Source organism: Eublepharis macularius, chromosome 5 (genome assembly GCF_028583425.1).
Source record: "Eublepharis macularius isolate TG4126 chromosome 5, MPM_Emac_v1.0, whole genome shotgun sequence".
Lineage (NCBI taxonomy): Eukaryota > Metazoa > Chordata > Lepidosauria > Squamata > Eublepharidae > Eublepharis > Eublepharis macularius.
This window is the reverse complement of record NC_072794.1, coordinates 24521052-24585403: the sequence shown is the minus strand read 5'-3', so window position 1 is coordinate 24585403 and position 64352 is coordinate 24521052. Positions and strand designations below refer to the sequence as shown.

The window sequence follows — 64352 nt, the reverse complement described above, 5'->3', positions numbered from 1 at the left end:
CTCCTCCCACACCGTGGTAATCCTCTGTGGTGCTTTTAAATGGAGTTCCTGCTGGGAATTTGCAGCTGCTACATGGCTGTCAATCCCTATTACAGATTCACGTAATTTGTAACTTGTAGTTTGGCTTTAAAACTTCAGTGAGCAAGGTTTTAAATCAAGAAGCTCACTGAGTAACCCTGGGCCAATCGCTATCTCTCAGGCTAGCCTACCTCACAGTGATTTTTTAAAAAAGTTTTATTTATTTAGGATATTTCTATGTCACTTTTCCAGAGGCCTGCTTGAAGTAGCTAACAACAACAACAAAACCCCCAAAACAATACATGAGAAAATATTCACTAAAACTAGCTGTAGTACTTCTCAACTGGCTATGAGAATGGAATCCAAAAGGGAATCTTTCCCTGTGTTGCAAGACATAGCCGTAACAAGCTAGGATCCTGACAGCCAAGGTAAACTATAGCTGGTGATAAAGGATCAAATGCTTTCTTGGATTATTTTATTGCTGAGGAGAAAGCTTGCCACATTTTTAACTGCCCCAGCTTCTGTGCGTATAACAGCAACTTTGTGCACAATAAGTGATTGGTGGGGTGGGGGAAGCATTACTTGCTAACTCCGTGTTTGTTGAGATGCCGTAAAAGGCATAAGAGTACAGCTGGTAAAAAGGTGATAACCCTAGAAAGAATACCAGAAGCATCCAAAAGCAAGGCCAGAAGGGAAGCCAAAAGAGAGGTTTATTTCCGAAAACGAGACAGTTAAAAGATATATAGAATAGTCCTGCAGGGGGAAGTAACAATGAAACTGGAAAAAGCCCCTTTTCAAATTCCCAGTAGTTTTAGACGACACAGGATCTCTGATTCAATTTCTGTCTCAGGTGATATAACCTCTTCTGGAAAGGGATCTGCCCTTGAACATCTCCCCCAGTTTTTTCCTTAAGTGAGTATCATATCTGAATGTGCCGTAATTTTTTTTTTGCAGCATTTTAGAACCACCTATGTTCAGTGTCAAGCGAGTATGCTGCGTAACATTAATTGCGCTGACATTAGATAACCGAGACAGGGAGATGTATCCATTTGAAGCTTCAAAGGGGAAAAAATAGGTGCCTCTGGAATCAGTGAGGAATCCCTGATGCCATCTCTATGCTTAGTCTATGTACGTCAGAAATGGTGTAATTGGGAGTTCTTGCAACATCTAAGACAGGACTGAAGCAACGATAATCCAGGCCTGGAAAGAAAATCCCTTGCATTAACGAATCTCGCCATGCCATGAAGATTTTCTTCTGCCCTTTCCATACCCAAACATGTTTAATTCAGTGTGATTTTATTTTTAAAAATGTCCTTGTACCACCTGCTGTCAGAAAAGATTACTGCCTCCTTTAGCCACTGGGAAATAAAGAAAAGGATAGAGACATTGGTCCAAAGAAAAATTCCAGCCATAAAAGCTACAGAATATCTTTTATTAAGACTCACCAAAAGTGCAAAAAGGGGGGACCAGCTGCCCCAGGGCCCACAAAGCTGAAGCCCCCTTCCCGCAACATGTTCCTTCATATTGCCTAAGATTTGTGGACAAATAAGTGACCTTTCACCTTTGACCTTCATGGCAGTGGCTTAGAGAATGAAAAAGGAAGCTGATTTGCCTTTCAAGTGAATTTCTGGTTATTAATACATTTTCCCTTATTAAATACCACATGCCCTGACCTGGATAGCCCAGGAGAGCCTGATCTCGTCAGATCTCAGAAGCTAAGCAGGGCCGACCTTGGTTAGTAATTGGATGGGAGACCTCCAAGGAAGACCAGGGTTGCAGAGGTAGGCAATGGCAAACCACCTCTGATAGTCTCTTGCCATGAAAACCCCACCAGGGGCTGCCATAAGTCAGCTATGACTTGAGGACACCATACACAAATACAACATACTAAACTATATAATATTTGTTGTTTCAATAGTTCATGTATTTAAAGTATGTTATGTTATCCATTGACAGCTCTTGGGGTAGGGGTACAGGAGGATGGCCCGTGTTTTGCCCGACACATGGGGTACCTCTATATTGACTTGGTAGGGACTAAGAGAATAAGTTATGATCGGGGGGGGCACCACTCTCACTCAGCCCCTCTCCAGCAGCAATAAGAGGGTAGTAATATTTACCTCTGTTGCAGAGCCGTCCTAAGCATTGCAATGTAACGTGCATGAAGAATTCTGAAAATAATATGATATAAATGCCAACTGATACTATTATTCTATAAACTGCCTTAACATTCCAGGACAACTGCTAGGTTTGGTTGTTAGGAATATACTGATGCTGTTTGATTGGGATGCAATGAGAAAATGAGAGAGCCTGTGTTTCCCAAAGTGTAATCTTTGGAAATATATTAGCACGGTGGAATGCGGAACCTGCCAGGTTCCAACACATCATAACAGAATAGAATTCTCCATAGAGAAGGCAACAACCGTAAACGTCCCAAGCACGGGCTCAGCATGAACAAAGCTAGTGAGTTATATAATATTTCAATTTTTTAAAAATGCTGTACTTCCTGCAAGGCGCTGAGGGAGCAGAGGTTAACTGAGGTTTTTCTTACAACAAACTATGAGGTAGGTTAAGCTGAGAGCCTAACTAGATGTTACGTTAGCCATGTCTGTGCTAACAGGTATAGCTAAGTGTCATGGCAACTAATTAGACCTGTTTCTGCCACTGAACTTGAGTACCCCCATGTGTTGGTGCTCTGCCCACATTCAGGCAATCACACATAGGAGGGAACATGACCAGTGCACATGGTCACATGTGGGAGACAAGGCCAGTGTGCTGTCTTCTGCTCCTCCTCTGTGCACACTGGCTCTGTACACCGATATGTTGTGTATACAGGGCCAACGTATATGATAATTCCTGCAAACCTCTACAGGGAACAAATGTCTCCAGCTCATGCATTAGATTTCCCTTTCTTTCTTTCTTTCTTTCTTTCTTTCTTTCTTTCTTTCTTTCTTTCTTTCTTTCTTTCTTTCTTTCTTTCTTTCTTTCTTTCTTTCTTTCTTTCTTTCTTTCTTTTTCTTTTTGTTCGTTCGTTCGTTCGTTCGTTCGTTTTTAAATCTTATGGTCAAACAACATGAGGTGGTTGCCAAGACCAGCTCCCCCTTGTGGCATCTTCCTGACACAGGTTAGTGAAATGGCCCAATATGGGGAGAAGAATAGAGAGCACAATGACAGGAAGATGGTTTTTAGTGGCCATCCTGTGTCTGCTGTCAGGTGTAGTTTAATTCTTCCTTCATTCTTTCTGTAAACCTGTGCTGTGAGACAGTCCTTTGCCCTGGCTGCAGCTTTCACGACCTATCAGCTTTAACTAAAGACATTATAATTTACAGTCAATTTTCAGGTGACGTGTGCACAGAATAAAATATTTTATAAGCAACAGCATATCACCTGCTGTTTTCAATTTGCTACAGGGTTCAGTTTGGGTTGCTGCTGGATTTATTTGGTTCATGGTTGCTAGAAATCACTGGAGGGGAGAGAGAGAGAGAGAATGAGAACTACTTTTAGGAGCCAGCATGGTATAGCGGTTAGAGTGTCAGACTAGGGTCTGGGAAACCCTAGTTTGTGCTGTGTGACCTGGAGTGAGTCACTGGCTGTCAGCTTAACTTACCTCACAGGGTTATTATAAGAATAAAATGGAGATGGAGAGGTCTAATTTTTTTTTTTGTACATTGACTCCCCCAAATGCTCCTGATAAAGTGCTTAAATTAATCCCACCTTTTTTGCAATGTAAACTTGAATATGGGTAGATTTTTACTGTCCTGTAGATCCAAGTGCTCCTGTTCCACTCACTAAACCTCTGAGTCTTACTGTAATTTAGCTGTGCCTTTCCATGATGTTTTCTGCCTGGAAAGGAAGCACAGATGTGCCATAGTCTGTATGTGTTGGGATGGTAAAAATGCCTGTGGATAACATTACTTTGGAGTAACTCCTTTTGTTGTTGTTATTGTTTGGGAGACTTAATCCTGCCTTTCTTCTCCTTTGCAGAGGCCATCGCTAGCAAGCACTTGATTGTTCTGCTGCAGGATGAAATCTTTGCTGACTTCTTCAACACCTTCTTGAATCTTCCTGTAAGTTTTCCTTTGATGCTTTAGCTGTCCTGGATCTCCCCGGCACTCACTCTGCCTGTCACCAAGAGCCACAGCTGTAGTTACCATCAACTAAAACAGCCACATCTCCCCTGGCATGAGGCCTCCATCTCTGGGAGGTTTGTAGCTCACCTGTTCCTCCAACAATGGCTGTTTCAGGGTGGGAACCAACTGCCAACCATAATCCCCACCTGGCAAAAGCCTTGCCCATTTTCCTGAAACATATAATAGGGAAGATACCACATTGAAGAATGGTGCTCAAAAGAGCCACAGGTGGATCACAAGCCACTGAGAGCTAAGCTACAAGAGATGAATTACACGAGGACATGCACATGAAGGGAGTCACAATGTTAGCCAGGAAGCTGAATTTTAAAAGCCATGGGAAGGCTTTGTCAATTTCCCCTCTCTACAGAGCCAGCAAAGATGGCTCCTGAGAGGGTTTGTTAATTTCCTCTTCACCTCCTAGAAGGGGAGGTGAAACTGACATAGCCTTTGGGAGGCAAAGAGGAAATTAACAAACCCTCTGAGGAACCATCTTTGCTGGCTCTGCAGAGACGGGAAATTGCCAAAGCCTTCTGATCGCTTTTAAAACTCAGCTTCCCGGCTAACATTGTGACTCCCTTCATGTGCATGTCCTCGTGTAATTCATCTCTTGTAGCTTAGCTCTGAGTGAGTATTAGAGTCCTAGCATCTCTCTCCTTCTCTCTGTATTTCTGTCTCCAGCTCTATCCTGTCTTCAGCACTTCTCTTTACAGATGTGTATTCCTAGTATTGATTTATTAGAAAATTTCTATGCAGCTTACAAGTTATGAACCATTAATAAAGTATTCAAAACCCAGCTTTAAAAACAGCCAGAACATAAAAAATGGCACAGAACCCAGAGCAGCTGCAAACGAGTTCTCAAAAGGTGGTTCTCAAGCTAGAAGCAGGCCATGGAAATGATATTCAACCATCAACCCCTTGATTAAAAGCATGTGTAAAAAGAAAACTTTGGAAGAGCATTCAACAGCTTTTGATATTCTTCTCTAAAAATGGAAGAATGCCATTCATTCCTATTGGGGAAAAGGTATTGTGGGGAGGGCAAAATGAACTTTTCCATCTCTATAGACGAGCCCACTAGCTTTCATGAGAAGAAATCACCCAAACAGGGAGAAATGGATGTGATGTGTGCTACACACACTCACAGGTGCCAAACACTTCTAGGTCCTTCTTACACTGTACACAAACTGACTTTCAAAATCAGGGTTTTGCTAAGTTCAAACGCACTAGCAAATCCCCCTGCACATCACATTCAGGCCGCTTCACATGTTACCTTTTTAAGTAGAGGCTGTTCTAAATTGTTTCAAATGTACACCTAAATATGTAATGTGTGACCTGCCACTAATGTGGTTGCAGGCTGATGATGAGTTCTTTTCAGACGGTGGTTTGAAAGAAGGTTACACTCATCATTCCAATGACAGTTTGGTGTAGTGATTAAGAACAGCAGGACTCTAATCTGGAGAACCGGTTTTGATTCCCCACTCCTCCACTTGAAGCCAGCTGGGTGACCTTGGCTCAGTCACAGCTCTCTCCGAGCTCTCTCAGCCCTACCCACCTCACGGGGTGTTTTGTTGTGAGGATGATAATAATGGCATACTTTGTAAACTGCTCTGAGTGGGCATTAAGTTGTCTTGAAGGGCGGTATATAAATCAAATGTTATTTGTTAAATAGTGGGTTCAGACACGAGGTGATTCAATAGCTCTTTATTTAGCAGGAACACAACACACACTGACAGACTGAACAGAAGTCCTCAATATATATACAGCAGCTCCACCCCCAGAATAACTGATAGCCAATGAGAATACATATTTTAGAATACCATCATCTGCATAAACTATATACACTGTTTGAAGTAGACAGGCCACTGATTGGTCTTTATTATAGAGGACCGATTGGCTGCTGTCATGAGAAAGTAACCAGTGATATTGCAGGGATTATGGACCAATGAGAATGCAGGCTTTGGGAGCCTTGACTGAACCTCAAGCTCAACACAGTATAGTGCATTACAATCAATACAGTAACTACTTTAGAGGCCTTGCTCGGCCCAGTACACAACACCCCTCCCCCCTTAGTTTGGAATACCCTGTTGTTCGCAGATAGGCTGGGGAAGGTGAGCCAGAATACATTACAGGCCCTGAGCCCAATACATCACACCCCTTCCCCCCTAGTGTGGAACTACTTGATGCCAACAGAGTCCTGGAGTGGGAATGGGGAAAGGTGAGCCTGCCAGAGCCTGCACGGTGCAGTCGCTCCAGAGTTCTTTGGGGCCGACAGCCCCGTGTTCCTTGCTGGCTTTGCTCTGGAGGTGCAGTCTCTTGTGGGAGTTTGCGAGCCACTTGAGGCCGTGGATTGCGGAGAAAAGTCCCGGTTCTGTTTCTGCTCCCATAGCGGCCAAGGCAGTTTAAGCTGATGTAATTGAGTGCAGAGTGGACCTGATGCTCCTTCCGATGGCTTGTCTTCACTGCTGGCGTGGAGACGGGCGGCCCTTTGCGGCGCCCTGATGAAACATGCCTGGCAGGGAACTTGCTGTGTGCCGCTTTGCTTATGGATGGGCTGCCTTGTTGGACTCCGGTAACGCGGATGCCCAACGCCTTGAACCAATCAAGTCCCAGCAAACTCGTGCAGTGCCCCTTAACCACAACAAGAGGAAGGGGGCCTTGAAAGTCCTTGTAGCCGACCACAACTCGGCCAGCTCCAACCACTGGAACCCGACGACCCTGGAGATCCATCAGGCGTAGACTGCTGGGCTTGAGCGGCTGGTTCTTGCCCTTGGAGCACAGGCAGTTGTAGGTGTCCCTGGAGACAATTGAGAGCGCTGACCCGGAGTCAACCTCCATGACACACAGTGTTCCCTCAATACAAACCGTGGTGTAGATCTTATCTTTGTTGCCTGCTTGTGTGTGCATGATGACAGTTGTGGTGTGGCATTCATTCAGCTGGCACTCTCTTCCTCCTGGCCTTTGGCAGCGCGGAGTGAGGCGAGGAGACTGCTGCGGAGAGCCTCCTTTCCTGACAGTTATGCAGGCCCGAGCGATGTGGCCCTTCTTTCCGCATGCCCGGCAGTTGGCATCCCGGAACCGGCATTTCCTTCTTTCGTGGTCTCCCCCACAACTAGAACAAGGGGAACCGTAGTATGGCTGCCTCTCAGAGTGCTGGGCTTGCACTGCATGGAATCTGTGCACACCGTCTTCTTCCTCAGAGCCACTGTCAAAATCCCCATAGTGGACTGGCTCCTCGTTCAGGGGCAGATCTGGACTCCGCCAACGTCGCACCTCCCGGGTGGACTGGTCTGCTGCTTCAGCTGCTAGTGCTTCTTTGAATGCTGTTTGGAAGTCGAGGTTCTTCTGCGTGAAAAGCCGGCGCTGTAGCTTCTCATCACGAAGGCCACACACCAGGCGATCACGTAGTGCCATCTCAAGGTCAGGGAAGTTACATTGTCTGGCTGCCTGTCGGAGGGCTGTGACAAATGCCGCTATCGATTCACCTTGCGCCTGGTCTCGGCTGTAGAACGCATGTCTGCAGGCTATCTCAGATGGCTGTGGTGAGAAGTGCTCCTTGAGTCTGTTTTTTATTGTGTTGAACGCTGTAGTTTGAAGCTGGGCTGGCGCCACTAGTGCCCGTGCTATATCAAACGTGGAACGCCCACACACGCTGAAGAATGTTGCTCTTGCGAGATCTGTGTCTTCAATCTTGTTCGCCTCAAGGTAGAAGTCGAAGCGGGTAATGTAGGATTCCCAGTCCTCGGCTGTTGAGTCAAACGGTTCGAAGTGGCCCTTAGCGGCCATGTCTGCCTTCTGGACGACGCGAGCGTATGTCGGATGGTGGAGGTGACAATTCCTCACGCTTAAGATTTCAGCTTAGGTCTTGGGGCTGCCTACCCAAGCACCTTGTTAGTGATATCGCTCTGGTATTGGGGCTGCATACCCAATCAGAGATCCCATCCTCGTCGCCAGTGTTAAATAGTGGGTTCAGACACGAGGTGATTCAATAGCTCTTTATTTAGCAGGAACACAACACACACTGACAGACTGAACAGAAGTCCTCAATATATATACAGCAGCTCCACCCCCAGAATAACTGATAGCCAATGAGAATACATATTTTAGAATACCATCATCTGCATAAACTATATACACTGTTTGAAGTAGACAGGCCACTGATTGGTCTTTATTATAGAGGACCGATTGGCTGCTGTCATGAGAAAGTAACCAGTGATATTGCAGGGATTATGGACCAATGAGAATGCAGGCTTTGGGAGCCTTGACTGAACCTCAAGCTCAACACAGTATAGTGCATTACAATCAATACAGTAACTACTTTAGAGGCCTTGCTCGGCCCAGTACACAACATTATTATTATGCTATTATTTTGTATGATTTTTTTTAAAAAAATGCTCTGCAAAAGCTATTTATTCCGAGGCGATAGTGGAACAAAAGACAGGTATTTGTGTTTGTGTGTACACCACAGGAAATAAAGCTTCTCTCAAACCATTTCTGATCTCTTACAAAGTCTGTTTCCACCCTTATTCTGTGTTGCTGTGCATAGCTGAATAAAAACACCCCACAGATAAATGACAATGCAAACTTTCAAACCAACTTCTTATTTTGACTGCGTCTCAAACTGCATGTCATCAGAGATCTCCATGCTGGAAAAGTACATTTACTTTGTATTCTGTTAACATCTGTAATACATCCAACCCCTGAAACAGGAGTATTTTTAAACAATTAGTAAATAATATCTTAGTTGAAATGCTGAATGTTTAATTATGTTCTGTTGTATAAAATGTTTTGTTTTTTAAAAAAAATAAAAATAAAAAGTTTTTTTAAAAACACCCCACAGAACTTAGTGGTGGCCCATCTTTATTAAACAGGTCTTTTCTCTCTCTTGCTTTCTCCGCAGGTGTTTGGTCAGACCCCTATTTTCATGTTCAGCACTCGTCAGTGGTGTCTCTGGCCAGAACTGCCATGCAACCATGTGAGTTCGAGGATTTCTCTGAGCTGACACCTTTGCTCAAATTTAGGGGGCACAAAACGAATGTTAGCGATATTGATAGTGATAGTGATACTCCGCCCTGAGCCCGCCTGGTGGGGAGGGCGGACTAAAAATCTAATCTAATAAATAATAAATAAATTGATTCAAAGTCCCAGGAGTATGACACAGATAAATATTCCCTTGTAATGTGTAGCCCTTTGCCAAATCTGAAGCAATCAGTTTTGAAAAGACCTTTGCCAAAATAATTGGGAAAGAATCCACTGATGTCAAAAGCGCTGCTAGCACTCTGGTTCCACTTCAGCAAAATATTCCCTCTTGGATCTCACAAACACATGAGCCATCTTACTGGCCGAGTCACAGTGAAGATGGCAACTTTGGAATGATGTGCATCAGTTCACACAACCATCTTGACATGTCGGATTTGTCAAGTGTCATTTGGGTCAATTGAGTTACGATTTGTAGCTATGTCCACACTGTTAGCCATCAGTCTTCCAGATGTTGTATTTAGAATAATCCCCATTCTCATTTATGCCATGCCTCTGGGTCAGTCGATGGCTGGGATCTCTCATGCTCTTCCAGAATTTTTATCAAGGTGACATTTCTCATAAATGTGTCTAGAAAAAGAGATGTGGACTTTGAGAGGGGCTGTGGCTCAGTGGCAAAGCCTCTGGTTTGCATGCCTTCATGTTGCATGCAGTGGCTTGCATGCAGTGGTGTCTCAGGTCCAATCTCTGTCATTTCCAGTTACAACGAGCAGGTAGCAGGTGATATGAAACAGATCTGCCTGAGACCTTGGAGGCCAGCTGCTAGTTAGAATAGGGAGCTTGCAATGGCCTGACTCAGTATAAACCCATTTTATGTGTGTTCATAACTTGGTAGCATCACAGAGAAAGTCTAAGGCGGTGCTTTCTCAGAACAACTGCAACTGTTGATTATTGATCTCAGGTTGATCTCACACAAGCATTCTCGGTGCAGGCAGGAACTGGGTTGAGCTCTGCAATCTCCTGAACATCTGCATTTCCATCAAAATACAACGCGAGCAGATTCTGACCCTTTTGCATGCAAAAGCAGTCGTGCAACCACGCCTGTGCATGCTGACCCATCACAGGCTGAAGTAGCCGTACGAATCAGTTCTTGGTTGGTTCTCTCTGAGAAATGTGAATCCCGTCCGTGTATCAATAAGAAAGATCTGCCCAATATTCAAACACCAAGGAAGGCCAGAAGAGTCAAGGCTCCCCCCATTCTTCTCCATACCTGTCACTTGATCTCTTTTTTGATCTAACCCTACGATTGAAACCTTTTCTCGCATCCTTTGCCCTGGAGTTTCCTTGGTTCAGAATTCGGGAGGTAAATGGTGTAGTGGTACAAAAGGTACTGCTAGCCCTCTCTCTTCAGTGGTTCCTTGTCTTGTAAAGAATATGATAAATGAAGAAGTTATCCCTAGGCTTTAAAAGGCAAGATAGCGAAACTGTAGAAACGTACGCATTCCTCTTAAGGCTAATTGACACGGATTGTTTATTAAAACCTCGTCATCATTTTGGGAACATCACAGGTATCAAAGCACAAAGGCTTGGTGACTTGGATGGAGAAACATCGGCTGCCTTATTTCTGCAAAACCAACTTGTGCCTTCACTACATCCTCTGCAAGGAGCTCATCAGTTTCATCCGGTCCCAAGAGGCAGGTGAGGGACCAATCAGATCCTAGCAATAGATGGGGCCCAAAATGGTGGGATCTGAAGAATGGATTTCATAGGTCTTTGGCCTCGTCTGCCCAATCCAGTTGTGTAGCCCCTGTGATCTCTGAGATATCTTGGATGCACCATGCATATGTGGTGATATCTAAGGCTTTTTCTAGCTGGACAGAGCTGGTGACACCCAAGTAACCTTTCTCTTCCAAATGAGTAATATGAAGTAGGCGGTCAGAAGGATCCCATCTAGAGGGGCATGGGCATCTGGCAGCCTTTGATGGTTCATCACACCACCAGTGATATCATCAAGGGACCAAGAGGGCCAGTTTGGAATGAGCCCAGTTTTAAACTAGTTTAAGATGTTCATTAGATGCCTTTCAAATCAGCTCTGCCATCAAGCAGCAGAATTGCCGAACCACTAAGCATGCCCACTGGATGCGAATATAAATGAATCTTTTCTGAAATGTCGTTGCCTCTTTTTGCAGCAGACATGCTGAGATGGAAAAAAGCCGACCAGTGGCTCCTGGAGAAGTGCATCAGTGGTAGCAGAGGGATGTGGCGCTTCCGTTCTTTCTTGCAAGGAATGGCAGGTGAGAAGTGCAACGGACAGAAACCATATATGGAAACTACCAGCCAAGCAGGGCTGAAAAGTTTCTCCCCATGGAGCCAAAATTCGTTGAGCACAGTGCATGCTTTGCCTTTATGGTGCAATAATTAGAATGTTGGATTAGGGAGATCCTCCGCTCTGCTATGAAAGTTCACTGGGTTCACTGGGTGGCTTTGGGCCAATCCCTCCCTCTCAGGTTAATCAACCTTACTAGGTGTTTGTTGTGAGTATAAAATGGAAGAGGGGAGAACGATGCCGTAAGCTGCTTAGAGTCTTTACAGAGAATAAAAGTGGTGTATCTTATACACTAATAGCCAAGTGGCCCTGATCTGAGGACATTTAAATCCAGAGATTGGAGCCATGAACAGACAAAATAGATCTTCCTACACACATGAAAAAATGCCCCTGGTTTGCAGAAAAATCTGAAATCTAAAACAAATACATGGGGGGTGGGGATCAAAATGATAAAAGGAGCTTTAACCAGATGCCTTCAGTGCCTGTTGCTAGGCAACCATAACAGTTTAGCCACTATGCCAGGCTTGATTTCTGTCAATAAAAAGCAAGAGGAAGGGCTATTTTGGCCCTTGAGGGAGGACATTTCAGGGCCAGGGCCAGCAGCAACCACTGGGTGACTTGATACAACATGACTTTCATCACTGATCGAGGCCTGGCTACGTTATACTGTTCAACAGCAGCCTCCCCTTGCCCCTTGGCCATGGTAGTGTAGTGGTTAGAGTTTCAGAATAGGATCTGGGAGACCTTGGTTCAAATCACCACTCTGCTGTGGATACTCACCAGGAACTTTGATCTACTCACACACTCTCAGCCCAACCTGTCTCTCAGGCTTGTGAGGATAATATGGAGGCCAATGAGAATGATCATATGGAGGCAAAGAGCTGCGTTGGGTCCTCCTTGCAGAGAAAGGCAGCATATAAATGAAATCAATTAAGAAATATAGGTGAAGATGGGAAGGGGCAGATAAAAAGCAAGTTGTTTGGGGGGTTTTAAGTAGAGAAGGATGTAGGGAAAGGTGAGCATATGGAGGATACTTGGAGGAAAGAAAAATAGTGTGGAGGAGGGGATACAGGGGAAAGTGAAGTATCCCTAGCAAGTCCTTGTAAGTTCCCCACCATGTAAATAGGCCTGGCTCAGCCAGCATCATGCAACTGGGTCATAGGGGAGAGGCTGCTGGGGGGGGGGAAGTGTGTGAAAGGTGAAGACAGAGGGGCTGACAATGGTGGGTGGGAAGGAGAGAAGGAAGCAGGAAAAGGGGGCGATGCTACGGGGGGGGACAGGGAAGGGAAAGAGGACATGTTGGGAGAAGGGGAAATGAGATATCCCCCGAAAATCCTCTCTACTTGTAAATATCTTAACAAGTAGAAATCCCCAGGTTCAATCTCCAGTTTAAAAGTTTTGGGAAGCAGAAATAGGAAAGATTTCTTCCCAGGATCCTGGAGAGCTGCTGCCAGTTATGGCATGAGCCAGTTATGGACTACATGAGCCATGAGTAGGGTTCCCGGTTGCCCGCTGGTGGCAGGCAACCTCCCAGGGGTTTCCTCCATTGCCCACTGATTGAAACCCCCTCCCCAGCGATCACCCACCACTGACAGGCAACCTGGGCAAGCACGCAGCAGGTGCACGCCCAACGGGCTGCAACGACATCACTTCCTCAAGTGACGTCAGTGCTAAGAGTGCGCATGCGCTTTGTGTGCACAAGAAGAGAGACATGCAGGTAAGTGCCAGGTCCTCCCCTCCCACCAGGAGGGGTATAGAGACCTGATAACCCTAGCTATGAGTCTGGATTCAATATAAGGAGCTTCTTAGAGTTTGGTTGTTGTGGGTTTTCCGGGCTGTATTGCCGTGGTCTTGGCATTGTAGTTCCTGACGTTTCGCCAGCAGCTGTGGCTGGCATCTTCAAAGGTGTAGCACCAAAAGACAGAGATCTCTCAGTGTCATAGTCAGTGTCACTGTGACACTGAGAGATCTCTGTCTTTTGGTGCTACACCTCTGAAGATGCCAGCAACAGCTGCTGGCGAAACGTCAGGAACTACAATGCCAAGACCACGGCAATACAGCCCGGAAAACCCACAACAACCATCGTTCTCCGGCCGTGAAAGCCTTCGACAATACATTCTTAGAGTTTGCCTTTACTTAACAACATCCATCTGGAGCTCGCTCTTTCTATTCATATATTTAAATGCCTGATAAACAAATGTGCTGCTTCTCTATGGATGAAGAGAGACGCAATATATAAAAGAGGACTCTAAGTCAGTTCTTCAGCTGGGCTAAACAAAATCCAACTTTATTCCACTTCGCAGTCGGCAGAATGGCCTCACGTGCCCCAAATCAAACACTCATCCATCCATCACTCTTGCTGTTTCCTGCCCCTGCGTTTCCAAAATTCAGGCTTGATCTTATTTTTTTAAAAAAGACTACTTGTTATTTCATTTGTTTAAAACATTCAGCTCCCACCCCAGGATGCCTGGACACTGGAATCACGATACTAGTCCACCTACCAGCTTTTGTTCAGAACTGCTAAGGCGGAGTAGCACATAGTGAATAACTCTGTCCTTATGCTGATCCACAGGGGAAGAGCTGACCAAATTCTGGCTAGCTGCAGAAAGGATACTTGGTATCGATGAAACGGATGAATCCCAGCAAGATCTCTATGTGTCGCTGTTCCAGGTGTTGATGGCCACTCACTTGCAGGAGGGCTCTGTAGTTGTCACCCTCTGTAGCACAACCATTGGTAAGAAGTACAGCTTCATAGATATTACTGGATTCCGAGAGCAGTAGCACGCTGGATTTTAACTCACCGGAAAAGTTTCTTATGGGCCACTGTACTAGATGGGCCACTGGCCGCCAGGGGCAAGCTGAGCTCCATGATCCTTGCAGTGCTGGCGGTGCCACGGGGTCCATTCACCTTGGTTTTGGGTTTGGGCCATGGCAACCATGACAGCCAGTGTAGGCTTCCCTGATGGGGCTGCTTGGCTCAGCTTCCACTGGGCCAGTTACTTTTAACATCCCAATTCACCTTTAGCTGTGAGACAGCTGTTGGTGCACAGCATGTATTAAACTATTATAACCTTATGCAAGCCCCAAGTACCCACTTCTGTAGAGGAATCTGCCAGCTGCATCTTCCTGTGATTGGGTGCAGAATGACCTGTGCTCAGAGGGGCTGTCTGTTCTGTCTCTGCATGAGACTCTGTGCTGGACTGGCCTTCTTCCAATGGGAATGAAGTGGCTAAAGATTCAGAGCGAGCAAGGGCGGTAATCCTTACCTGCTCTAAAAGTGAACCTGTCCAGGGCTGTTTCCACATGGCTTACATTATTCTGCAAAATAGCGAATTCTCGCAAGAAGATGCTGTTATCGCGCGAGAAGATGCAATAACAGCATCTTCTCGTGAGATTTCGCGCAAGATTTCGCTATTTTATAGAATAAAGTAAGCCGTGTGGAAACGGCACAGATGTCACAGTGAAGTGTGTTTTCAGTTATAATTCAGAAACAGTGTGATCCTCAGCTATTAGAAGTAGGGGATACGCTCGTGATACAGTATTATATATCTGTATACTGTTCTGAACCTGCATGTTCTGCAGAGAAAGTTGGTAGAAAATTGTATTAAAATCAATATTAGAAGTAGCCATGAGATCATTTATGCCAGTCATTTCATTTCTCCATTTTATAACCATTCACCCCAAAATGAAAACTACGTTCACATTCATGGGTGGGCTGTTGCTTCCCCCATGCTCCAGTATCCCAAATATGATTCAAACACCTTAGGCTGTTATCAGACTTGTAGCGAAAGGTGAACTGCGAGTAACAGGCTGGTCCCCATCGGCTTGCGTTATAGAGCTGGAATGAACATTTGAAACGGCCTCATATTTACTATTATCATCTGCTCTTATTATTACCTACTCTATTAATATTTCTACTCTACTCTAACTGGCAGCAGATCTCCAGGTGCCTTCTGGCCCATTGGACTGGATTCAGCAAAAGGACCCTGTGAAGCCCCCCCACCAAGGATCTCTGATCTTCCTGTCTCTCCCCTCCTTCCCATAGCCAGTTTATTCCTGGGGCATAGGACCAAGTGGAGTAATAGCCACACAGGTCAGGAGGCTGCAGTGGAGAAAATGAAAGGTTGAAATTGAAATTGCCTCCTGCATGAGCACTGCTCCACTGACAGACGAGACAGAAGGGAGCAGTTCCAACCTCTTTCCTCTCTTCCCACTGCAGCCTTCTGACCCAGGTGGCTATTGCTCCACATGGAACCGACAATCCCAGGATTAAACTCTCCTGGGGTTGGACATGACTGCTGGGGGAGGGGAGAGCTGGGAAGACCTCTGGCCATGAGTTCTTTCTGCTGATGAGTGATAGGATCAGCCCTAATCTCCAAGCCACTGGCAAGAACTCTGAATGAAATAAAATCTGAAGCTGCTGTCTTCCAAAAATGCCCCTTTTCAGCCTAGTACAGAACCTATTAAGCCAGTTCATACCCCAATCAACAAGATAAGATTTGGATTATGCATTAATTTTACTTATCATAGCTCTTAAAGATTTGTGTTGCTATAACTTCAAAATTTCAGCTGTGTAGATGCTGGTCAAAGCAGAAGAGCTGTCCTATATGTTGAAGCCCACACAATATTAACGATTATCCAGAACACCCCTGTTTTCTTTCCTGAACCTGTGAACGGAGACCTTTGCTTTCTAATTCTGTGCAATCTTTTCAGAAACACTTCTGAGAATGTCTCCCTATCACCCCAAGCATGCCCACACTCGAAGGGAAGTCCTGAGTGATATGCAGAAAGTGGCCCTGTTCAAGATTGAAAGTTACTGGCTCCCAAACTTCTACATTCACTGCAAGCTGAGCATGGAGCAAGAACCCAAGTGCTCCCATTTGCTCAAGGAGTATCAGGAGCAGTTGTCCAGGGTCACGTTTCCGAAGTCGTTTCCGTTTCCTCTGCCAATGATGAGCATCCGTGAAAGCAGCTTGGCATCCCTATCCTATTCTAGCTTGAGAAGCAAGAAGGAAGTCTGGGATCACGTCACAGGCAAAGGCCCTTTGGAAGGAAGAGAGAAGCATAAAAGCAAGACCTGTGGACACCCCAGGAAGTCGGTATCATCGAAAAGCAGTCCAGCTGACAAGAAACATCACATTTCTGAAAAACAGTCCCCCAGTACTAGTATGTGGCAAGGAGAGCACATCAACGAACAAGACGGCGTGGGCAATTCCGATGAAGCGCCCTGCTTCAAAAACAGCCCCACGGAGCTGCCTTCCACTCCTGCACTAGAAGAAATTGACGAGAAGATGTATGTCAAAAAACTCCGCGCTTCGACCCCCGTGGTCCAGTATCCTTCCATGCTAGCCTTAAAAACCATAATGACGTCTCCCTTGTCCTTAGATTTCCTTCCTTGGGTGCTCAATGCCGACAAGTGTGCAGGATGCCCATTCCGGGAGTTTTTGCTCAGTAGGAATTATGCAGTGGAGGTGCATCTGCTCGAGCTGTGGCATGACCTGGAAGATTTCCTGCGCATGATGATGTGCTCCCTTGGTGAAGGCAACGTCCTCTTGCGCCACGTGATGGGCGAAAGGATCTGTGAGTTGTACCTGACTCAGAACAGCAACTGGCACCTTCCTTTGAAGCTATCAACTCTCAGGGGGTTACAGAGACTCCTTCCTTCTGGAAATGTTATACCCTGGTTACTAAAGGGACAGAAGGAGATCTGTAAGGTGGGGAAATGCTACTTTCTTGATTCTACTTTCTTTCCATAAATATGAACATAGGCTTTATATGTTAATTCTGAAATAGCCCTGGACTGCAGTATTTATCATGGGTTTGGTGTAAGGCCAATGTGCTGCTCGGGGGCTCACTCCTCAACTATTTTCAGCCCCCTGATGAAATTGTAAACGTTTGCGGCCTCGTTCTGCCTTCTTGTGGGAACGTCAGTGTCCTTCCCAAGCCCCTCACAAGCGAATGTGGAAGAACGGGCTCTAGTCTGCAAAATCTTGTGCGATAATAAAAACATATTAAACAGGGTAAAACAGATTGGCAGCCTGCACGCAGGCGTTTTTCTTCTTCAACGAAGAGAGCACTTCCTGCTGAGTTCTCCCTCTCTTTTCAGATTCTCTGCTTCCTCTATGAAGAGTTCCTACAGCATGATGACAAGATATTTCTGTTTTATGTGGTAAGGTGGACCCACGGAGACAGCGAAGGACTCATTGGGTATCCCTGTCCCTGAATTTGCCAAGGTTTGGGAGGAGTTGTGGCTTAGTGAGCGAGCGTCTGCTTTGCATGCAGAAGGCCCCAGGTTCAGTTCTTAGCATCACTAAAAAAGGACGAGGCAGGAGGTGATGTGAAAGATCTCCACCTAAGACTCTGAAGAACTGCTGCCAATCAGACTAGATAATGCTGAAAGTGACTGAGATCCAATAGTAAATCTGGGAGCTAGCACGGTGCAGTGGTTAGAATGTCAGACTAGGGCCCGGGATACCCGGGTTCAAATCCCCACTCTGCCGTGGAAGCTTCCAAGGTGACCTTGGGCCAATCACACTGTCGACATAACCAACCTCACAAGGTTGTTGTGAGGATAAAATGGAGGAGAGAAGCATTACATAAGCTGTCCTGGGTCCTCACTGGGGAGAATGGTGAGGTATAAATGAAGTAAATAAATAATATGGTCCAAAGGACTGATTCTGTATAAGCAGGGCTCATTTTGAGGGGGAACACATAGGAATGCAGTTCCGGCAGTTCCCCAAAGAGGTCACATGACAGGTGGTCCGGCCCACCTTACTCTCAGCCATTTTGGGCCCGTTTCGGCCTGGATTGGGGCCGAAATGGCCTGGATAGGGCCTCTGACGGGTGGTGGATCACTCTCCCACTCAGCAACTGCCTGATCCTGACCATTTTGGGCCCCTTTGTGGTCATTTTCAGCCCCTTTTTGCCATTTTGGGCCGAATTTCGGCCCTAAATGGCCAGGATTGGGTCCAAAACAGCCAGGATAGGTGATGTCAGAGGGTGTGTGGCATATGCAAATCAGTTATGCCAATGACACATTTCCGGTGATGTCAAGGGGTGTGGCATATGCCAATGAGTTATGCTAATGAGTTCCTCCAGCTCTTTTTCTACGAAATGACTACTGTGTATAAGGCAGTTTTATGTATGACCAAAGTGGCAATGTCAAATATTGCTTGTTTGGGTGCTTGGAAAAGGCTGCTCTTAGCTGACCAGTTTGCAGTTGGTATGGGGAAGGAGGACTTGTCATTTCCTCACAGTTTCAAGCATGGCAGGTATTCACGTGTATTACGATAACTCCCTTGTGCAGCGAGCCAGTAAATCTTGTATCCCTGCTTCAATGAGAAGGCCAGAATGGTTGGGCTGTGGTCTCTGTTTCCACATCAACTTTCTGCGGTGGGATTATAGATCAGGCTTGACTCTGACTGCATGGTGTATCAGATATCCAGCCAGCGGCTGCCCAGGTGGGAGCCATATTCAACAGTGGGTGGGAGTTAAAGTTGCCAGTTCTGGGTTGGGACATTCCTGGATGTTTGAGGTGGAGCCTGGGGTTAGTGGGATTTGGAAAGGGGAGGGACCTCAGCAGGGCTTTTTTTCTTGAAAAAGAGGTGGTGGAACTCAGTGGTGGAACTCAGGACCACACAATGACATCACTTTCGATTAGCTGGAACAAGGGGAGAGTTTTTTAAAGATTAAATCGCCCTTGGTGAAAATGTTCACATGGCCAGTGGCCCCGCCCCCTGATCTCCAGACAGAGAGGAGTTTAGATTGCCCTCTGTGTCGCTGAGCAGCGCGGAGAGCAATCTCAACTCCCCTCTGTCTGGAGATCAGGGGGCGGGGCCACCGGCCATGTGACCTTTTTCAAGAGGTACCGGAACTCCATTCCACCACATTCCCACTGAAAAAAAGCCCTGGACCTCAGTAAGGTATAATGTCACACCACCCTCAAAAACAGTCATTTTCTCCAGGGGAACAAATCTCTGTCAACTGGAGATCAGTTATAAATCTGGGAGATCTCTAGGCCCCCCTGGAAGTTGGCAGCCCTAGTTGGGAGCTGAGGCTTAGCAGCCTCCTGACCTCTTAGTAGGCGGGTTGAAGCAGGCCTAATGTATGTAAAAGTTGAATAGAGAGTTGGCTAGGGAGGAAGGAGGGTTGCTATTAGAGCTGGTGTCAGTGGTAAGACATCTATTTATTTATTTTATTTATTAATTCGATTTTTAGCCCTCCCTCCCCACAAGTGGGCTCAGGGCAGGTTACAGTAATATCAATGGTACAATAATAAAACGTTTAAATACATTTAAAACCAAAACAGCAATACAAATATAATCAGAATCTCAAGATGGCAGCCCTGCTTTGCATGTAGCCAGTCCCAGGTTTGGTCTCCACGCCTTCTGTTTGAAGGAGGATGAAGTGACTTCTGCTGTCTTCCCCTGAAGCATAGATACAGAGGAGTTAGCTGTGTTAGTCTGAAGTCCCAAAATAGTAAAGAGTCCAGTAGCACCTTTAAGACTAACCAACTTTGTTGTAGCACAAGCTTTCGAGAACCACAGCTCTCTTTGTTAGAAGCTTCTGACAAAGAGAACTGTGGTTCTCGAAAGCTTATGCTCTTTACTATTTTCCCCTGAAGCAGTTTCCCTTTACTGCTCAAGCTAGGTAGGCATGGAGCCCTTGCAAAATACAGTCAGAATAAAAACGGGGTCAGAAATGCCCCCAGATGATGGCCTGCACATCTTTCAATGAGCAGGGATACTCATTTGTTTGAGCATCCCCTACACCCGTGCTCTACTGACTCTGCCTGTTGTTTCAGCTTGGCAAGGAGAAGAAACAACTGACAGAATATCTTTATGAAAATGATGAGAATCTCCGACTCGTCAGGAGAATCATGGAGTCCACCCATCTCAGCCAAGCATTAGCTGGAATGAGAGACTTTGATCTGCTCTCTGGGGAACACTGGCAGTTATTGGGCACTCAGGACCTGGGAATGGGGGGCTCTATCTTTATGGAGCTGGATCCCGTTGTGTACAAGATAGGTAAGTGCTATTCTCATGGTTCCACTAAGGTTCATTTTCTCAGCCGATAAACCCTCTTCTTAGGGTTGTTCACTTTGGGACTTATCAGCTCTCTAAATATGTACCTGATTTTATAACAGTTTATACAAGTTTAACTATGGCCGTTTCCACACTACTCACCTTCTTTCGGAACAGGGCACAATGTCATGAAAAAAACCAGAAGATAGTGTCTTCTCGCGCAAGTTATCTTCCGCGTTTTTTTCGTGACGTTGCGCCCTGTTACGGAAGAAGGTGAGTAGTGTGGAAACGGCCAATGTCTTCTCCTCACCCACCCAAAGTATCATGGGAACTGTGGTTTGGTGAAAATCTGCTTTTAGACATTCATAGCCTTCACAGAAGTACACTTCCCAGAATGCCTTGAGGCGAGAGAATGGTTGTAAGCAGTTTTGATCTATAGTGTAGATACCAGTAGTGGAAAAAGACAGTGGTGGAAAAAAGACTTCACGCCTGCCTGGGCTCAGACCTGTTTGTGAAAGAGGTGTGTGTACTTAATCTTTATCAGGACAAGTTGTTTGTAACTGTTGCTTTTACTTTGTCCAGTCAATCATAAGCCAGGATGTCTGTGTTAATGCATCTTGTGAGACTAATTGTGATTAATAAACAAAGTTCACACTCTGGTTTGATTCTTGGTTCATCCAGACAACCATACTAAAGGTAGTTAGCTTAATTAAACCACAGGTTTTGTTTTATGTCTGAACTTATCCACCATCTGACCTATTATCCTGGTCATAGTGATCAAAATGGCTGCTTTTCTCTCTTAACAATAGACTATGTGGGCATGAAATTTGAGGAGCTGGCCAAGATGAATCCTAAGATGGCTGTGGAAATTCTGAGTCAGAACTTTAGGGAATTCTGCAAGAAGTACGCGACAGCAAGTGGTGAGTCCACTCAGGGTTCTTGTCTCTTGAAAGCTGTTTCCATTTAATCCTCACCTCACAACAGTGCTATGATAAGTTGGGCCAAGAAAGAGAGGAACTGGTTCAGCGTCACTCAAGGAACTTCAAGGCAGCGTAGGAATTACACCACACTGGTTCTCTGTCCTGGTGGCTTTGCAACCAGGGTAGTACAAGCTTGCGGTGCGGAGGTTGTGGGGAAGAAGGTTATTGGGAAATGGGAGTTCTTTACATCTTGTCTGTTAGCCTAAGAAACACATTCTTTGTTACATGGGAGATATTCTTTAAGATTCCTGGAGAGAAAAGAGATGAGACTATGACAATGATGGGAAAAAGGGGAAGTGTTGCTGCTCTGTGACTCTTTGTTCTCCGTAGATCACAACATGCCATCACCCTGTGCTTTTCCCCACTAAGTGAGCAGCTAGTAAGTTGAGGTGGAAGCAGGCAAATGTACAAGGTGACCTGCTAGTGTCAAATTACATATGACTTGCAAGTGCGTGTGCTTGATAGTTCAATTTCTCCCTTTAAAATGACGAAAAGCCATTTTCATTGGGGGCAATCAGGAACAGGAAAATGCCAGCTGGGGGGAAATCTCCTTTCCCTGCTGCATGTTGCTTAGGATGCGCCATTCTTAGTAGATATGTCTTCCTCTGCTATCACCACCACTGCCCTCCTCCCTCATCCTCTTTCCCTGCCGTCCCTCTACCATGGTATAGGACAGAGATCCCCAACCTTTTTGAGCCTGTGAGCACCTTTGGAATTCTGACACAGCTAGAAATGGCCGCTGGAGGAGGTGGACTCAAGCACAAAATGGCTGCCGCAGGAGACAAAGCTGATCACAAACTATCAGGGAGTGAAGTCATGCATACCTCTAATAGTAACTCTCTAACATTTCAGGCTGAAGCTCTGTTTAACAGGATGCCTTTTTAAATGAATATACTGCTTTAAAATATTTTCTTACGTACACACATCTTACCTTCAGTCACACCATGAAGATCCTTATGATATGCTGGCAGCTGATGCTGAAGCAACTTTTTAAAAATCTACAACGCCAATTAGATCTTCAGTGGCAAATCAGGAGCCCGGCTGAGCAAAAGCTGCACCTGGCTCTGCCCACTTTCTAAGAACACTTGGCGGGTACCAGGGAAAGTGTCAGCATTTGCCATGGTACCCATGGGCACCACATTGTGGAACCCTGATATAAGGTGTACTATCTTTGTGCACTATCTTTCCTTCCCTCCACCCTATTCCTTCCACCTCCCCCAGTCCCTTTTTTTCTCACCTCACAATGGGATTTTGAGCATTTCCCATGTCCTTCTTATCAATGTATCCTCCCCCCCCCCCAAAGTAAAAGATTTCGCTACACAAGAGGAGCAGCAGCCTCTCTCTGGCTATAACCAGCCAGATATAGCACTTACAAGTTACCTTTAAATGTACACATGGAAAATGTCACGTCTGGTTAGGTCCTATTCCTAAAAGAAGGAAAATGGCTTTGGGAAGTAATGACTTCAAAGTAGGTGGTAGCTCTTGTTAAAAAGAGGTTCAGGAGCATGATAAACTGGTGGGTGGAGTATGGAACTGGATTTATGTCATTGTGCCATACACTCCTATTTTAATGAAAGGCCTGTGATCCGCCAACTTGATTGATTTGAGGGCCAGTTCACAGATTACAAATTCCATGGTGTGGGGCATGTGCCCGCCACAAGGATTTCAGGCCAGACATGTGCCTGCAGTTCCATGTTGGTTTATAGTGAGTTTGTGTCCTCCCCAATACAATACTTACACAGACCTCCTTCTCCTTTGCAGGCATTTTCATTCGGCCCATGATACCGAAAAGAAGCTTACATTGGACCCGGTCAAGTTTGTCCTTCATGAGGAAGGGACCTTTAATCAGAAAGCCCCTTATAAAGCCCAGGTAATAAGGCATCTTGCCGTAGAGATATGCCTTCCTGTTTTGTTCCTCTGAAACAACTGTACCTGACTTTTCAATACTACCCTCAGAGTGTTCATAGGTTGAAGGTATAAAATGTAGATTCTTTTTCAATGGGGTGGGGTGGGGGTAGAAATATTGAAGAAGGAGAAGAGGGGCATTGTTGCCTGCAGTGAGCACACTCTGTTAGGGTTGCCATTTTGGAAATTCCTGGAAATTTGGGGGCATTACCTGGGGAAGGGGAAGGGAACTCAGTAAGAATGGCTTGCTATAGAGTCCACCCTCCATTACTGCATTTTCCTCCAGGAGAACTGATCTCTGTAGTCTGGCAAACAAATGTAATTCTGCAAGAACTGCAGGCCCCACCTTGAGGCTGGTTACCCTACACTCTGCTCAGGATTTTGTAGGTCTTCAGAAACCTGCAATATCAGTTTAAACCAGAGGTGACATGAGAAATGAGCACATCATCCATAGAAAGTTCTGTCATACCACCACAAAGTCTCTAAGAAAAAAAGTCTATCTGAGAGCCAAGCTACAAGTGACACCTTACACAGGTTGGACACTTGTCAGCTTACCTCAAGTTTTGGTGGGAAATGTAGGTGTCCTGGTTTTATAGCTTGGCTTTCCATTACAGCTGCAAGACCAGGATGCCTACATTTCCCATCAAAACTTGAGGGAAGCTGACAAGTGTCCAACCTGTGTCAGGCATCACTTGTAGCTTGGCTCAGAGTCTCTAGCTATGAAACACTTTCTGCAACTTGGAAAGCAGCTCTCGATGCCCAGAATGTTTTAATCTGTTGATTTTTATACAAGCCTACCAAAATGAGCGCTTCACTATTGTGCAAAGGCAAAATTTAGAAATGTTTAGGGAGAAATAGTGTAGCTGGTGGGAGATAGGAAAGAGAAGCACTAGGCAAGTTAGAGCAGGGAGGCTGTAGGAATCAGGAAGCAACACTGGGAGCCCCAAAAGAAGGTTGAGTAGCCATAGAAGTCCTGCTTTGTGAAAACTGGAGCTGGTTTTCAGGTAGTGCTAATGTAATGCCAAAAACAGGTCAACCCAAAAGCTTACCTGGTAGCATTGCCTGCTGTGTGGTAGCAGTTTGATCATCAAAACACATTCCAGCCAGCTTTGGCTACCAGTGGAATTTTTGACAGCCATTCCCCCCCCCCTTTAGTAGTGTCTGGCCACAACTTCAATGGCCAAGGGCATTTGGACTTTCCCTGAATTTAGATGTAGCTTTTGACAGTTAAATCTGATACCAGTTCTGGGCAACAGAAAGAGCAGATTTTTTTCACTCGCGCTCACTGAGCATGCCCTGTTGCAAATGAGCATGCTCAGAAACGTATAAGTGAAATCTGATGGAAGGCTTTTTTTTCAGCGCTCCACCAGAATGATTTGAAGCTCCTCCCAATCTGTCACACCGTTTTGCCCTTCCTTCAAAATCTCAGGCGCCTTATGTAGCGATTGTGCCATTTTTACCCTGTGAGGCTGGTGGAACGGAAAGAGTGATGGCCTCCTCAGTGGAGAGTCTGAGCCCAGGTCTCCTTGGTATGAATCTAACACTTTATGAAATGTACCACATTGGCTCTCAGGAAGCCTGGAAGCTTCTTTTTTAAATGAAAGGAGAGAAGAATTCAAATTTTGTGCCGTGTTCTACAAGTCCTAATCCGATGGGTCACTTTTAGGATAGATTGCACTTCTATCAAAAGTTACTGGTTGCTCTTCAGATTCAGCTTGTGTTAGTTGTCCTCATTTCCCATCATCAGTTTCAGCCTTAAGGACAGGGAAGTCTGTGTGTAAAAATATATATTCTTGGCCCAGGAAAGTGGATGCCTTCAGCTGTCTGGCTTCTCCTTTGGGTCCTTTAGAGAGCTGAATGAAGTGCTTCAGAACCCCATTCATATGGACTACTTCAGACAGTTTCTCAAGATGCACAATGCTGAAACCCCACTCCTTTTTTGGATGGCTGTGGAAGATATTATTAAGGAGACTAACCCCAGAGCTCAGAGTGAGTTGATCAATGCCACGGTCAGGAATTTCTTCTACCACAGTATTCCGCCAGGTATGCAGACTGTTATGTATTGGGCTAGCTTCAGGTAAAGCAAGGCTCCTCAGGTCTGAAATCCTATTGGGTAGTACATTAGCAGCAGCCAATCAATCCTCCGGGATGCGGGCCAGTTGCTACTTTGGTAAATACGACCAGTGTCATATTCAGTGCATGCAAATGAAGGATCCTAGTTGCATGTGTGCTTATTCCTGGGTTACTGAAAAGAGGCTTATTTTTGGGTGCATATATCTGGCTCCTTTGGGAGCCTGGATCTGGCAGCAGCCAGAAATTGCCCTTAATTTTATGGCTCCCCAGTCTTTCTACTGATCGGCATGCCTGTTCTTCCTCTGTCTCCCTGCCTACCTGCTTCCTTCTCAACCTGTCAGCTTCCCTAGCCATTTCCCATCTGCATTCCCAACCTGTCATTGCAGGTCTTCCCTGGACCAGTTCAGACTCTGGTTTGCAACTACTTTCATTGTGTCCCTCATGTAGGTCTGCTTTGCTTATGTTCACCCTCCATCTTTCCAAACCTTGTAGGTTTAGCTCCTCTGTACCTTCCCCAGGTGCTGACAGCATCTTCTGGTTGCTGCTACCTCAGTCCTTCCTGCCCTCTACATGGTCTGCCCCTCATTTTTTGCTGAGAACTTTCCTAACTAATTCCTTGAGAACTTTCATTTCCTTACACAAGGCCCCATGCCACCAATCTCATTGAGCCTGTGGGCCCTTCTGGAATTTAGAGAGCAGGCAGTGGGCCTCACCACAAAATGGCTGCCATGGGGTGCTGAGACCTATCACAAAATGGTGGGAGGGTGAAAGCCAAGCATCTGATGATGGAGGCCAGTGGTTCTGAATGAGCTCTCCCTGCAGGTGCAAATTTGATGCCTCCTGCTTTCTTCCAAAGCCAGGAGTGACTATTTGCTTTGAGGAAGAGAGAGGCTTTGGGGAAGAATAAATAGGCACTAAGAAATGCTTCAGTGGGCACCATGGTGGTGGATCATAACTGCACTAAGGAAGGAGCTGAACTGAGGAGAGGAATTTCATGGACATTTTTTATGGTTCTCAACTGTGCCATCCTTTAAAATCAATTTTTCACGTGCTGAAATATTCATGGAAGGAGGGAATACAGTGCCCTTGCCTTAGCAACTAGGGCCCACATTCTTTGTTTCACTGTTCTCAAGTGTACTGATGAAAGTACTCAATTTTTAAAAAATATATATTTTATTTGCTTTCATTCTGCACATTGTGAAGAATTATATTCTACAAATGCAAAAAAAAAAGCACCGTTGCCATTCCTTGAGGAATGCAACCATGCTCTTCATATAAATATAAATAACATTTCTTTATTAGCATCCACTTGGAGAATCCTACGCTAGTTCTCACTTTGCTCTTGTGTCCCTTGTTTGTCTGTTTACTTTTACTAGGGATGCAAATAGTGTCACAAATTTACCATCCTCATTCATGTTCTAGGCTGACTGAAGAGTCTGGAATGAGCAAGTTAGCTTATATAATAATAATAATATACCGCCCTTCAGGACAACTTAATGCCCACTCAGAGTTGTTTACAAAGTATGTTATCACCCCACAACAATCACCCTGTGAGGTGGGTGGGGCTGAGAGAGCTCCAGAGAACTGTGACTAGCCCAAGGTCACCCAGCTGGCTTCAAGTGGAGGAGTGGGGAATCAAACCCCGCTCTCCAGATTAGATTCCCGTGCTCTTAACCACTACACCAAACTGGCTCTAGTTCTACTGCCTTTCTCCATGTGCTGTACAAGTGCTACCTGGATTCCATAAGTTTGGTGTTTGTGTATGTTGCAGCGGGGAGGCAGTGTCTTTAATGATTATGTATTTTAAACGTATTGAGCTAACATTTCTAACTTTTTTGCATTTGTAGAACGTAATTCTTCACAATGTGCAGAACAAAAGCAAATATTTTTTTAAAAAGTGCTCCAGAGCAGCAAAACCAAGAACACTGGCCTGGATGCTTTTTTGAATGTGTTTCCAAACGTAAAGAGTGCTTGCATCCGAATGTGAGCCCAATATTTGCTTTTGCAGTCATCACCACGTTACCCAGATCTGATTGGCTACTTAGAGCTGTGAAGATGAAGAGACAATTGGTGCAGAAGGAAAGAAGTCTTTAATAATTGTACAACCCATACACATTTCATGTGCAGCTTTTTCTGGAGGAATCTTCCAGATTCTTTTTAGTTCTGTTCCCATAGATGCACTTCAGCAGATGAGCAAAACATGAGCAATAGGGGTTTTTCTAAGGAATATATCTGACCTCTTCAGAATCATCTTTTTCATGATGATGTTGTAGACAAAAATTTAATATAGTTCACCAAATAACATGCTTCAGAAGGATGCAAACTGATTTATTACCTGTGGGCACCTGTTGATTGATAAAAATTTTCCATATCCACTGGCAAGATAGTAACAGACACTGTTGTTTAGTTACTGCTTGGTAAATGGTCATTTGTAGCCATCAAGGTTGCCTGGTGTAAGAGCAGAGATTGAGAGGAGATATTGCACAGAATGCCTGTCTTTCTGTCCTCTTTCCTTCAGAAAGGCTACTACAATGCGAGGATAAAATCATCCGAGACATAAAGAAGTCCCGTAACATTACTCTTGCCATGTTGGCCACAGCACAAACCTGTGTGATGAAGTGCCTGGAAAGCCGATGGTGAGTAGAATAGATATGCCCAATGGCTATAGGCTTACGGGTTTTTTGTCATGACAAAATGCTACCTGTGGGAGAAAAAGACCAGATTTTTAGGAGGCCATCGCCATGTTGTGAAATAATTTTTTCTTGCAAAGATGCTTTCTAAAGCAGTGTTCTAGAAGATACTACTGGGGTCAAGTTGCAACCTAAACTAAAATAAACTCAAAGAGAATGTGCACAAAATATAGGTTAAAAATAAGTTTAAAACGTAAGGCCTAAATGGCAGGCTAAAAATTACTAAAACATTCTCAATACTCAGATGATGTTACAGTTCAATGACCAGCACAAAAAAAGACCATGGTACGGTACAATTAACAACAGAAAGACCAACCAGGGCCGATTCCAGACGGCCCCCCGCCTCGCGAAACGTCGCGCGTCGTCGCGCGTCGTCGCGTAGAAAACGCAAAATATCGGGTTTTCTCGCGCGAGTTTTGCGCGACATCGCGCAAAACTCGCGCGAGAAAACGCGATATTTCGCGTTTTCTGCGCGACGACGCGCGACGTTTCGCGAGGCGGGGGGCCGTCTGGAATCGGCCCAGGTGTGTTTTGGCCCAAAGGCCTTCCTCAGTGGTCAGTTGTATAATATTTATAATCAAACACACCCACACATTCAGAAACCAATCATGAAATGCCCCGATGCTATAACTAAAACTTCAACAAGAGAAGAGGGGGAAAGGTTTTTTTTTTTTTAATTCAGTGTAGTCAACCACTATGTTCTAGAATTATTTTAATAAAAATACTAAATCAAAATTTACTTCTACTATTGTGTGATAAAATGCAGTTGTTGCAGCAAATCCAGGACTGCACTCACACAATGCTCTTCATTTGCAGTTGTCTTCTATAGAAAAAATGTCCAAATGAAATAATTATTCCATATTACTCTCTTAAACATCCCCCCACCCTAGGCTCTCCAAAATCACAAACAAATCAGAGGCTTGGTTTCCAATGTGTTTCATCAATCTGCAGTAGAAATAAAGTGGCACTTTAACCTCAAAAAGTTCAGTTATATGAAAAGGTAAAAAGATGATGCAGTATCTCCCATGTGATATGGAGATATGCTCTCAAGGGAGGGGGAAGAGACGAGAGAAGGGATAGAACATTTATTTAGTCCCCAAGGCATCAACGTCTAGAGGTGGCGAATCCGAAATACTTCTCTCCCGGCATATGCCCTCACACTATAAGCTTTCATGGGCTAAATGCCCAAATGATTTATGAGGTTGATCCACTGGGGTAGGGTTAAGGTTGGAGTTGAACTTGTAAACAGCCAGGTCAAAAGTCTATGGAATGCAAGAAATTACAGGATGAATTTATGAACCAGAATAATGTAAAACAGTAAAATATTATGAAGAATCGTGCAGATTCACTCATTTGCATAGCTTATACAGGTCATAAATTTAACTTTTCTTCATGCATAGTTTGTATTGCCCAAGTGCAGAAAGTATTTATTAGGATGGTAAATGTGGTAAATCCTCTTCTTACTCTTTTCTCCTCTTTTTTTCTGGCAGGTTTAAATCGTACCAAGGCCTGTATCCTGAGACCGAGCCTACGTTTACATCGCATACCATGAAGGGACGGAGGGGTTCCTTCATAAGAGACAAGATAGTGAGCAAAGTTTGGGAAGTGGGGCTCTGGCTTTTATATCCTCCTGCCTCATGCTGTTACTCTGTTTGACAGTGATGGAGTGTGATCTGCTGACTCAATTGGGCTGAGAGCCAACTGACAATTTACAAAGGCCACATGTTGGCCACGTGGCCATCACAATGACTTTGGGACAGGTGTACACCCAGAGTTCCATTCTGGGAACTCAATCCCTAAACACACATGGGCTTCAGATTGGGACCACAGCATACAAGGAAAGGGGGAATTTAACCTTTGTCCCATGTGTCATTTTCCTACGTGGTAAACCCTCATCAGCTTTGTAACTTGTGAATCAACGCTCACAGGATACTGGAAGCTGCATCAAGTCAGTAGCAGTGCAATCCTAAGCAGAGTTACACCCTTTTGTATCCATTGAGGTCAACGGGCTTCAATCGTGACTCTGTTTAGCGTTGCACCATAGGTCTATTGTCTGTTTATGGTCGATAGTCAGTATTTGGTTTAAACAGAAGGCACAGCTTGCTGATGGAGGCCGTATCACTTTTAAGAACAGCATTGTCTTGATGGTGAGAAGTGAAATGACCGATTACAGAGAGAGAAATTTTCAGAGAAACGGCTCCATTTACAAGCCAGTCTCACTGGATGGCAGCAGATCTCTCTGTTTAAAGCTGGATCTATTCCAGTTACATAAAAAGTGGGGTGGAAATGGGAGGCCAGTGTTAAGAAGTGTTTTTATTGCATTAATTCAAAATTTTGTATTCCATCTTGAGGCTTAGCAAGAATATTAAAAACATTCAGTAAGTTGATCGAACAGGCAAGCAAACTGGGCCATTTTCACACTGCTTACCCGATTGCGCAAAATTCCTGGAACGACACGCCTTCCTGGAGCGATTTCCTGTCATAACTCTGGTTATCGTGGGAAATTGCGCCAGGAAGGCGTGTCATTCCAGGAGTTTTGCATGATTGGGTAAGCAAGCTAAAACTCTTCTCCCTAACATGCTCGCTTTTCATTGGCTGGGGAGTGTGTGTCCCTTTTATTGTTTGAAAATGAAGGAACTTTCCGACATGTGACCACGCTGCTTTGCCATGTACAGTCTGGTGGCATACGCCTCCAAAGGCTACCATTTGTTTCTTCAGCATCTTTCAATCACTTCCCAGCGTAGAGTACAGCTGCTCTGTGTTGTCTATAGGCTGACAATGTTCTCTTCTGCAGAAAAGGGCCTGGAATGCATTTGGCTCACTCGTCAGAACGATATGCAGGTTCCGGAAGGCAATGAGTTACCTAGCAAAGCGCAAAGCGTTTGAAGAATTCCTCCACCGGGAACTAAAAAACACCAAGGAAAGTATGTCCTAAATCTGACTTACCCACCTGTAAGAATGACTCTTGGGATGGCTGCTTAGTAGTGTAATACTAAACAGAGTTACACTCTTCTAAGCCCCTCAAGTTCAATTAACTTGGAAGGGTGCAATTTTGTTTAGGATTGCACTGTTAGTTAATTTCCTGCAAGAGGAGAAGTGCAGAAGAGTAACTGATGTGATACATGGGCCGTTTCCACACGACTTACCAGCCTCTGTAGTGTTGCGAAAAACACGCAGAAGATAGCATCTTCTTGTGTGAAATTGTGCCAGGAAGACACGATGTCGCACAAAACTCCTGGATGAGAGCATCTTCCCGGCGCGATTTCGTGCAAGAAGACGGTATCTTCCGTATGTTTTGCGTAATGCTACAGAGGCCGGTAAGTCATGTGGAAACAGCCGTGGTTGCATGGAACTGCTAGACATGCCTGTCCCTTGAGAAATAAATTAGTCTTGACAGTACGGAAACTGTACATTCAGATCTGAAAACCACAAGTGATTCAAATGACATTATCTCTTTTATTATAAGATAATGGTAGAGACATCCCTCTTATAGCTGCTAAATGCTATGTGCTTGTGATTGACTTTTGCAGCTGTATAAATGTGGTCTCGTTTTTATATTTTAGTAGTCTGCTTAAAACAAATAAGTTTTGTGTAGTGGTTAAAGCGGCAAGACTCTGATCTGGAGAACTGGGTTTGATTCCCCACTCCTCCGCCTGAAGCCTTGGGTCAGTCTCAGCTTTTCCAAACTTCTCTCAGCCCCACCTGCCTCACAGGTTAATTGTTGTGAGGATAATAACATCACACTTTTTAAAGCGCTCTGAGTGGGCATTAAGCTGTCCTGAAGTGTGGTATATAAATTGAATATTATTATTATTATAAGAAGCAGTATGAGGTAAAGAGAAAGAAAGTGATTCAATGAAGCATGAGCTATAGTCTTATTATGGCCAGCAGTATGAGAGAAAGGCCGTTTCCACATGCTGTTAAAGAGACAGGCCACTTGCTGAATGCTGGCTCCCCCCCCCCCCAAATTCCAGACGACTCCCATTTCAAAGTGGAAGCTGGCAGCTTGGCTTCTGTTTGTTCAACATCTTTTCTGAGAACAGGATTTCTCTCTCTTTCCTGTGCCTGCTAAAAGACGCTGAACAAACGGAAGCAAAACTGCCTGCTTCCGCTTCGAAATCGGAGTTGTCTGGAATTTGTGAAAAAAACCCACCAGTGTTCAGTAAGTGGCCCATCTCTTTAACAGTGTGTGGAAACAGCCAAAGTGATTCAACGAAGCACAAGCTATTAGTCTTATAAGTTTGCCCACAGCCCTTGTGCCACCTGTTTGCTGTGAATTTTGCTCCTTTGATGGTACCATCCTAAGTGACTCAAAAATCTCCTGAAATCTTAAAACTAGACTATAGAGCGCTGCCGTGGAAGCTATCCAGAAACTGCAACTGATCCAGAGTAGAGCTGCTCGTCTACTGAGGTCATGATATTCTGATTTGAAGGCTCTTCTGCTACTTACCTCTAGGCTTCTGAGTCCAATTCAAGACCCTGTGTACCAAATCTCATCCTGGCAGATGTTTTCCCTTGTCTGTTCTCTTAGACCTAAGATCTATTAGATCTGCCACAACCCAACCCTGGCCATTTTTGCCTGTGGCTCCAGCCCTCTGGAATGGCCTTTCCAACGAAGTCAGGAGGATGCCCACATCGGCCCATTTCAGGAGCAGTCAGTCAGTCATTTATTATTACAGCAAAAGCCAGTAAAACAAAACAAATCTGCGATAAAAAATAAGTTATTTCATCAGGGCATAACAATAAGATCAGAGCATTAGTGCTGGAAGAATTGATGAAATAAAAACAATGAAGATAAAAGAGAGTTAAGAAAAAATGGCAAAAGCAATTATACCACATTTTCAGCTAAAAGGAGTCTGTGTTTCCTAATGGCTAAGGAACAGAATCTGGCCACAGCATAAGTCACTGAGCTCTGAGTGTCTTCTAAAAGGAAGTTGCGCAAGATTTCTGGTCTAAAGTCGAGATAGGACTGCAAGGGGTTAAATTTAGACAAGAGAGGCAGTATAAGACAAGCCCTTTCCTCTTGATGTAAAGCTACCCTATTTAAAAGGGATGTTAAGACCAGCTTATTCCAGTCATGGTCTGCAAGTAGTTTTTATCAGGTTGTTGTTCAGTGTACACTAAGTTTTTGTCAGCTACCTTGAGCTGCTGTCAATGGTGGGAAAGGTGAATTATAATGCTAAAATTTAATTAGACAGCTTTGCCCTATTATCTCAAACTTCCTCATATGTGTGATGTCATCCAGCACTCACTTATTTCCAACCCTGGCTCAAAATCCCCACCAAAATGAAATCCAGGTATGTTCACCTGCATTTGTTCAAATCCATGCCTTTCCTCTCTGCCACCTGCCCCCCCCTACCCAAACCAATAATCATATTTTAAATTCTAAGCTCTTTGGGGTGTAAGCATTGATCCTTCTTTTATTTCTTTCTCTTCCTTGAAGGATCCGTATACATTACCTGGTAAAAAATTAGAAGTAATATTGATTGGATATAAATAGCATCTGGGCAGTTTATTCAAACTTGAAAATGTACACATGAAGGGAATCAAAATTTCATCATCCTGCCTTGCCCTGTAATATACCTGCTCTAGTTTAAACAATTATCTGGTAAAGGAATATTAATACAACTTCTCAAGGAGCTTCCTATAGCTGAGATCATACATTAGAAACACTCTGTGCTAAGTATTATTATTACTGGGGTGCACTGCAACTGAAATGCACCAAGACATTTCTATTTAGAGGGGTTTGGGCTATCCAGCCCTAATGCCTACTAGTGCCAAAGGATAGTGTTTAATCAAAGCTATGGATTACATTTTTGGACATTCCTTGTGACCAGCAGATATTTGTGGGAGATGATCTAATCAGGACTTCTTCTTTTCTTCCTTACTGAAGGAGAGTATCCCAGAGTGAGTTATTCTTCTTGTTTGCTTCAAAGCAGTGGTCTTGAAAATTAGATCACTCTGAGCCAAGCTACAAGTGATGCCTGACACAGGTTGGACACTTGTCAGCTTCCCTCAAGTTTTGATGGGAAATGTAGGCGTCCTGGTCTTGCAGCTTGGCTCTCCATTTAATTGAAGTTTACAGAGCGGCAGTCTATGGGAGGGAGAACATGCGGTCGGGAGGGGAGTGCAGGCGTCGGGCTCTCGCTGGGTGCCTCCCTTCCCCTCCGCTGTGTGTGTGTGTGGGGGGGGGGGGTGTTCTGTAAACTTCAATTAAATGGAGAGCCAATCTGCAAGACCAGAACGCCTACATTTCCCATCAAAACTTGAGGTAAGCTGACAAGTGTCCAACCTGTGTCAGGTGTTACTTGTAGTTTGGCTCTCAGTCTCTTTCAGTGGGAGGAGTCTCTCCCTACCTCAGTTTTGGACTTGCCCCCTCTGTTTTGTGACTATATAATAAATAATAAAAATAATAACATTCGATTTATATACTGCCCTTTAGGATGACTTAACACCCTCTCAGAGCGGTTTACAAAGTATTTCATTATTGTCCCCATAACAAAACACCCTGTGAGGTGAGTGGGGCTGAGAGAGCTAGAAGCTGTGACTGACCCAAGGTCACCCAGCTGGCTTCAAGTGGAGGAGTGGGGAATCAAACCTGGCTCTCCAGATGAGAGTCCCGCACTCTTAAGCACTACACCACACTGGCTGTCTGAATATCATCTCTGAATTTTCCCGGTACCAAAAGTCTTCCCGGCAGTGCAATCATCTTGGGATAGCATGAAGCCATGATTTTACAGACCCCCAGCACGGTGGGAGTTTACTCTCCCACAGCTGGTTTCAGCTGTAACTCTTGGGCTTTGCACTCCTTTCCTCTTATTCTTGGCAGTGAATCTTTGGGTCTTGATTTCTGCTAGGTGGCTCAAAAGGATTCTTATCAAGGGCACTCTTTTTGACTGACTAGCCATGTTCACGCAATTCCACATGAAAACCATCACCTCCCTGGCCAAAGGTAGAGGCATTCCTGATGGATGGCTGCCCAGCCTCTGCTGGGACCTCCAATAAGGACGAGCCCATTTCCTCCTAGGTGGTTCTTTCCATAGTTGAACTGTTGTCCCTTTCAGCAAGTTTCTCCTAATGTTCAACCAAGATCTCCCTTCCTGTAACTCAAGACCCTGTGTACCAAATCACATCCTCGCAGAGGTCCTCCCTTGCCTGTTTTCTTAGACCTTAGCTGCCGCAACCCAATCGCGGCCATTTTTGCTCAATAGCCTTGCCCTCCAGAGCAACAAAGCACAAGTCCTTGTCCACGTGACACTGATTGAGTGTCCATCTTCTCCCCTGACTCAACTGAAAATGAGAAACTGAACTATTGATATCAGCATACAGATGACTCGTCATCACTCCAGATCCTCAGATGGACTTTCCTAGAGTCTTCAGGTGGATGTTAAACAACATGGGGGAGAGAAGAGACCCCTGCTGGTCTCCTGTCCTGTGGCATAAAGGGCCATAGAGTTGAGCAGCTGTCCCTCCCAAACCACTTTCTAGAAACCAGTTAGATAGTAATGAAGCTCTCATTTCATCTGTGAATGAACGGTATCCATCCCAGCTGGATTTATTCCTGCCCAATTACTTCATTGTGGATAAGACTGAGGTAGACAGACTTTGGCTCAAAGGGCTATCAATGCAGCATAGCTTTTGGCCTGGTGATAACCTTCTTTCTGTTTTATGATCTCGTTCTCTATTTCACATTTTCTTTTCATCCTTAACAAACGCTTTAATCTTCTCAGTTTGCATGTTTTGTCTGCAAACACTAAGAATGTCAGCTACGGGATGTTCCAAAACTGAGGGTTAGGGGGTTCTTCCCCACAGAATGGGCAAACAATATCTATATTGCATGGCCCTGCCTCCGGAGTTTGCAGCACGAGTGACTCTTCCAAGGTATCTTCCATCCTCTAATGAGAAGAAACACAGAAAGCTCAACACTGCTTTCTCTTTTCAGATTTGCCTCCCCAAGGCACAGCTCAGCCACGATTAAGCACTGGTGGAACTAGTGGCCGTTCTACTGGATCTCCTAGCAGTCCAGAAGAAGATGTTGAAGTGGTACAAGTGAAACGCCGGCTATTTAATGGCCGCATCATCTCAGTTAACTTCCTGACCAATGATCTCTGCTTTTACCTGGAGATGGAGAAGTGAGTGAGCTTTTGTTAAGCGGAAACGCTTGAGTGACTCTTCCTGCCATGGGCAGAATGGGATGCAATGAGGCTATTGCGTCCTCCCCGTCTGCACATGAAGTGGGAGCAGGTGGGGTTAACTTGAACAGCAGAAAGAGCGTAAAAGAGTAGGGTGCCGAATCCCCCCTACTCTTAGAGAAATCAAATGCAGAAAAGTATCTGGGGACACCAACTGCAGGAAGGCAATGCACAGGAGGCAAAAAAGGGCTCCCTACTGCCTTTCTCTTGTGTTCCTTTTACTGGTAAGAGGACACACACAGATACACATGCATGTGATATGTGATGGGGCAAAGTGTGAGAAGAAGCCTGTCTGCTATCATCACATCTTTAGTTGGTAGCCTCTGACCTCTGCTATAAGTTGCACCACATAGGTAAAGAGGGTAAAGGTAGTCCCCTGTGCAAGCACCCATGGAAGGACGTCGCATCATGACGTTTTATTGGCAGACTTTTTGTTACGGGGTGGTTTGCCATTGCCTTCCCCAGTCATCTACACTTTACCCCCAGGAAGCCAGGTACTCATTTTACGGACCTCGGAAGGATGGAAGGCTGAGTCAACCTTGAGCCGGCTACCTGAACCCGGCTTCCACCAGGATTGAACTCAGGTCGTGAGCAGAGCTTGGGCTGCAGTGCTGCAGCTTACCACTCTGCGCCACGGGGCTCTTTAGTTGCACCACGTATTTGTAGCAAATACAAATGCCAGCTTGCATTGGAGGAACTGTACCTCTCATATTTTACCGAGAATGGTTGAGGCCTCTCAAGCAGTTGACAATGATGCCTTGGAGGAGCTTCTACCTGCACTGGTCTCCCAATGGCCCGCATAGTCACCAAGGATGAGTGTGGAACGGGTGATCAGTTTCTGTGGCAGTTTTCCTGTTATCAGTCTGAGGACTGTCCCTGAGAAAGAAGCATCTTCCTTCCCATCTATACTTCTTATACTTGCTACAGCACCCAACTCAAGTGTCTGATTTGTAGCTCCTGACTGTAATGAGAGCCTTGTTATGAATGACTTACTATTACTATTACTACTACTACTACTACTACTACTATTAAGGACTTGTTATGAATGAACTGTTGATAGAAATGTACATTTACTAGTCGGATGGATGTTTGGATGCATTTTGCCATAGATCTGTGTATTGATTGTATTTATGATATTTATTCCATTGACTATAATGTATTTAATAATATTTATTATACACACTGAGCACTTTGAATATTCTTCCTACTTATAAGTACATATGATTTTTGCTACCATTTCCTTATTTGAATTTAGGTGGGAGATTTTGTTTTAGAGTTTGTGATGAGAGCCTGCCATAGGTTCTAAGATGCAACCGATGTTCCCATTGCCTGCCTCTTTCTGTTTTCTGCTCTGTGTTGCTATTGCAGGTTTTTCCACCTGGCTGATTCGGTAGTAGTGCTGGCTTCCCTTGGATTGTATACAGAGAAGGATATTGCCTTTCTGAGATCTAAGGTGGTCACCATCATCAAACTGTTCTTGAATTCAGATATTCCACCTAAACTGAGGGTAAGAGGCATGGAGCCATGGTTTACCAAAGCAGTGATGCCCCCCGCCCCACAATGACATGCAATGAAAATGTTGGATCTTAAGGTGAATGGGCTGCGTGCCAGAGGAAGGTTGACCCAGAGAAGGGCCAGCTGTGGTAGGTGTCTATTGGCTAGTACCTGGTACATCAACACACATCCCCTTGCTCCCAATCCTTACAAAAGTTTTGCAACTGGATGCTAACTGATTGTGAACTTTCTATGTAAATTTAAGGATAGTTGCACATGTGTATACATGCACACATGATCAGAGCAGACAGCCCACACACAAAGGGAAGGGCAAGACTGATCTAGCTTGCAAATTGCTGGTATGTGTATAAAAGGCAGGTTACACTATGAATGAAAAAAACCCATTGTGAAAGCTCTAGTATTCTCTATTTTCTCTAAACATAGCAGCATAAAGAGATTTTGGAGTTCAGCTCAGTTATAACACTGGAAAATACCCTTTCGTTGAAATCATAATCTCAGAGAATGAAGACCAGCTATATTGGTTGTTCTAATAAACCTTTGATGCTTTGTTTTCTCTCTAATTATGGATCGTGGATTGTTTTCTGCCTAATTGTGGATATTTGCCTTTTTTTAATCTTGTGGCCCTGCTTCTGTAACCAGGTCAACCTCACAGAAGCACAGTGCAATCAAATCAAGAATTCAATCGGTGAAGGTGTACTGAACAGGAGTCTCTTTCATACCGCCATGCTCTCTATTTTCTCACTTTTAATACACTTCTGGAAGAAGTAAGTGTCCCTCTCTCTTGGTCTGGGAAGTCAGAGGGAGGGGGAGCCATTGCGCTTGGACTTGGAGCAGATTTTGTGAATCTAGCCCAGAGTTGTCTTTTCAGCCTAGACTAGGTACTGCAGGAATCAAATCTAGGCACAGTCAAAATACGGAGGAGAGGTAGAATGGTGTGGATTGTTGGGGTAGTTAAGTTAAAATAATGCATGCCTTTATTGCTTGGTAAGCTTATTGCATTCCTTTGGCAGACACTTATTTCATTCGAGAAGTTAATTAATTATTTGATAATATTTGCACTGTTAAGCTGTCACCCGACTTACAACACGAGAAAACCCAGAGATGTGGATCCCTGCAACTTTTGCACAGTTCTTTGCAGACTCTTACTCTATATGAAACATGCACATCTTCTGAACCACCCAGCCAAATGCAACCCACCACATTCAGGGACCTAATGAGGTGGTAATGCTCTTTTTTGTCTACCTGTCCAGGATTTCAAAGGCAGGAAGATTGTCAAGCTGTTGCTTGTCTGCTGTAAATGGATAGTGCCTGGTTGGGTAACCCTGTTACCCAAGCCTGCGCTAACTACCGAAAATACCTATGGGCATTTTCTAATTTAAAAAGGAAACACTGCTGTGTTTCATTCCAAGTAGGTGCTCAAATGTGAAGTAAGACGTTAGAATGGCAAACAGGCAGGGCCAGCCTGACCAGGTAGGCTGGGGTCACCAACCGTTTTCAGCCTGTGGGCAACTTTGGAATTCTGGCAGAGGGGGGTTGGGAGCAACCACAAAATGGCTGCTGTGGGAGGTGGAGCCAGCTACAAAATGGCTGCTGCAGGAGGTGGAACCGTATACATACAGAAAGCCCAAATGTAGAGAAGGGGTCAATTTTACAATAATATATAGGGCAAGAAGAGTGAGAGAGAGAGAGAGAGAGAGAGAGAGAGAGAGAGAGAATAAAAAACCAACACTATAATTGAGTGTTCAAACAAATCAGCTCAGAATTATTGAAAGAAATGTGTGGGGAAGATCAGTGCATGCTTGCATGGGACAATGTGGTTATTTCCAAAAGATATTAAAACAGCTTCAGACCTGGACTTTGATAAGGATTAAAGTACAAATGATGCTGGAGTCCTGAGAATGGAACTCCAGATGTGTTATTTGGTCTTTAAAAGCATCTATAAAAAAACGGAGAGTCAATATAGATTGTGGTTCCCTGGTTGGTACACATGCACACAATTATAGGGAACAAGTTTAAAGAGGAGGATTAAAATATTATGAAATGCAGTCTGTGACTATTCTGTGTAAAACTTGAGATACGATCACCAATTATTTCTATTCTCACTGCTCAATGTGCTTTTCTTGGTTGTGTTTCTGTATGTATATTGAATTGGAAGGAGGAGGGAGAAATCAAAGTCATAGTTCATTGAGAATGCCCCAAACCCTCGAGCCAGCCCTGCTTGTTCTTCACTTTCCTTCTTTCTTTTTAGAGCCTTCTCCTACTTTTGGAAAGGTTGCTCACTTCCAGGAATAGGGCTGTAGAACTTGCAATGCATCAGTTAGCTCACTAAAACATATATCCAGAAGAGTTAGCCATGTTAGTCTGTAGTAGCAAAATCGAAATGAGTCCAGTAGCACCTTTAAGACTAACCAACTTTACTGTAGCATAAGCTTTTGAGAATCACAGTTCTCTTTGTCAGATGCAAGCAAGCATCTGACAAAGAGAACTGTGATTCTCAAAAGCTTATGCTACAGTAAAGTTGGTTAGTCCAAAATGTATATAGAGACTCATGGTGGGGGCAGGGGCAGGGTGTTCAATAAACTTCCCGTGTTTGCCTGCCATAAGGCTGTGCCAATGAGGAAGGGGATGCAGAGGCAGAGCCCCAGTACTTAGCTGGTGAGCCCCAGTACTTAGCTGGTGGGTTGCGTTCTGTTTCATGTTCACAAGTTGTGCATCCGAAAGGACAACATGGATACGTGCAGGAAATTCACTAACGTTTTGTACCAAGACAATACAGAAGGATAAGAGCCCCGCGGCACAGAGTGGTAAGCTGCAGTACTGCAGCCCAATCTCTGCTCATAACCTGAGTTCGATCCTGGTGGAAGCCGGGTTCAGGTAGCCAGCTCAAGGTTTACTCAGCCTTCCATCCTTCTGAGGAACCCAGTTTCCTGGGGGTAAAGTGTAGATGACTGGGGAAGGCAATGGCAAACCACCCCGTAAAAAGTGCCAAGAAAATGTCGTGATGCGACGTCCCCCTATGGGTCAGTGATGACCCAGTGCTTGCACAGGGGACTACCTTTACCTTTAATACAGAAGGATATAAAAATTTTAAAAATGAAGGCAGCAAGAACTGGTGCAGCCGATTCTCCTCTAGGCTTGTTTCTGCTGAAGAACACACCGAAGCCTCTGAGCTGACACTGGACACTGCCCAGTGGAAGGTGGCCCATTCAAAATTATCTCTGGCTGATTTGTCTACCCCATTGTTAGAGACTTCCTCGGCCAGCGACAGTGTTCTGTTAAAGGTGCCAAACTTCAGTCAATTTAAAGCATCTGCATTACCTATTTTCCTTGCAGGTATTGCCATTGGAAGGTAATGAGGGGTTTCAAAAAACGAAAGGAAGAGAAACCAGCAGATGCTTCTCCAACAGCTCTCCCTAAGACGATTCATAGGAGGCCCAGCCATTACAGTGGAGGTGAGCAGAAGGCGCAGTTTCTCTCGTGGTCATTATATCTCACGAGGTATACAGTTCTTGACATCTTATATTATGTTACATTGTGAACCCTTTCAAAACATCCAAAGCACACATTGTGGAGCTTGTGCAGTTGTGTAATTTGCATTCCAATAGATAATTATGACGTCCTCTGGGGGCAGGGGAACATTACGCCTGGGGTTCGTTGGGTCTTGAAAACCCCAGGTCAGTTACTGGCTTCTGGCACAGGCCTTTTCATTAGACATTGATCAGTCCAAGTATCTGATGGCATGGATAGCTTCACCACCTCCGGGTTACAATGCCTTACAAGGGAGAACAGCCACAGTGCTGTAACTTGCTTCTGTGATCAGGGATCTCTCGGAGACAACGCCCCTTTCTCTCTCTGGCATCTTTGTCTTCCTCCTCCTTCTGGCGGGCTTGGGTTTTCCTTTCCATCTCTGGTCCTTTCCCCTCTCCCTTCAGTCAGCCCCTTCCCCTTTTGCCTTCCTCTCTTTTATAGAGCTAAACCACACGAGACGAACTACACGAGGATACTCAAGCGAAGGGAGATGCAATGGCCGTTTCACCACAGCTTACCTTCTTTCAGAAAACAGCGTCATCACATGTGAAATCGCGTGAGAAGACGCAGTTATCATGCGAAATCGCACGAGAAGACGCTGTCTTCTGCGATAACAGCGTCTTCTTGTGCGATAACAGCATCTTCTCACGTGATTTTGCATGTGAAGACGCTGAAGGTAAGCTGTGTGGAAACGGCTAATGTTAGCCGGGAAGCATCATTTGAATTTCACCTCTCTCTCCAGAGCCGGCTAGATCGTTCCTCAGAGGGTTTGTCAATTTCACCTCTCTACAGAGCCAGGAAACCTTCAGAGGGTTTGCTAATAATTGACAAGAGCCTTTGGGGCAGCAAAGAGGAAATTAACAAATCCTCTGAAGAGCGAATTGACAGAGCCTTTGGGGAGGCAAAGCGGAAATTAACAAACCCTCTGAGGAGCAATCTTTCCCTGAGCTAGACTCAAGGCAGGTGACAAGGATAATCAAAACAATGTACAATTAATAATCCATAAATACTTGCAAATACATGTAATTAATAATTGTGTGTCAAAAGTCTAAAAAACGTTCCTGAATCAATGAAAGACCCTGCAGAATCTCAGTAAATTGGGAACCTTCATAGCAACCTGGGACAGGCCATTCCATAAAACAGCCCCTCAAAATACCCTTGATCTAGCAGTAGCCGTCCTAACTACCCTAAAGAGGGGAATAGCCAATAGGTCTGAGGAATATAGTTGTTGCAGGGGTGGCACAAGCAGTCCTGCAGGTATGCAAGTCCCAAATCGTGACGCCTCGAAATGGAAATGCTTTGTCTTGGAGAAAGGTGTGGATGAAGAGGTTGGAAAGCCCTCCTGGCTTTTATATTCTGTTTTGCCTTTTTAAAACAGAGGACCACCCCATCATCAGGTTTACTTTGCTCAGAGGGATCCAGCTGCTGCTCCCTCAGCCGAAGGAAGAGGTAGAAGTCCTTGGCGAGAAATGTAAGTCCTGAAGCTGTAGGAAAGGAGAGGCTGATGAATGGAGCTGGTCTTTCTTTGCCCGTTACCTTCGACGGAGATTTAAAGATCCTGTTAATCTTGCCAGATAAAGGGAGGGGAAGGTGTTGAAATAACCTGACCATTTCCTGACCACCTGTGGATATGATGGCCGCAAGCATGGACGGCTTTAAGAGGGGGTTAGGCGCTTTCAGGGAGGGATGCATATGGCTCATCGCCATGGTGCCTAAAGAGAGGCTCCATCAATGGAGGGAGCAAACTTCTGAATGCCAGAGCCAGGAGGCAACATCAGGGGAAGCCACTGTGCCCTGTTTGTTGGCATTGCAGGGCAACTGGTGGGCTGTTGTTTGCAACAGGTTACTGGATTAGATGAAGCACCAGTCTGATCCAGTAGGGCTTTTCTTCTGTTCATTCCAGGACAAATTCTGACTGCTTCCAGTTTGACCTGGAATTGGCTGTGTAGCTTATCTTGGAGGGAGGGAGGTCTCAGGGCCATGCTGGTATGATTTAGCACAGGAGTTTTAAGCCTGAGCCGTTTCTAGGAATAAAGCCCAAGTCAAGTTTAAACAGAGTTCCTAAGTGTGAATCCAATAGACTTTGCAACAACAACAAAAACATTTGATGCATATACTGCCACACTCAGAACAGTTTACAAAGTATGTTGTTATTATTATCCTCGTGAGAGGAGAGTGGGGCCAAGAGAGCTCTGAGAGAGCTGTGACTGACCCAAGGTCACCCAGGTGGCTTCAAGCGGAGAAGTGGGGAATCAAACCCGGTTCTCCACATTAGAGTCCCGCCACTCTTAACCACTACATCAAACTGGCAAGGCGGTGTCCTAGGAACTCCAGGCACAGAAGCCAAGCAGAAGTCTGTTGAACACAAGGGAGTAGGGAACAAAGCAAGGCGAAACCAACAGCTTCAATGCCGGGGGCTGGGACTTCTCGTTTTCATACTCGGATTTCCCTGGGATCTCACTATATGTTCATAGCAGACTGTGACTGGTCAGAAACCAAGAGGTGGAGCATGGGAACTCAAGCGTGGTTAAGGAAGGTGATCCCAGCACTAGCCAGTCCCAACTTGCTTCCACCCTTCTTTCACCACCGACCAGTGGCCGTTTCCACACGTCTTACCAGTCGCTGGAACATCACGCAAAACATCCGTAAGACAGCGTCTTCTTGCATGAAATCATGCCAGGAAGATGCGATTTCACGCAAAACTCCCAGATGAAAACGTCTTCCTGGTGCGATTTCGCGAGAGAAGACGCTGTCTTCCGGGAGTTTTGCACAATGTTCTGGCAGCTAGTAAGAAACGGGGACATAGTCAGTAACGTGGCTGAACAAGAATTGAATTGTGTCATCAGAACATAATCGGCTAAAGTACCCAGAGCACTAGGGGGTTCCTGTCTTACCAGTGGGCTATGTGATTAGAGATGAGAAAGGCAAGAAATGGATATTTTTTTAGAAAATTACTCCCAGGAAAGGCCTCAAACAGAACATATTGCCCCTCTTTCTTCCTTCCCAGCTTCAACGGTGAGCATCAGCCCATCCAAAAAGTCATCTATCATGTCAGTGAATCAGCACAAAAGGTAAGTGTGCTTTGCAATACCTTGTCTCAGGCTGAAATTCAAAGTAAAATAAAACCAAAAGTCTAGCGGCACCTGAAATACTATCAACATTCATTTCAACACGAGCTTTCATGAGTCACACCTCAGGAAGTGAGCTGTGACTTTCAAAAGCTCATCTTGAAACAAATGTGGGTGGGGTTTTTTTTGTTATTATAAGATTTTATTTTTAAAAAGGTATTAAGATAAGAAGTGCCTAATAAAAGATTATACAAATACTAGATTGGAAATTGTGTTGAGACTTATACAATCATGTATGAACAGGACATATAGAATTGTTTTGCAAGTTAAACAAGCAAAACATTTAAACTTACATTGACTTAATAAACCAAGAACATTCTAAATTTATTATGCCTAAGCATAGATGCATCATAATTTTCCTTCCCTCTCCTTCCCTCCTTCCCACTTCTTGGTTAATTTTAGTTATACAAACTTCTTTGTCAGTTCATTTCTGCCTGAATAATCAAAAAGGTCCTTCAATTTTTCCCAAAATTCGGCTATCAGTCTGTTGTGTAAATAGGCAGCCAGCTTAGCCATTGATGCATATTCATAAATCTTGTGTCTCCACTCTAGCACATTAGGGCAGATATCTGTTTTCCATTTTGCTGGAAATTGTACTCTTGCTGCCGTCACCATGTAACAAAAAAGCTCTCCCTGTTCTTTTTTTAACATTAATTGGTAAGATATTTAAGAGCATACTTTTTGGATTTAATTCAAATCTAAGTGCAGAACTACAAGTGACAAAAGGCACAGATTGGACACTTGTCAGCTTCCCTCAAGTTTTGATGGGAAATGTAGGCAGCTTGGCGGAATGTTGGACAAGTGACAGTTGAAAAGTCCACTGGACAGCAGTTGGAGAGCCAAGCTGCAAGACTAGGGGTCAAAACACACGATACGCTTGGGCAAGTGTCAGATCCAGCAATGATCCCTGGGAATTGTAGTTTAAAAAAATCATCCGCTCAACGTGATTCTCAGCTGGAGAGGGAGGGGGGAGTTTCACACACACTCTTTCTCTCTTTCAAAAATCCTCTGAGAACTTGGGGTGGGGGTGGGGGGACGACATAACAAGAAACAGGAAAACAAACCAAAGTGTTTTGTGAGTGAGAGAGAAATCCAGTCCTTCCCATTCTTATTCTCCCAGCAGGGAATCACAGCTCGGATTCCCTCCACCCCACGCCCATCTCTGAGCTGAAGCAAAACCAGCTGATTGGATCTTTGAAAGAGAATCTGTCTCTCTTTGAGAGAATCTCTTTGAAAGACAATCTCTTCAGTTGAGCGGCTGTTCTTTGCAAGAAAATCCACTTCGCTTGGCAGGGGGTGGGTTTAGACTACCATTCCCAGCAAAGATTGCGGGACCAATCAAGTGCTCTTCATGTGAAGTTTGTCTCGTGTGTTCTGACCCTCAGATGCCTACATTTCCCATCAAAACTTGAGGGAAGCTGACAAGTGTCCAATCTGTGCCTCTTGTCACTTGTAGCTTGGCCATAAGTTTAAATAAAAAAATGTTAGATATCAAGGTGCCTCTGGATTTTTGTTTTTATTTTGCTAGAACAGAATACCACCGCTACCACTTTGCAGTCATCAGGGAGCTCAGGGAGCCCCCTGAAAATCAGGAAACCCATAACTGTCCAGTGAGGACATGAACTGCATGAACAAATCCAGTTTGAGGGCAGGGAGCAGGACTCACATTGCCTATCTGATCAAAATGAGAGAAAGAAGAGGAAATTCTTTCTCTGTTTCTGTCTAGAGTTGTGCGACCCAGGATTTGTGATTCACTTAACATTTGGATTTATGCCGATTCCAGCATAATCCAGCTGTGCCAGATCAGATTGGAGGATCCCAGATGGTATCCAGGGAGTCGAACTCTGCTGGGCCAGTTTTGTTGTAGGCAGCCTCAGGCAGCCACAGCAGAGAGCGAGCAGCTGTGAGCAAGAGAACAGTGATGCAAGTGAGAGGGCAGTGGCGTGAAGCAGAGAAAAGCTCTGTACCACGGCAGGAGAGCACCGTGAGGCTGGTGGAGACAGGAGGCAGCAGGCAGAGGAGATTTCCAAACTGCCCCTCCACCCCTGCCCAAGCTCCAAAAGAATCCTTCAAGCCGCCACTGGGTGCCTTTTAAACTCTGTGATGCCAGTGAGCTTCACCCCTTGCTTGCTTCCTTTTGCAATTCTCTACTTTTACGTTGGATTTCTCTTGTTTCAACATTGGGATTCTCTGGTTGGACATTGGCCCCCTTCCTTCACTTTGGTTCTGTTGGGTTTTGTTGGTACAGCTTGTATAAGAGTGGGACTTGCATATGGGACTGGCTTTTGGTCAGAGTTTGCTTTGCTTAAGGTTTTCCCTTTGCCTGGAAAGCCTTAGAAATGCCCTCCCCTGCCCCCACCCCAGGAAATAGGCAGCTTTGTTCAGGGGCTCATCAAATTGTACTCTGAGGTCAAATCTTCCTGAAACTTGGGGGCTCTTTAGAGTACAAATTTGGCATAGTTTCCTTGAATGATGACTTCCCCCAGCCCCCGGATAGTTTTCCCCATAGGGAATAATGGCTGGATAAATTTGGGATTCTCTAATCGGATTAGAGAATCTGACCCAAATTTAAAGGATGCCAAATTTTTTTGGTATCCCTGAAATTCAGGTCTGGATCATCCAAATATTTTTATGGTGCATATGCATACCCCTATTTCTCTCCACTATGGAACCAAGGAAAGCAGTCTCAAGGCATACCTACACCACATACCTACCCCTGTTTCAGACTGACTACCTGCTCCAGAACTAGGGTTGCCAGCTCTGGGTTGGGAAATTCCTGGAGATTTTTGGGGTGGAGCCTGGAGAGGGTAGGATTCAGAGAGAGGAGAGACCTCAGCAGGGAACAATGCCATAGAGTCCACCCTCCAAAGCAGCCATTTTCTCCAGACCTGATCTCTGTTGTCTGGAGATCAGTTATAATTCTGGGAGATCTCCAGGCCCCACTTGGAGGCTGGCAATCCTGTGAGGAACTCTAGAAACTGTGAGTTTGTGAAGAGGGATGGCAAAGATAGGAAGGCTGCAAGATCAATCCTGAACGTGGCTGAGCATCTGTGTCAGCTGCAAGAAAAAAAAATCAATGCATGCAGCTTATTTCAGATACATGTCTAATAGTGCTGTATCTTTAGAGGGAGCTATTCAGAAATGTTGATGACAGGTTTTATTTTTCCTCTGCAGGGGATCATTTCAGGAGGTGTCAAAATGATTGCTGTCGTCAGCCACCACGTTCCTTCTCTGGATTATTCCAAACTGTTCGTACCAGGTGACAGGTCAATATTTGAGGTCCTCTTTCTGCAAAAAGTCTACCATATTAGAATTTATGGTGTGTCTCATGGGAGAAATTTTCTTTTTTTGCTTTTGTTAAATGTGCAGTTAAATGTATCATCTGTGATGTCTACTGATCCCTACAGTGAATGCCCCAAAGCAAATGAAAACTAAACACTTCAGAATGACAGTCTTAGATCTTCCTTGGCTCTGGGTCCGATCCAGTGAGAATACCATTTCAGACTTTATTGGGAAGGACAGAAAATGAATCTGGTCGTGCCTGCTCTTGGAGGAGCAGTGGTTCAGTGGTTGAACAGTACATTTGCATGCCAAAGGTCCAGGGTTCAATCCCTGACATCTCCAGTTTAGAAAGGAACAAGTTGTAGGTGATGTGAATGCCTGATACTCTGGAGAACCAGAGTAGACAAAGAGTAGACACAGTTCTGGACTTGATAGATCAAGCAGCAATATGTGTTTAAATATTTGCAGTTGTGTGTGTGTATGGTGCGGGGGGGGGAGTGTTCAAGAGCATTTGATGTAATTCCTTTTTTGTTGTGCCTTGAAATAACTTCATTTATTTATTTTATTTAACGAAATTTACATCCTGTTTTTTTGGCCTCATAAGGGCTACTAAAGCGGCTAACAAATTAAAACATACATAGTAAATCACATTATAAAATCATTAAGATCAACCAAAGCACATAATTAAAACCGGAGCTTAAAAACATACAAAGATATAAAAATGACAATTAAAAGATTTAAATCAATTAAAACATTGGGCATGAAGGAGGGACCACTGATCACCCTAGCAATGGTATCACCAGATGTCAAATATTTGCTGGAACCAGCAAGCTGGCACAAAATATGGACATTCCTTTTGGATTAAAACATTGGAAGTGGGAGGATTTCATGTGAAACTTCTAAGTGGCATCTTTCCTAAGTCCCTCTTGTATCTGATAATTTTATTCTGGGTCTGTCAATGCAAGAATTTTGCCTTGCCCACCCTAGTCACACTTCCTTCTGAGCCAACATTCTTTCATTCAGCTTCTTGTCCTTGTAAGCATTTTGAGCCAAGAAATAGAGAGGAAATGGACCCTGCCCCAACCTCACTGTGGCAACCGGCTCAGGAGCATGTAGCCCTTCCCAGAGCTCTGTGCCACCCTGCCACAGCTTCTTTGGGATCTCTTATCTTTGGGCAACAGTGGTCTCAGATATGGACCCTGCTCTCTTCAGCCATGTTCCTTCTCTGTGGGTGGGGTTCCACTGCTCGGTCGAGCTGTGGTATCAGCAGGGCCAGATCTAGGGATGCCGGTGCCCAACCGAGTCCACGCACATGCGCTCCCGGCACTGCGTGATGATGTCACTTTTGTGATGTCATCATTCAGGGTGGAGTGCGCCGCCCGCATGGCAAGCCGGCTGCCCCAGTGTGCTGTGGAACTGGAGGTGGCAGCATGGGCAGCTGGGAGGCTGCCCGTGCAACTCACCTGTCCTGCTGAAGGGGCAGACGGCTTGCCGTACGCCCTTGTCCTGTGGGGCAGGCGAATGGCACAGGGGGCCTCCCAGCCATCCATGCTGCCGCTGCCAGCTCTGCGGCGCGCTGGGGCAGCCAGCTTGCAGTGTGGGCAGCACACTGTTGGGGCGGCAGGCTTGTTGTGCACTCCCTGCCCTTGGGGTAGGCGAATGGTGTGGGTGGGCTTCCAGCCCTCTGTTCAGCCACCTGCACGCAGCTGGCAGCTGTGCCCGGTACCGGGGACAGACTACCCCCCTTGCTCTCCTGTTGATTCAGCCCTGGGTGTCAGATGCAGAACTGGAGGTGGGCAGCAAGGCCAAATCTGGTCAAATGGTGACCTTCCTGTCCAGCTTGAGGACCTATATGGATTACCATTTTACTAGAGTCAAGGTGTGTTTATAGTATACCACTTATCCAGTATGGAAGCATATTGCATCACCTACTTTATTGCATTAGCTTTAGGCTATACTCTGAAAGAGTTAAGGGTATTGGTCTTAAAAACAATTTGGCATTACAAATTCTGTCCCAAGAATGTGAACAATGAAGCAGGTGATGCGGTGGACCATTGCTGACTCAAGGCCTTTCTGTATTTTCACATGAATGGAGGGGAAACAATCTCCTGAAGTGTTTAATAGGAAGCTGGAGCTGTTGTGATAGTAACTCCATGACTTGCCAGGTACCAGTGCAGCTGTATCATAAAAAAGGCTTAAGCTGTACTTTGCCATTTGCATTTAATATGGCAGTGCCTGTCTGAAATTGCAATGCATTGTTGCAGGTCTTGGAGAACACTCTTCATTTACAAAGGAAAGGAGACTGCAAAGTGGCAGCATTTCCCGCAAGAAGGGCTCCTTTTCTTCTTTCATTTGTTTTAAAGACCTGGAGTCAAGCAGCCAGCATGAGATGGAAGCTGTTTGCTAGGAAAGGCTGAGAGGGAGAAGGTCTCCGCTTCAAGACGGCAATGCCCACAAGCCCCAAACTGTATGGTCCTGAAACACCAACCCTGTCCCCAAAGAATAAAAGTTTTCTTCTGCCAGATGTAAGCTTTCTTACTGTTTTAAAAGATATGGCAAGCTGCTCTGATTAGCCCACCTTATCTCAGGGATTCAGAGAGGGTAACAGCTGGAACTATATGCGTTCAATGCATTCAAAAATAAAATGTTACATACAGGCAATCCATATTCTGTGTTGCAAAAGTTGTATTGCCACCCTAGTCGGAATAATGAAACAGACACAAGGCTTGGAACTAAAGGGCCACTTTATTAAACATAATATCAACCATTAATACGGCAAGGTCCAAGTAGCAGTACAGGTCAAGCCCCGGGGTCACCCCTGGACCTAAGCCTTGACCTGTTTGGACGAGCCCCAAAGCCCCGGATGCAAGCCATCCATGTGTATGGCTGGGACCCGGCCAGCCAGGCAAATCTGGGTCCTCTCTTTCAAGCTCCTAATGCCGGAGCCGTACAGCAGTGAGGGAAGGACTTGCACACAGTCCGTCTATGCAGCTGGCAGCTGTCACAAACAATACTAGCTACTCCTGGCAGACCCCATTTCCCCACCAATGGGGAAACGCCAAGGGTGCTCACTGGCCCGCTCCCTATCTCCAAACTCTATCCTGCCAGTGACCATCTTAAGGTGGCTCCACCTTGTCAATTACCTCAAACCTCCACAAGCAGTACAAGGTAGGCAAAAAACCACCTCTTCCCCATGCCAATTGGGGAAAGGGGAAAAAAAATTCCTACCTGGCTCTGTCAACAGCAGCCGGCTAATCCTGCACTACTACAGGGTGAGGTGGGTGGGCCGAGCATGCAGAGCAACTGCCAGCCGGCTGGGCAGAGCTGCCTCATATGGCTCCTGTCTCTGCCCCCCAGCCTGAGACCCAGATACCATGGAAATGCTCTGTCTCCTCCTCCTTCCAGGGAGGCAAAGAGCGCCCCCCGGCCTTATCAGCGGAGGCTGCTGGCCAGGAGGGCCATATTCTGTGAAGATTATAAAATTATGAAAAGGGCCTGACTTTGCTTTATTGTTCCTAATTCTGGCTTATGCTAGACCTGAGGAAAGGAAGGGAAGTTTGCATGGCACAGAAACCCCACCTGCAGCTGTTAGCAAGCTCATTCAGCTGACTCTGGATTCAGATACTTCAGCACACAGCATGACGTGGCAGCCCAGAAGAAATAATGAAAGCTGAGATATTTAACAAGCTGAATTTTGTACCTGCTATCACATCTTCATTTTTTCTTCTGCCCTTCCCCCAAATGGCAACATATCTTTATTTATACACAATCCTTTTATTTCTTGTAAATGAAAAGAGCAACTTTGGCATGAAACTGCAGGATGGAGTGCTTGGATCCTCTGGCTTCACTAAATGATATATGTTGTACACAGTTCCCTCCCAGCATTTTTTAAAAACTCACCAGCATTTTTTGAAAACTCACCTAATTCGGATCAGATCTACGGCACAGCCAGCCTTTTAAAAACCTTACCTGGTATTTGGGGATCCAGTTTGGATCAGAACTGCAGCAAAAGCTGTCTGGAGGAAGTCTGTTTGCCTTGTTACGAAAACAGCCATATACTGATACTTGCACATGCATGCAGTGAGATAGTCTTCACCAGTGGTTGTTTCTGCACCACAGGGAATGAAGAAGTTACTCTGTTAATCTGAGAGCCAAGCTACAAGTGACGCCCGACACAGGTTGGACACTTGTCAGCTTCCCTCAAGTTTTGATGGGAAACGTAGGCATCCTGGTCTTGCAGCTGTAATGGAGAGCCAAGCTGTAAAACCAGGATGCCTACATTTCCCATCAAAACTTGAGGGAAGCTGACAAGTGTCCACCCTGTGTCAGGCGTCACTTGTAGCTTGGCTCTAAGTCTCCAACAAGGCTCCTTTTCTTTCACTCTCAGCTTTTTTCAGGGGACATCACTGCTGCCACGAGACCAATTCTCAAACATTCTGTCCACTCAAAGTGTCTACACTTCTTGGTGCTCTTGGCAACAATTTTGCATCTCTTCCTCCCTCTCTCTAAATTGCTGCAGAGGGGACCAGTTTCTTTTATGGCTTTGGGAAAATGGTTTGAGGAGGGCTTTGAAGCCCCTCCCCTCATGCTGTTGTCTTCATTCAACTTTGGCTCCTATGCTCCTGGTGAGTTTTTAAAAGCGGTGGGAGGGAGCTCCATACATAGAACTCCCAATGGATCTCATAGTTAAGCTCCACGGGACTTCTGATCACTTCCATGTCCACTTTGGGTTATTCTGTTTGGCTTCTTGATAGAATGGAGGCCAGCTAAAGTGAGCCAGAAGCATCAATTGCAGCCTCAGGCACTGCCAGTCTCAGTTATAATTAAATGTTTGCTTGTAAATGCTGGACATAAATGTTTTATATAATTAATTTTCCTTTCTTTATTAGCTCTTTTGACCAGAAGTCTCAAGCTCACAGGCTTTTGACAAACATATCCACAATTTAAAACAACATACAACATATATAACCCAAGATAAAACAGGGTACAAACACGACAAGATAATTATAAATTTTGAAAGAGTGGGAGGCATTCAGAAAATGTATCATTTTACATTGCTGAATGCTGTTTAGTAGCTTGTGCTAACGCTGACATATTTTATAGCGCTGTCACATTTTTATTGTATTGTATTGTGAGCTGCCCTGTGCAGACTTCTAGAGAGGCAGCATATGCAGCATGTACATTTTCTTTTTGGTCTTGAGGCTTAGTTTGCCAAACAATAAACATTACATCATATATCAGGAGCAGGAAACTGGCTAGGTGGGCAGTTAGGCCTTTGGATGATAAAGGAATAAAAAGATTGCTTAAGAAAGCTTGGGAAATGGCAGAGAAACTGAATGGATTCTTTGCATCCGATTTCACTGTGGAAAATGTGGAACACAATGCATATGTCCACACCAGAGTCGCTGTCTGAAGGACTACGTCAAATTGAGGTGAGTAGGGATGTGCATTTGAATATTTTCAATCCCATTATATATCCGTAAAATACCTTACTGGTATTTTTTTAATAGATCCGGGAATCTAGAGTAATATTCTGGATTCTTGGGAATACTGGTAAACACTGCCACCCACCATAAACCTCCCTTCACAGGTTTGGGGATTCACAGGTAGTTAAGGGTAGTCACAATATACCACCTGTTTAACCTCTATCAGGTAGAGAGCCTTGACCCAAATATACACACCGGGTCTCTATTGCTCCTGTTCCTAGAAGCTCCACCAGAGAGGTAGCCCATTCCCTCAGTTCACTACCTCTCACCCAGCTATAGCCCAGGGCTATTAGGGAAAGGGAACTCAGTATCTGTTTACTCTATTCGTTGCTACCTTTAATAAATCAGGCCCGCTTGTTGTTCATGTGTGTATGTTTATTTCACCTCAGCCAACAACATCAAGCCAGACAAGGTGAAAACAGAATTTACAAGAGGTATAACACAGGAGTGAATGATTTAAAACACATATAGATATGAGGTACGCCTATAACCCATACTCTTATAACAGCAGATGTTTATAATATATATTGTCAACAGCCAGCTATTATCTGCTGCTACTACCAAGCAGCTCCAAAACCGTCTCTCTCACCAACTGCCTTAACAGATTCCAACTGACTCATGCCCCAACATTCCACCAGCTCTCATTGGAACTAATCCTGTCCATCACAGGGGGTTAGACAGATTAATGGAGGAAAGATCAATAAATGGCTTCTGGCCATGATGATTAAAAGGGAGCCTGGGTATACAGAGGCAGCAAACCCCAGAATACCAGAACTGGAGGCGGCAGCAGGGGAAGAGCTCGGCTTCTGTTTAACCCTCCAGAACAAGTGTTTAGATGCTGTGTGAAACAGTATACTGGACTAGATGGACCACTGGTCCAATCCAGCAGGCTGTACTTATGTTCTTATGTCTTCTTACATGAGATGAGTTTCAAGCACCTCCATGAATGAGACCTTGCCAGAGAGCAACTGGAACTCCTCTGAGAGAATGCAAAGAAGTCACAGTGCCTAGTAGGGCTGTATTGGTTGGAGATTGTGACATTTCAGACAACACAATGGCAGTGAGTGCAGCTATATAGATCTCTTGCTCTCTCTGCTAAAGAGATGGAGCTGGACTCAGTGATGGAGCTGGACTCCTTTGGATTGGGGTAGAGGGTTTTTTTCTTTTCCTCTAACTGAAGTGCTGTTCCACTGGATTCTGTCAGGAATTCCACAGGAACAGCCCCATCTTCCCTCTCAGGTAGAGATGGGGTGCAAAGCCCTGGGGCCCACCCTTTCCATATTCCTGGATTGTTTTAGTTCAGATTGATGAGCTATATGTATAGAAATTGCTTAACTATTGCTAATAGTGAAGTAGCCATTACAGAAGTTTTCCAGAAACCCAAACCAAACCCTTTCTGTCTCTGATTTCCTGGGCCCTGGGCCGCTATTCTAATTCACTTCTTGCCACTGCATGGTTCTTTTTTTGTTTCTTAAGCAGTTCCCTTTACTGTTTGGGCATTTTCGCCTTTTTCTTCCAACATTACTAGTCCTTCCTCTGGTGGAAAGAAAAGATTTGGAAAAATATTCAGTTGGGCATAGGAGACAAGGAGAATTTGTCTCTTCATCATTCTTGTTGAATCCTTTATTTTTTTGGAGATTTTTGTGCATTATTTCAGTCCCTGAAAACGTGTTTCCAATCTTTTAACAGCTTCAGTGTTTTTAAAACAGAAATTTCTCCATGACAATGTATTGTTGACCAGTAGATGGCAGAGCAAAATTACTTTTCCAAAACAAAAAGAGTCCAGTAGCACCTTTAAGACTAACCAATTTTATTGTAGCATAAGCTTTCGAGACTCAAGTTCTCTTCGTCAGATGCATGGTACAGAAACTGGTCAAATATAGAAGAGGAGGGGGGAGGAGGGGAGGAGGGAGAAGATGCAATTAGGGGGGGAGAGGGAGGATGCAACCAAACCATCCCTTTGCTAGTAAATGCGGCCCCTTCCTGGCATGCAGCTACGCTGCTCAGCCAGGGGCCGTTGATTGACGCGCCGGAGGGGAGACGACACCACCCCCTCATTCCTAATATGGTCTGCTGGGAGGGCGGAGCAAGCGCTTGTTGCGCAGCTCTGCCCTTCCCAGCTCAGTTCGGTGTAGTCACTTGGAGGGAAAGGACGTCTCCAACCGAGCGACTGCGGTGTGGGCCCTGGCGGCTGAGAGTGGAGCGGCTGAAGAGGTGCGGCTGTCGGCCGGGAAGAAGGGTTTGGCAGCGGAGCGGCGGCTCGGCGGCTCGGCGGAGAGCTGCCCGTGCGGCGGCGGGTGGCGCCGGCGTTCCTCGTTGGACGCGCGCTGCTGCCGGGGCTGTGCGGCCTCTCGGCCGGGTTGTCGGGCGGTGCGGCACTCCTGCGGCGCAGCCCGTGTGTGCTGGGGGCCGGGGTCTGCTTGACCGGCGGAGGTGACGCAGCTGAGCGGCCTCCCGCCTGGCTTGACAACGGCGGCTGGTTTCGCTGGGGACGGGCGGTTTGCAGCCATTAGTGGCTGCGCGGTTGCTGCATCGAGGCTCTTCAGTTGGACTTCGAGCTGTCCGGGGAGGGTGGCTTTGGGTAAAAGGGGGCCTGGGCCTGGTGGGCTTTGGGCCTTCGGCTGGTCGGATCTTGCTTTGGGTAGCCCTCTTCCCCCTCCCACTTGTGGTTGGGGGGTTATTGGCACGCGGCCAGCACTCACTGCTGCCCTCTCCTTTCCCCCCCCCCCTTCTGGCCATAAGTGGCGCGTTTTTACGGCGGCCATTTTGTGACTGGCCTGGGTGGGCCGGCGGCCATTTTGTGGATCGTAGTTCTGCTTTGGGCATAGGGCTTTGGCACTTTGGCTAGTCTGCCTGCCTGATAAGCAGGCCTGACTCCCTGCCTTCGTGGTGGTGTTCTGCCCTAACCTTTGTAGGGAGGGGAGCGCGGTTTAGGCTGTTTGGGAAGCCGCAGGTTGCTAATTAAAACACCACAAGTCTAAAAAATAGAATGGCACCTAAAAGAGGCGGTACTGCCAAGGGAAAGCAGCCTGCGAAAAAGATGCCTCCTAAGCGCCCCCTTCCCCCAGCTGTGTCCTCTTCTGATGAGGAGGACTCCTTGGGGAATCAACAGGATATTTTGAGGCGTTTAGAGGCGCTGGAGCAGGCAAAGGGGGATGGGGGTGCGCCTAGGCAGGCAGTGAATTCTGGGAGGCCGGTTCGGCGTGCGTCTAGGAACGCGGTTAACCGTAATATTTTACATCGTTTAGCAGCTTTGGAAGGCACTATCGGATCACCAGCAGCTGGAAGCAGTAGTGGGCAGGTGGCAGCGGTGGTGACAGCCCAGGAACCAGTACCGGAAGTGGAACAAGATTTGTCGGAGGACCCGCCTCCCGTCGCGGTGGCTGTGGACCCAATAGATGTGCCGGGTAAGGACAACACACCACAGTACACTTACCCATGGCCTTGGGGGCCGTGGGCACTGGGATCCATGGGGGGGTCCACGGGTGCGACACAGGACATACCTCTTAGTCAGGGATCTTCTCCGGCTATGGGGGTGCTGCCCATGCCTGGTGCGGGTTTTCCGCTTTCTGCCCAGCAGCAGCAGGCTGTTGCTCCTCAGCCTTGGGGAGCTTCTGGGGCGACAGCGTACATGGGCTCGCAGTTTGGTTGGCCTGCTTACCCGGCTACCCCTTGGGGCTATGGTCCTTACCCGCCCTTGGTTTATGGTCAGGTTCCGTTTAATGCAATGCCGTTTGGAGATACGGCCCTGCCTTTAGGAGACCATCTTACGCAGGCTACGAGGGACAAAATTTTGCGTGGCGAATATGTTGACATCTTTTCCCTTCTCTATCGTGAGTTAGAGAAGAAGGACAAAGATGAAATGGATGATAGGGATAAGGAGCGACTACGGAGAAGACGGGTTGATAGGACGTGGAACAATTGGCTGCCCGGGTTTTTAATTTATGCTGGGGTAATTGCCAGGGCGCAGCCTAATCGGGCTGCATCCTTGTTTCAATACCTTGACATTATATTGAAGGGCTATACGGGCTTCTCGGGTGCTGCATGGATGCAGTACGACGAGGAGTTCCGTATGCGGGCGGCTATGACACCTAGTCTCCAGTGGGATCGTATCCACCAGCAACTATGGTTGTCGGTGATGTCCCCTGCTAAGCCCAATTTGGTGGATCGCTCAGACAGCGGCCATGTGGTGCATCGCAACTCCCAGACGTCCAATACCCGCGGTGGAGCGGGGCAGCAGGTTCAACCCCGGCTGCTCTGTTGGGAGTATGCGTACAAGGGAACCTGTGCCAGGAAGCCATGCCGATTTAGGCATGAATGCCCCTCTTGTGCGGGACAGCACCCATACAGTGCATGTGGCAAGGCCCGTCAAGGTTGGGGTGGTAGGAAGCAGGGTGGAGGTGGCTCTGGAGGGCAGCAGCCTCCTGGAAAAGGGCCCCAGCCCGGTAAGGCTGAGGGTCCTTGAGCGTTTGTTGCGTGCTTACCCTCTTAAGGAAGACGCGGTTTATCTGTTTGAAGGTTTTAGGGACGGTTTCAGGATCCCTGTTCAGGGACCTAGGGCCCCGTTCATGGCTGAAAATCTGCGATCGGTGCAGGGTAAGGAACATATAGTTAGGCAAAAAATTCAGAAAGAATGTGCTGAGGGTAGGGTTTTGGGGCCGTATGGTGCCCCCCCACCCCCAACTTCAGGGTTTCCCTTTTGGGGGTGGTGCCGAAGAAGGTGGCTGGTGAGTTCCGCCTTATTCATCACCTGTCTTACCCCAAGGGGGAGTCGGTTAACGACGCCATCCCGGGGTATCTATGCTCAGTAAAGTATACTTCCTTTGACCAAGCGGTCAAGGTGGTGCGTAGGTATGGGGTGGGCGCTGAGTTGGCGAAGTGCGACATTAAGTCGGCATTTCGTCTTCTTCCCGTCCACCCCGAGGATTTTGAGCTTTTGGGGTTTGCTTTTGAAGGCAGGTATTATATGGACCGTGCCCTGCCGATGGGCTGCTCCGTTTCCTGTGCGGCCTTCGAGCGCTTCAGCTCCTTTCTTGAATGGGAGTTCAGGCGGCGAACAGCTTGTACTGACTCCGCCCACTATTTAGATGATTTTTTGTTCGTTGGGCGGGCGCGGTCATCTCAGTGTGCCAGGCTCCTGGCCTCCTTTATCGAGATGGCTGAGGAGCTGGGAGTGCCATTGGCTCACGAGAAGACGGAGGGCCCTTCCACGGTTCTTACTTTCTTAGGGATTGAATTGGATACGGTTCAGCAATCCATGAGATTGCCTGAGGACAAGGTTCAGGACCTTAGAGTCCGTATTCAGGAATTTTTGGGTAAGCATAAGGCATCCCTGGTCGAGCTCCAGCAGCTCGTGGGGCACCTTAATTTTGCATGCAAGGCAGTGGCTCCGGGTAGGCCTTTTCTGCGTCGATTATGTGACGCCATGGCTCAATTGCGTGCCCCCCATCACCGTTTGCGAGTGACGAGTGGTATGCGTGCAGATGTGGAGGTATGGAATGACTTTTTGGAAGGGTTTAACGGCGTTACCCTTTGGCGGGACGAATTGCTGCTCGAGGCAGAGTTGCAGGTTACATCGGACGCCTCAGATTCCACAGGCTTCGGAGTTTATTTCCGAAGGCATTGGTGTGCGGAACAGTGGCCGCCAGACTGGCTGGCATCCGACTTGGTTAGGGATTTGACTTTTCTAGAATTTTTCCCTTTGTTAGTGGCAGTTCGTTTATGGGGTGAGTAATTGGCCAACCACTCGGTCCACTTTTGGTGCGACAACTTGGCAGTGGTGCATGTGGTCAATGCCTTGACGTCCAAGTCCCCCAGGGTTATGCGATTGGTTAGGGAATTTACGTTGTTGTGCCTGAAGAGTAATATATTGTTCAAGGCCAGACACGTTCCTGGAATTAGCAATGGTGTGGCGGACGCTTTGTCTCGCCAACAGATGGAGCGTTTCTGGCAACATCCGGCGGTGATGCCCCCAGACCTTTGGCTGCTTGGGAGGCCGAAGCGTGTCGTGCCATCCAGCTAGCCATTGCACCCAGTACGAGGAGGGCGTATTGGAGAGCGGTAGGCCAGTTGGAGGAGTTCAGGAGGGGGGGCGGGATTGCTCAGTGTTGGCCAGTCCCTGTCGAGCATATTTTGCAGTTTTGTGTTTGGCAGAACGGCCGTGGGCTGGCGGTAAAATCAATTAAGGGGCAACTTGCCGCCCTCGCCTTTGTTAGTAAGGCCCGGGGATTTCCTGAGGCCACGGGCGATTTCCGGGTGCGGAAGATGCTCGAGGGATGGTCTAGGGAGAGCGTGGTCCGTAAGGATCCGCGTGAGCCAATTTCACCTTTAGTGCTTAGAGGACTTGGTGCAGTTTGGAAAGTAGTTTGCAGGTTGGGCTACGAAGCCAGGCTTTTTCATGCAGCTGCTTTAACTGCTTTCTTTGGCGCTCTTCGGGTAGGGGAGCTTGTGGTGGCATCAGTAAGGGATGCGTCTGGTCGAGCCCTAATGGCAAGCGACCTAACTTTTGATGGTGAGGCAGTGGTGTTGAGGATTCGTTGGTCCAAGACTGACCAGATGCATAGAGGGTCGAGCATTCGGTTGGGGACTTGCTCTGATATGGACTTGTGCCCGGTCAGGGCATTGAGGAGGTATTGGCGAGTGCGGGGTGCTGAGGAAGGCTGCCTCTTTCGGCACCAGGATGGCGCCCCGTTAACCCGTTACCAGTTTTGGGCCGTGACTAAGCGGGCCCTGGCTGAGCTGGGGTTGCAGGGGGTGAGTTTTGGAACACATTCATTTCGGATTGGGGCAGCTTCAACGGCTGCTGCCATGGGCTATTCTGGACAAGTTATCCAGAGGGTAGGCAGGTGGCGGTCTTCGGCCTTTCGCACTTATGTGCGCCCCCTTTCTCGATTTTGAAGGTACTAATTGTGGTTTTTCTTAGGTCCAGCGGCACGGGTAGGACGGCAACGCATCCTGATATGTGGGCACAGCTATGTCTTTTGGGCAGCCCATCAAGCACGCAGGATGCCAGTCGGGTCCCAGCTTGGCCTCAGTGACCGGGCTGTGGTTGAATGGCAAGGTCGACGTGGCCTTCGGTGGCCGGGCCTGTTGCCACTGTTGTTCGGAGTTGGGCAGGGTCTGCCACCCCACATCCTTGTTATTCATTTAGGGGGAAATGACCTCGGCTTCCAACAGGGTAAGGCACTGTCTTCCCAGGCGCTGGCTGATATGCGCCTCATTGCGGCTCGCTGGAGAGGGGTGCTGATCATATGGTCAGCCATGGTCCCTCATCGGGTTTGGAGGGAGGCTGAGAATCGCCCAGCCGTTGAGAGGGCGAGGATGAAGGCCAATCGGGCCATCCAGAAAGGATTGGGGGAGGGGTTGGGCGTCTATCTGCCTCACCCCAGGATCAGGGCCGAATTTCCCGACCTCTACCGAGGTGATGGGGTGCACTTGTCCCACGTGGGCAATCAGATATTTATAGACAACTTGCGGCAAGGACTTCAGTTGGCCCTGGACTATCAGTGGGGCGCCAGGACCTAAGCAGAGGCTTGGTTCTGGTGTTGGCGGATTTGAGTAGGAGTAGGGTGCGGGTCGGTGAGCACCCTTGGCGCTTCCCTATTGTGGGAACAGGGGCCTGCCTAAAGGTCTGGTACTGCTGTGACGGCTGCCAGATGCAGAGGCAGGCTGCCTTCGGGAACCCCAGCCTGCGAGTCCTTCCCTCACTGCTATACGGCTGAGGTGTTCAGAGGCTCAAAGGGGGGGTGACCAGAATTGCCTGGCCGGCTGGGTCCACCCCATCCTGATGGATGGGTCCCACCTGGGGCTTCGGGGCTCGCCCAGACAGGTCAAGGCGGTGGTCCATGGGGACACCGTGGCTTGACCTGTACCGCTTGTAGGTCCTTGCCGCAGTTTGGTTTGCTTGCTTGTATATAGTTAATAAAGTGGCCCTTAGATCCAACTTGGTGTCCGTCTCTTATTCTGACTGGGGTGTCAAATGCGGCCCCTTCCTGGCATGCAGCTACGCTGCTCAGCCAGGGGCCGTTGATTGACGCGCCGGAGGGGAGACGACACCACCCCCTCATTCCTAATATGGTCTGCTGGGAGGGCGGAGCAAGCGCTTGTTGCGCAGCTCTGCCCTTCCCAGCTCAGTTCGGTGTAGTCGCTCGGCCCACCCTCCTCTCCCTATATTGGTGCGGGATTAGCCAGTCGCTCTTACAGGGGGCCAGGTAGGAATTTTTCTCCTCCATTTCCGAATTGGCAGGGAAAAGGGGGGTTTTTTCGCCTACCTTGCACCAATGTTGGGGATTGAGGTGATTGGCTAAGGGTGGTGCTTGCTAGGAAGTTCTGGCGGATTTGAGTAGGAGTATGGTGCGGGTCGGTGAGCACCCTTGGCGCTTCCCTATTGTGGGAACAGGGGCCTGCCTAAAGGTCTGGTACTGCTGTGACGGCTGCCAGATGCAGAGGCAGGCTGCCTTCGGGAACCCCAGCCTGCGAGTCCTTCCCTCACTGCTATACGGCTGAGGTGTTCAGAGGCTCAAAGGGGGGGTGACCAGAATTGCCTGGCCGGCTGGGTCCGCCCCATCCTGATGGATGGGTCCCACCTGGGGCTTCGGGGCTCGCCCAGACAGGTCAAGGCCATGGGGACACCGTGGCTTGACCTGTACCGCTTGTAGGTCCTTGCCGCAGTTTGGTTTGCTTGCTTGTATATAGTTAATAAAGTGGCCCTTAGATCCAACTTGGTGTCCGTCTCTTATTCTGACTGGGGTGTCAAATGTAAACATCTCCTTTTGGTGTGGGGGTCAGTTGGCTTGGGTGAGGCTTCAAAGGAGTCATCCAAGCCAACTGACCCCCACACCAAAAGGAGATATTTACATTTACTAGCAAAGGAATGTTTTGGTTGCATCCTCCCTCTCCCCCCCTAATTGCATCTTCTCCCTCCCCCCTCCCCCCCTCTTCTATATTTGACCAGTTTCTGTACCATGCATCTGACAAAGAGAACTTGATTCTCGAAAGTAGGGATGTGCGTTTCGGCATTCTGAATGCCGAAAGAATGCCGAAACAAAAGTGTTTCGGCATTCTTCAAGAATCCCGAAACGTTTCGGGGAATGCCGAAACGTTTCGGGATTGCCGAAAGAAAAACCCGAAACGTTTCGGGATTCTTTCGGCATTCTTTCGGCATTCGAGAATCGCCATTTTGATTTTGCTAGCCGTTTGCCTTAGCAAGCGGCTAGCAAAATCCTGCTGGAAGCAAAGGCTTCCTGCAGGCTCTTAGAAGAGGGGAGGGGGGGAGAAGGAGTGAATCACTCACTCCTTCTGTCACCCCCCACCCCTCTTGCAAAGGAGGATAGGGAATCCTGCTTTGCCTTGCAAATGCAAGGTGCAAGCATTGCATTGCACTTTGCATTTGCAAAGCAGCAGAGATTCCCGCCAAAACTAACAGGTAGGGGAGGGGGAGCAGGAGGAGGGTGGCTCTTGGAGTGTGGGTGGGGAAAGGCAGGGGACTGGGGACTTTAGGAGTCACCAATCCCACTGCTGCATTCTCATGCCAGCCAATAGATTTAAATCTTTGGCTGAGGCTGCAGCAGGGGATTTAAATTTGGAGCAAGACTGTCTGGAACACTTCTGTTGCTGCTGCTGCTGAGCTGTGACCGAGAGAGGAGAAGAAGAGAGACTGCACCTGGAGCCTGGAGGACATCTGCCTGGAGGATCAACTGTGCTGGACATCCTGAGAGGACACCTGGTAGGCCTTTTTAAAATTTTTGTAAATTTTTTTGATGCTGGGCAATGTGCTGCTGTGGCCTGCCTCTGCAAAAAGGTGTTGCAGTTTATTCTTGGCATGGCCTGGGGGACAGGTTGGGCAGACAATGTTTGATGGTGGGGTGGGGGTTTCAGCATTGGTTGTTGTGCTTGCCTTCTTTAAGCTTGATCCACTGTTTTAAGATTAAAACAAGAGTGTGCCAGCTTTGGGCCTACACAGGCCAGAAGCCTTTCTTCTGGCTGGCTCTCACAGTTGTGCTCCACAATCTGGAATGGTGTGGCTTGCTTTTCTGTGTCTGGTCCCCTGCTTGCAAGGATTCCCAACAGGCTCCGTCCTGATCAACTGTGCCAGCCTGTGGGCCACACACAGGTATGGCCTGGGGGACAGGTTGGGCAGACAATGTTTGATGGTGGGGGGGGGGGTTTCAGCATTGGTTGTTGTGCTTGCCTTCTTTAAGCTTGATCCACTGTTTGAAGATTAAAACAAGAGTGTGCCAGCTTTGGGCCTACACAGGCCAGAAGCCTTTCTTCTGGCTGGCTCTCACAGTTGTGCTTCACAATCTGGAATGGTGTGGCTTGCCTTTCTGTGTCTGGTCCCCTGCTTGCAAGGATTCCCAACAGGCTCCGTCCTGATCAACTGTGCCAGCCTGTGGGCCACACACAGGTATGGCCTGGGGGACAGGTTGGGCAGACAATGTTTGATGGTGGGGGGGGGGGGTTTCAGCATTGGTTGTTGTGCTTGCCTTCTTTAAGCTTGATCCACTGTTTTAAGACTAAAAACAGAGTGTGCCAGCTTTGGGCCTACACAGGCCAGAAGCCTTTCTTCTGGCTGGCTCTCACAGTTGTGCCTCACAATCTGGAATGGTGTGGCTTGCCTTTCTGTGTCTGGTCCCCTGCTAGCAAGGATTCCCAACAGGCTCCGTCCTGATCAACTGTGCCAGCCTGTGGGCCACACACAGGTATGGCCTGGGGGACAGGTTGGGCAGACAATCTTTGATGGTGGGGGGGGGGGGGGTTCAGCATTGGTTGTTGTGCTTGCCTTCTTTAAGCTTGATCCACTGTTTGAAGATTAAAACCAGAGTGTGCCAGCTTCGGGCCTACACAGGCCAGAAGCCTTTCTTCTGGCTGGCTCTCACAGTTGTGCTTCACAATCTGGAATGGTGTGGCTTGCCTTTCTGTGTCTGGTCCCCTGCTAGCAAGGATTCCCAACAGGCTCCGTCCTGATCAACTGTGCCAGCCTGTGGGCCACACACAGGTATGGCCTGGGGGACAGGTTGGGCAGACAATCTTTGATGGTGGGGGGGGGGGGTTTCAGCATTGGTTGCTGTGCTTGCCTTCTTTAAGCTTGATCCACTGTTTTAAGATTA

At 46.5% G+C, this 64352-nt stretch overlaps 1 protein-coding gene across 1 annotated transcript; it reads left to right on the top strand.

Moving 5' to 3' along the window:
* The first annotated feature begins 4001 nt into the window (after window positions 1–4001).
* Window positions 4002–51229, top strand: RGSL1 (regulator of G protein signaling like 1). Its single transcript, XM_054980331.1, has 24 exons — window positions 4002–4082; window positions 9040–9114; window positions 10685–10814; window positions 11306–11410; window positions 14015–14176; window positions 16156–17156; window positions 17549–17611; window positions 20246–20468; window positions 21275–21385; window positions 23207–23315; window positions 25200–25393; window positions 27942–28059; window positions 29604–29700; window positions 30908–31037; window positions 36056–36245; window positions 37674–37812; window positions 38460–38584; window positions 41154–41272; window positions 42727–42819; window positions 44356–44419; window positions 46005–46086; window positions 47651–47728; window positions 49524–49637; window positions 51164–51229. Exons 2-24 carry the CDS (start codon window positions 9064–9066, stop codon window positions 51227–51229), a joined length of 3564 nt encoding a protein of 1187 aa, XP_054836306.1. The 5' UTR covers window positions 4002–4082; window positions 9040–9063.
* Window positions 51230–64352: the final 13123 nt, after the last annotated feature.

Excerpts from the sequence above, each read along its gene's own strand:
- RGSL1 (XM_054980331.1), top strand. The coding sequence starts at position 9,064 with ATGTTCAGCACTCGTCAGTGGTGTCTCTGGCCAGAACTGCCATGCAAC. Across the intron at positions 11,411-14,014 it reads TTTCTTGCAAGGAATGGCAG|GGGAAGAGCTGACCAAATTC; the intron begins GTGAGAAGTGCA and ends GCTGATCCACAG. Across the intron at positions 17,157-17,548 it reads GACAGAAGGAGATCTGTAAG|ATTCTCTGCTTCCTCTATGA; the intron begins GTGGGGAAATGC and ends CTCTCTTTTCAG.